We start from the raw sequence: 55,729 nt of genomic DNA, 5'->3' as shown, positions 1-55,729 counted from the left end.
CACACACACACACACACACACACACACACACACACACACACACACACCCTACCTGAAGCAGCTTGGCTGAGCCAGGCGTTGGGCGGGCAGGCTCCAGCAGGCCCTGGCATCCCGGCCGGATGGCTAGGCAGAACCCAGGCAGGCCTGGTCAGCACCCGGCATCTCAGGAGCTCAGGCCCTGGAGGTCTGAGCAGAGAGCACCAGCACGGCCCACTGACCCGCGACCGAGCTATAGGGCTGAGCAGCCAGGGCGTCCTGTCCCTGAGCCACATAGCTCAGCAGGGGAGGGAGGGGCTGCCACAGGAAAGCCAGGTCCCAGCACTGCTTATGGGGAGGGCGGAGGGGGCCATGTGGTGCTGGGGGCCAGGGCAGCTCAATGTGGCACTGGCCCGCTGGGGTGCAAGGCAGGCCCGGAGGGGCCGCGACACCTGCCACGGCCCAGAGCCTCCCCTGGGTCGCCAGAGCCGCAGGAATATGGGCACTGGAACCCGATGAGTGCGGCCAGAGCAAGGTGGGCCCAGTGCAGCGGCGGCCCCCCCACCGCCCCTCCACACCAGGCTGGCGGCAGCCCCTAGCCCCGTGTTCCAACATGGCCTGGAACAAGATTTCAGGTTGCTTGGTTTTGGTTTTTTTCTCACAAAACAGAGGTGGATTTCAAGATTAATTCTTAAATATTGTATAATTTTGGTTCTTTTGGAAAATAATGTCTTCCCTGTATTTTTACTGGCTTTAAAGAATGCTATTGACGGTGGGACGCAGTGGTCCACACCTGTAATCCCAGCACTTTGGGAGGCCAAGAGGGGCAGACCACTTAAGGTCGAGAGTTCCAGACCAGCCTGACCAACATGGAGATACCCTGTCTCTATTGAAAATACAAAAATTAGCCAGTCATGGTGGCGTGCGCCTGTAGTCCCAGCTACTGGGACTTGCCTGAACCCGGGAGGCAGAGGTTGCAGTGAGCCAAGATCACGCCACTGCACTCCAGCCTGGGTGACAGAGCGAGACTCCGTCCAAAAAACAAAAACAAAAAAACGCTATTGACTTCTTTGTGTTGGGCCCCTTGTTGAGCTCTGATTAGTACTAATAGTTAGCTGTCATTTATTTGGGGAATTCAACATTAAGCATTATCATGAAAGACACAGGAATGTGACTTTGCCTCCCTTGATCTAGCTCCTCAAGGGCTGATTTCTTTTTCCTGCCTTGTTGCATTGACCAGGACTCCCGGGATAATATGGAAGTTCCTAACCTTAGAGGGAGGTCACGGGCAGGCTCTCTGTTCCTCCGGCCGTGGGTGTGAGGAAGACAGTCCTTACCAAGTTAGGAAAATGCCCTCTCGCCCTTATTCTCTACTTTAAAAAATCTTTAAATCATAAGTATATTAAATGTCACTGAATGCCATATTCTACATCAATATAATGATTACAAAATTTTGGGTTTTTTTTTGAGACAGGGTCTCGCGGCGCCACCCAGGCTGGAGAGCAGTGGTGTGATCGTGGCTCACCGCAGCCTCGACCTGTTGGGCTCAAGTGATCCTGCCACCTCAGCCTCCAAGTAGCCAAGACCACAGGCAGGCGCCACCATGCCCAGCCCCATGATGCCATGATGACTTGACTTTTCTTCTTGAACCTGGTGAATTTCTGTGTTAACATTTCTAATTCGAACCCTTCTGATATTCCTGAGACAAACTTTATGTGACCTTGGTATTCCGTTGGATTTTGGTTAGCTGATACGTCAAGGTTTTTATAAAACTGGCTTCCAATTTGCTTGTGTTCACCTTTCTAGCTGCCTACTAGCTTCATAAAATGGGTGGGCCCACTTTCCCTCAACTGCTCTTTTTCTGAAACAACTTACATATCATGTGGATTTTCTGTTCCCCACCGGTCTGGTATGTGGGTGCTGTGAATGCTGCTATGCTGGGGGCTTCGGGAGTTCTGTATGCGCGTGTATGGTGGGATGCAGGTGTGCTTACTACTTTAATTTCTTTTTTTTTTTTTTTGAGATGGAGTTTCACTCTGTCACCCAGGCTGGAGCACAGTGACCCAGTCTCAGCTCACTGCAACCTCCGCTTCCCAGGTTCAAGCGATTCTCCTGCCTCAGCCTCCCGAGTCACTGGGACTACAGCCACACACCACCACACCTGGCTAATTTTTTAATTTTTTATTAGAGACGGGGTTACGCCCTGTTGGCCAGGCTGTTCTGAAACTTTTCACCTCTGGTGACCTCCCAAAGCACTGGGATTACAGCTTTGAGCCACGGTGCCTGGCCTAGCTACTACTTTAATTTCTTAAATGATTATTAAATTCTGTGACTTTCTATTTCTTCTTGTCTTACTTTCAGTATTTCTTTTCTCTAGCCTCCTTCAGAGGAAAACCAGTTTCCGTATTTTAGATTTTCTTTGAAGCTATGCATTCTTCCTGGGTTTTCTAATTCATTCCTGTATGCTTTACTTTAAAGTCCGACGATGAAGTAGCGCCTTTTCTCCCCTTTGTCCTGTATTTTGTCCTTCCCTTCTTTTCTCATTAGTCTTAAGATATACTTCTCAGAGAGTCAGCTTTGATTTTGTTCATAATTTTTATTTTTTGTTTCTGTTCTCTGCTGATTTACATCGTTCTTCCTTGTTTCTTTCTATATATTTTGTGTGTTTTTATATATTCTTGACTTCTTGATTTGTTTTCAGTTTGTCTTATTTTCAGATAAACATATTCAAAGCTGTATAATTTATTCTAATGCCTTTAAAAATGTGTTCCGCACATTTTAACTGGTAGAGAATTTCATTATGATTAAATTCTAAGTATTTTTCAATTGACCTTATAAATTCCTCTTTAATCCAAAGGTTACTTAGGACTTCTTAAAAAAGTTTTTGACTATGGCTTTTTGTTTGTGTGAGCCGGGGTACTCACTATGTTGCCTAGGCCAGCCTAGAACTCAAGTGACCCTCCCTCCTCAGCCTCGCAAGTGGCTGGGACTGCAGGTGTGTGGCACAGCACCTAGCTTGAATACGACTTTTTTTTTTTTTTTTTGAGCTGTGGTCTCACTCTGTTGCCCAGGCTGGATTGCCGTGGTGTGATCTCGGCTCACTGCAACCTCCACCTCCCAGGTTCAAGTGATTTCTCCTGCCTCAGTCTCCAGAGTCGCTGGGATCACAGGCACCCATGACCACATCTGGCTAAATTTTGTATTTTTAGTAAAGATGGGGTTTCACCATGTTGGCCAGGCTAGTCTTGAGCTCCTGAGCTTTAGCAATCTGCTTGTCTCAGCTTACCAAAGTGCTGAGATTATAGGCGTGAGCCTCACCACTCATTCTTGACCTCTTCTCCTTTGTCTTTCTCTGCTGCAGAGTCCTGGAAGTTACATGCTGTTTCCCAGCCTCCCTTGCAGCTAGAAGCAGTCATGTGACTCCTTTCTGGCCAATGAGATACAAGAAACACTTGCTGAGAGGTGCAGCCAGAAAGTATTTGCTTTTCCAGTAATGTGTAGGACCAACCACTGTTTTGCTCTTCCCCTTTCCTCCTGATTTGAACACTCCATTGCCATCAAGTTTGGAGATGAGGCAGCTATCTTGCAAGTAGGAGGCAGCAAGGCTGAAGAAAATGCCATCCTCCTTCAGACAGCGGAATGGAAAGAGAAACCTAAGATGGCGACAGTACAGTTAAACAGCTGAGTCAGGACTGAGGCCACTGCCCTGGGTCTCATGGGAGAAAAACAAACCCCTGTTTGTTGGCCTCATGCTAATTTGGGTTTTCTTTTACTGGAAGCCAAGATATTTCTATGAAGCCAAGATATTTCTTATGAAACCAGACACACACGTGCATGCCACACATACATCACGGGTGATCGCATACTGTCACCTTAGCACCTTGAGTTTTCCGCTGGACCATCAAGTTTGCAGATCATCCTTTATCAGTGCCTGGCAAGCTGTCTTGTTCTTGTTTTCTTTGGTTTTGTTTTTGTTTTTTTTTTAAAAAAAAACAAGGTCTCACTCTGCTGCCCAGGCTGGAGTGCATTGGCACAATCATAGCCCATTTCAGCCTGGACCCTCTGGGCTCAGTAATCCTCCAGCCTCAGCTTCCCAATTAGCTGGTACTAAAGGCACATGCACAATGACTGGCTAATTTTTACATGTTCTTTTAGAGACTGGGTCTTGCTTTGTTCCCCAGGCTGGTCTTGAACTCCTGGACTCAAGTGGTCCCCCAGCCTAGGCCTCCCAAACTGCTGAGGCTATAGGTATTAGCCACTGTGCCTGGCCTTATTCTTGTGAATGGTAGTATACCACTACTCTGTATGTGTGACATGATTTATTTCACCAGCCTCATTGGCCTTTTCAGTTGTGTTCAATCATTTGCTATTGGGGTAGGAAGCAGAACTCAACTCTGGAGGTAGGGCTCAGACACTGGACCAAAGTGAGGACTAGCTAAAACAGGTGCAGGGCAGAGTTACCTCCCCATAAGACACATCCACCAGTGTGCCATGTCAGTTTACCATTACCATAGCAACACCTAGAAGTTATGGCATCTTTCTATGGCAATGTCCTGACAACCCAGAAGTTACCACCCTCATTCTAGAAATGTCTGCATACACTACCCCTTAGTTTCCATGTAATCAAAAGTGGGTATAAATCAGGGTGCAGAGCTGCCTCTGAGCTGCTGCTCTGGGCCTGCTGCTGATGGGTGGCCCTGCTCCACAAGGGGCAGTTCCTCTGCTGCTGCTGTGCATGGCAGCTTGGCTCTGAATTCTTTCCTAGGTGAAGCCAGGAACCCTCCTGGCCTAAGCCCCAGTTTGGGAGCTTACCTGGCCTGCATCACTGTTATAGACAATGCTACAAGGAATAACCCTGGACATACCTGATTTCATACACATGAGAACGTATCTGTAGGATAAATTCCTAGCAGTGAAGATTGTTGTCTTTTGGTGTTCAGTCCCTGGATCTGAGAACAGGATATGTTTTTCATTCACTCAAGTCTCCTTTCATGTCCCTCAGTGGATTTAAAATGTTCTTCCTTCTGATTGTGCATGTTTCTTTTTAGGTTTATTCCTAGGTTTTAAAATTGTTTTGGTGCTACTGTAAATGAGATATTTTTTCTCATTAATATTCCTGCTAGCAAGTCATTTTTTATGTAGATGAAGGTTAGTTATCATGTTACTTTTGTCCCAGCCACAAAACTTAAACACTGTTTGTCATAGAAATTAAATTGACTCTCTTGGATTTTCCGGGGACTTATTCATGTCATCTGCAAAAAATGATATTGCAGTTCCTCCTTTGCATTTTTCTTCATTTCTTTCTCTCTTCTGATTGCAAAAAAATTAAATAACAGTGATGATAGAAGACAATTTCCTGAGTTTTCACCTTGACCGAGATGCTTCTAGTACCTTCCCCATTTGATACAAGGGTAGCTTTGAGGCTGACATAAATGTATGGCAGCAGGTTGAGAAAGTTTTATTGAGAATGCAAGTTGATTCTGGCCACGATGAGCAACCAGATTTATACTTACCCTCCTGCCATAAACAACGGTAAAGTTGGGCCCAATGTATAAGGCAATTATGTACAGGAATGCGACAACGGGCAGGACTGTGATCCCTGAGAGAAGGTAAGTACCTGAAGTGAGTCCGAGTTTGCCCTGTCTTTTTACCTTGGGTTTTCCTACCAAGGTATGCGAGATAAAGCCACAGCAGAGATCATCAGGCAGAGATCACTGGCTGGGAAAGCAGAGCTCAGTGTTTGGGCTGCTGAGGTGGCTATGACTGGTAGAGCAGGGCACTGGAGAGGAGGGTGCTACGTGGAATGAGGATGCAGAGCCTGTGTGGGGGTTCCCTCAGATCCCTGGATGAGGCCAGGCTGTACACGTGCAGAGGGTGATCCTCCACAAGGCCTCGTAGGAAGCCGCTGCTGTGTGGCCAAGAGCTGACGGAGAAGCCCGGCAGTGTGCAATGCTATGTGACGTTGCAGTTCTTGCCCAGCTAGGGTGGAGAAACCTCACTGAGCCCCTCAGGCAATCAGCTGAGAAATCTGAAAGGCCAAAGGGATGAGACTTGCACTCCAGCATAAGGGCCAAAGCATAGGACTAAGAACAAAACCAAAGCAGACTCACCCTTACAAAGCATAAAAGCAAGCCTGGAGTGGTATCTGCAAAATGGTGGAATTGGAAGCTCTGGACTCTCCTTTTCCCATCAACACATCAACTCAACAATAATTCATGAAGATTCCCTTTGCAAGAAATCCAGAAACTAGTTGAGAGTCTTCTCTGCACTCCAGGTGAGCATGAATCTACTCACATTGAAACTGGTAGGGAAATTCAAGGCACTCTGTTGGCATAATCCCTACCCCTAGCACAGTGCCATACGACTGAGAGGAAATCCCCTAGCTCCCAACTCACCATGGAGTGAGCAAGAAATGAGCTGTGTATTCAACACCTCAACTTTTCTGAGGGCTGCCCGGTGGCTGACTTCTGTTTAGCCTGTCTCAGAGTGCTATTGGGACCTGGCATAACCCCGCTGCCTCAGGGCCGTGAGAACAGACATGGTGGGATGATCTAGAGTGCAGGTAGTCACCACAGCCCAACTCAGCACAGAGTGAATAAGAAACACACACACACACACACACACACACACACACAAACCCACCTCAGATCCAAGTTTCTCACTAGGGAAGGAAAGAGTTGAACAAAACACCCAACTATCCAATTTTCTGGAGGCTACCTGAGGAACTTCCTTTAGTCACTTGTCTAAAGTGCTGACAGGACCTGGCATACTCTAGACACCCGGAGGTTGCAGAAAACAAAGAAAGTGGGGTGGGCCAGCAGGAAGTTTAAAGAGGCCCCCAGAATCTTTGGCTTGGCTGATTGGTGAGGGTCTTCTCCGGTACCTGGCCAGTTCATGAAAACTTGACAGAGGCTGCTTTGTTTAATGTTCAGACACCAACACAGAAAGGCAAGGAAAATGAAGAAACAGGGAACAGTGTTTCAAAGGAATAAGATAAATCTCTAGAAACTGACCCTAGTGATGTGGAGTTATATGACTTATCGGACAGGAAATTTAAAATAACTATCAGAAAATTGCTAGCTGAAGACCGGAAAACAACGTATGAACAAAGAGAGAATTTCGACAAAGAGACAGAAAATACTAAAAAGTTCCAAACAGAAATCATGGAGCTGAAGAATATAATAACTGCACTGAAAAACTCACTAGAGGAGTTGAACAGCAGGCTGGATCAAGCAGAAAAAAGGATCAGTGAACTCAAAGAAAGGTCATCAGAAATTAATCATAGGATCAAACAGAAAAGACAAAAAGAGTAAATAAAGTAGAAGGGGCTTATGGGACACCGTCAAGCAGATCAACAGATGCATTAAGGAAGTCCCAGAAAGATAAGGGGAAGGACCATTATATTCAAAGAAATAATGGTTCAAAACTCCTTAGATTTGGGGGAGAAAATGGACATTCAGATTCAAGAAGCCCAAAAAATCACAAATAAGATGAACCCAAAGAAATTTACACCAAGGTACATTAAAATCAAATTGTCAAAGACAAAGAGAGAATTAAAAAGCAGCAGGGAGGCCGGGCGCAGTGACTCATGCCTGTAATCCCAGCACTTTGGGAGGCCAATGTGGGCAGATCACAAGGTCAGGAGATGGAGACCAGCCTGACCAACATGGTGAAACCCTGTCTCTACTGAAAATATAAAAATTAGCTGGGCATGGTGGCACATGCTTGTAGTCCCAGCTACTCAGGAGGCTGAGGCAGGAGAATCACTTGAAACCAGGAGGTGGAGGTTGCGGTGAGCCAAGATTGCACTCTCTGCACTCCGGCCTGGCGACAGAGCAAGACTCTATCTCAACAACAACAACAACAAAAAAAAAAAAAAAAAAAAAAAAAAAACAAAAAACAACAACAACAAAAAAAAACAAAGAAAGAAAGAAAAGAAAAAGAAAAAGAAAGCAACAGGGAAAAGTGACTCATCACATTTAAGGATCTCCATAAGACATTAAGAAATAAGCTAACTTTTTAGAAATCTTGCAAAAATGAAGATGAGAGACATACTTTCCAGACAAACAAAAGCTGACACTATTCACTACTAAACCTGCCTTACAAGAAATAATGAAGGGAGCTATTTCACTGGAAATGAAAGGACAATGAACAGCAACATGATAGCATAAGAAAACATAAAACTCTTTGACAAAGGTAAATAAATAGACAAATACAGAATACAGTATTACGTCATGGTGGTGGGTAAATCACTTTTAGTTATAACATGAAAGTTAAGTTACAGAATTGTTGAAGATAATTACAACTAAAAATATTTTAATGGGTGCATAATCTAATGTTAATTGTGACATCAGTAACATAAAGTGGGAGGAATGGTAAAAGTGTAGAATTTACTTATGTGATTGAAGTTAAGTGTTATTAGCTTAAAACACAGTATTTTAATTATAAGATACTTTATGTAAGCCCTATGGTAGACACAAAAGAAATACCTACAGAAGTTACACAAAAGAAAAGGAGAAAGGAATCAAAGCATAGCAACACAAAAATATCAACGAAACACACACACAAAAAAAACATGAAAAGAGGGATAAAGCACAGGAAAACAGGAAAGGAAGACAGAAAAAAAAACAGGAAGACAGATGATGCCACCTGATTCCACTTATATGAGGTACCTGAAATAGACTCATAAAGTCAGGGAATAGAATGTTGTTTGCCTGCCAGGAGGTGAAAGGAGTGGGGAATGGGGAGTTTCTAATCAATGGGCATGAAGTCTCAATTACGCAAGATGAATAAGTTCTAGAGATCTTCTATACCACATCGTCCCCATAGTTACAACACTACAGTGTACTACGCTTAAGATTTTCTAGAGAGGGTACATGTTAAGTGTTCATATCACATAAAAACAAAAATTTTAGATGAGGAAAACGGAGGGCATCTACAAGCATATTCATTGCAGAAAACTGAAGCCTCAGAGAAGACTAAAATCATTGTCTCAACAAACCAAGGATAACTTTGCCATGATTGTAAAATATTTACTTCTAGTCCCTTCTTGGCTTATATAGCCATTGTCAAACTTTTACAAATAAGAGATGGTATCAGAGTTTTTTGTTTGTTTGTTTGAGATGGAGTCTCGCACTGTTGCCCAGGCTGGAGTGCAATGGTGTGATCTCGGCTCACTGCAACCTCCGCCTCCTGGGTTCATGTGATTCTCCTGCCTTACCCTCCTGAGTAGCTGGGATTACAGGCACACACCACCGCACCTGGCCAATTTTTTGTATTTTTAATAGAGACTGGGTTTCACCATGTTGGCCAGACTGGACTGGTCTTGAACTCCTGACCTCGTGATTCATCTGTCTTGGCCTCCCAAAGTGCTGGGATTACAGGCGTGAGCCACCACATTTGGCTGATATTATTTTATAATGCATAATTTTGCTCAATTTACATTTAAGAATAAACTTTTTTTTTTGAGACAGGGTCTTACTCTGTGGCCCAAGCTGAAGTACAATGGTGCAATCATGGTTCACTCGAGACTTCTGGATTCAAGCAATCCTCCCACCTCAGCCTCTCAAGTAGCTGAGATTACAGACACATGCCACCACGCCCAGCTAATTTATTTTTATTTTTTAATATTTTTTTGTAAAGACAGGGTCTCACTATGTTGCAGAAACTGGTCTCTAATTTCTGGGTTCAAGCAATCCTCTCGCCTTGGCCTCCAAAGTGTTGGGATTACAGGCATGAGCCTTATTAATGTTTTGATAACATTATTTTATGTTATCAAAAAACAAGCCGCCAGGTGCGGTGGTGGGTACTTGTAGTTCTAGCAATTCAGGAGGCTGAAGTGGGAGGATCGCTTGAGCCCAGGAGTTCGGGGCTACAGTGAGTCATGACCACGCCACTGCACTCAAGCCTGGGCAACAGAGTGAGACCCTGTCTCAAAACAAAATAGAAATAAATTTAAAAACCAGCAGAAGCCAAGCCTGCTATGATCAAGACGATCTGTCAGTAGAATAGAAGTAAACAGAAACAGATCTCCAGATGGACAGATTTTGGAATCAGCAGAACTTAACTTGAAAAAAATCTATTGTAAATATGTCCAAAGATTAAAGGAGCAGATGAGCAAAATGAATGGACAAACAGGAAACCTCCATAATGAAATGGAAACTGTAAGACCAGGCGTGGTAGTACACACTATAATCCCACTGCTTTGCGAAGGCGAGGCAGGAGGATTGCTTTAGGCCAGGAGTTCAAGACCAGCCTGGGCAATATAGCAAGACCCCATCTAGACACACACACAGATACAAATAGTCAGGCATGGAGGCACACTCCTGTAGTCTTAGCTAGTTGGAAGACTGAAGCAGGACTGTGGCTTGAACCCAGCAGGTTGAGGCTGCAGTGAGCTATGATCACCACTGCACCAGCCCAGGTGATGGAGCAAGACCCTGTCTCTAAAACAGAGACAGAGAGGGTCAGGCGCGGTGGCTCACACCTGTAATCTCAGCATTTTGGGAGGCTGAGGCGGGAGATCACAAGGTCAGGAGGTCGAGATCATCCTGGCCAACATGGTGAAATCTCGTCTCTACTAAAAATACAAAAATTCGGTGGACAGGGTGGTGCATGCCTGTAATCCCAGCTACTCGGGAGACTGAGGCAGGAGAATCGCTTGAACCAGGGAGTCGGAGGTTGCAGTGAGTTAAGATTGTGCCACTGTACTCCAGCCTGGCAACAGAGTGAGACTCCATCTCAAAAAAAAAAGAGAGATAGAGAAAAGAGCCAGGCATGGTGATTAATGCCTATAGTGCCAGAGCATTGTCAAGGTGATAAAGAAATTGTGGTAGAGTCATGCCATGAAATACTACACAGCAAAAACAAAAATGAATTACTGACATATGCCACAACATGAATGAACCTCAAAAACTTTAGATTGAATAAAAACACCAAACACAACAATGTGTGTACTTAATATTCCTATTAACATGAAGAATTACTGAATTCTTCATCTCTGAATATAATCATGAATCTGTGTTGAGAGAAATCGGAAGAGTGACTGCTTATGGGGTAGGAATAGTGTTCAAGGGGCGGAGCGCCTTTTTGGGTGACGGAAATGTCTTCTATTTTGATTGGGGCTACTGTCCACAGTGGCGCACACATTTGTCAAATCTCATTGAAGTGTACATTTAAGATCTCTATATTGAAACACCATTCTCCACTAAAAGGAATTAGGGATCCTTGAAGCAATGGCTAGTTACTAGGTTGGTTCAGGGAACACAGAGGGGAGCCTGGAACCCCATGTTTATCAGAGAATATGCTGTGCTTCAAGAATGAAGGGGTCTGTGTGGTGGTACAAACCTGTAATCCCAGATACTTGGGAGGCTAAGGTGGGAGGATCCCTTGAGCCCAGAATTTCATGACCAGCCTGGGCAACATAGCAAGACCCTGGTTCTACAAATAGTTTTGTAAAAATTAGCCGAGGTTGGCCTGGCATGGTGGCTCACACCTGTAATCCCAGCACTTTGGGAGGCCGAGTGGGTGGATCATGAGAAAAGAGATTGAGACCATACTGGCCAACATGGTGAAACCCCGTCTCTATTAAAAATACAAAAAATTAGCTGGGCACGGTGATGCATGCTTGTAGTCCCAGCTACTTGGGAGGCTGAGGCTGGAGAATCACTTGAACCTGGAAGGTGGAGGTTGCAGTGAGCTGAGATCACGCCACTGCACTCCACCTTGGGAACTGAGCGAGACTCCATCTCAAAAAAAGAAAAAGTAGCCGGGACTGGTAGGGAGCATCTGTAGTCCCAGCTACCTGGGAGACTGAGGTGGAAGGATCCCTTGAGCCCAAGAGGTGGACGCTGCAGTTAGTTGTAATCGGGCCACTGTTCACCAGCCTGGGTGACTGAGAAAAACTCTGTCTCAAAAAAACAAACAAAAAACAAATGAAGGGGCATGTTGAAAAGACACAGGAGCTAGCTTAAAGGCACTCCCAGTGGCCAAACCTGGGATGATCTGAGCTATAAAATAAATACTGGAAGTTACAATGAGAATGCATTGAATAAATAGGACTTCATGAGTCCATTCTGATATTTATCAATTACATGACTTATGAGGGCTAGGATATTTACATAGTCTTGATTTACCTCCTCACAAAATCCTTGGCCATTACAGAGGGAGAGAGAGCAACTTCGCATTCTGAGAATGCTCGAGGTGCAGCTCATCTGTGACGGGGCAAAGTGAGATGTGTGTTCACCTGAGGGGGTGCCCTGGGAACACAGCGGCTCCTCTGAGATGATCCTAACAACAGTGTACACCCTGGATCTAACAACAAGGAAGCATCAGCCAGATCCAGACTGAGAAACCTCCTACGACGTCACCGGCGTGTGATTTTTCCAATGTTTCAAGGACATAAAAGTCAAGGAAATACTAAAGAACTAATCCAAACGGAGGGAAATTGGAGAGATGTGACGACCGAATGCAGCGTGCAGTTCCAGGCGGGACCGTGTGAGGAGACTGATGATCTGTGCAGGGCGTGTGAGAACTAGAGGGCACTCCTCTATCAGCCTGTTTCCTGACTTTGAGAGTTGCATTTTGATTATTGAGGAGAATATTCTTGCTGTGGGAACCACACACTAAAGTACTTGAGGGTGATGGGGCATCGAGTCGGCCACTTACTCTCACTTATTCCAGAAAATAAGTCAAGGCTGGACACGGTGGCTCACACCTGTAATCCCAGCACTTCGGGAGGCCAAGACGGGCAGATCACCTGAGGAGACAAGCCTGGCCAGGATGGTGAAACCCCGTCTCTACTAAAAATACAAAAAAATGAGCTGAACGTGGTGTCATGCGCCTGTCATCCCAGCTACCTGGGAGGCTGAGACAGTAGAATTGCTTACACCTGGGAGGCAGAGGTTGCCGTGAGCTGAGATCGCACCACTGTACTCTAGCCTGGGTGACAGAGCAAGACTTTGTCTCAAAAAAAAAAAAAAAGAGCCATCCTCTCACATTCCATGATTCCATGATAGATGCCACTCAATCTCAGAGTTTAGTTGTGTGTGTCTGTGGCGGGGCAGCGGGGGCTGTTTGTTTTTTGTTTTTTTTTTTTTGAGACGGAGTTTCGCTCTTGTTGCCCAGGCTGGAGTGTATTGGCGTGATCTCGGCTCACCGCAACCTCTGCCTCCTGGGCTCAAGCAATCCTCCTGCCTCGCCCTCCCGAGTAGCTGGGATTACAGGCATTTACCACCATGCCCTGCTAATTTTTGTATTTTTAGTAGAGACAGGGTTCTCCATGTTGGTCAGGCTGGTCTTGAACTCCCGACCTCAGGTGATCCGTCTGCCTCAGCCTCCCAAAGTGCTGGGATTACAGGTGTGGGCCACCGCACTCGGCCTTTGTGTGTGTGTGTGTGTGTGTGTGTGTGTGTGTTGTTGTTGTTCTGTCACCCTGGCTGGAGTGCAGTGCCGTGATCACAGCTTACTGTGACATCCAATTCCTAGGCTCAGATAATCCTCCTGCCTCAGCCTCCTGAGTAGCTGGGACTATAGGTGTGCACCACCACGCCCAGCAAGTTTTTAAAGCGTTGTAGAGCCAGGGACTTGCCACCTTTCCCAGGCTGGTCTCAAACTCCTGGCTTCAAGCAATCCTCCCACCTTGACCTCTCAACACACTGGGATTATAGGCATGAGCCTTTGTACCTGGCTCCAGAGTATGCTTTAAAAAAATGTGCTGCTTGATCCTATTTACTAATATCTTATTTAATGTTTTACATTGTCGTTATTGCAAACGACAATAACATTGCAATGATTGTCATTATAGCCTGAATTTTACATTATTGTGCTACATTTTGGAGTTTTATCAATATTATTTTTAAAATATGTTATTTTTATTGATTGATTTTTTAAAGACAGGATCTCACTTGTTGCCCAGGCTGGAGTGCAGTGGTGCAGTCACAGTGCACTGCAGCCTCCACCTCCTGGGCTCGAGTGATCCTCCCACCTCAGCATCCCAAAGTGCTGGGATTACAGATGTGAGCCACTGAGTGGCCAATGCAAAAATATTAAATAAAATATTAGTAAATAGGATCAAGCGGCACATTTTTAAAAACCACACTCTGGGGCCAGACACAGTGGTTCATGCCTGTAATCCCAGTGCTTTGAAGGCAAAGGTGGGAGGATTGCTAGAGCCCAGGAGTTTGAGACCAGCTTGGGCAACATAGTGAGACTCCATCTCTACAAAAAGTAAAATTTAAAAATTAGCTGGGCATGGTGGCTTGCACCTGTAGTCCCAGCTACGAGGGAGGCTGAGGTGGGAGGATCACTTGAGCCCAGGAGGTGGAGGCTGCAGTGAGCTATGATTGTGCCTCTGCACCTCAGCCTGGGCAACAGAGTGAGCTGTCTCAAAAAAAAAATTTTTTTTAACATTTTTAAGAATGAAAAATGGGGCCAGGCTTGGTGGCTCATGCCTGTAATCCCAGCACTTTGGGAGGCTGAAGCAGGCAGGTCAGGAGTTGGAGACCAGTCTGGCTAATGTGGTGAAAGCCTGTCTCTATTAAAAATACAAAACCAGGCCAGGTGCAGTGGCTCACGCCTGTAATCTCAGCACTTTGGGTGGCCAAGGCGGGTGGATCACCTGAGGTCAGGAGTTCAAGACCAGCCTGGGCAACATGGTGAAACCCCGTCTCTACTAAAAATACAGAAAAGTATCAGGGCATGGTGGCGGGTGCCTGTAATCCTAGCTACTCGGGAGGCTGAGGCAGTAAAATCACCTGAACCTGGGAGGTGGAGGGTGCAGTGAGCCTAGATCACATCATTGCACTCTAGCCTGGACAACAAGAGCAAAACTCCGTCTAAATAAATAAATAAATACAAAAACTAGCCGGGTGAGGTTGCAGCTCCTGTAATCTCAGCTGCTCGGGAAGCTGAGGCAGGAGAATTGTTTGAACTTGGGAGGTGGAAGTTGCAGTGAGCTGAGATTGCACCACCGCACTCCAGCCTGGGCGACAGAGCGAGACTCCATCTCAAAAAAAAAAAAAAAACGGTTCACATTTTTAAAATGGTCTGCATTTAAGAATTTGGTGTGCTTAGGTTTTTAAATCTCTTCAGAGATCTGTTGTAATATTATTTTCTGTAAGAATAATGTCGAAACCAGGCCTCATTTATTTGCTTGGTGTTCATCAAAGTGTGCTCTTATAATTCAAACCATCTTTTTGATATCTGGGATTATTTTCTTCTTTTGTATATTTCAACTTTCTCTTTTCTTTTTTTTTGGCGGGGAGGATCCAATTTTTTTTGAAAAAGCAGGGAACCCCCAGACATTGCATGGGTTTTAAGCTTTAGCCTCACCACTCTTGAGAGCCTTCTGCCCAGGAGGGCCAATTAGTTCCTCCTATCTGCTTGGTGAGGACCTGAAGTCCTCCCCACCCCTGCAAGACACCTGCCAGGGGAGCAGAGTCACTTATGGCCAAGAGGAATTGTTCTGGGGATTGGTTAGTCAGCAGGAAGAAGGGGAGAAGAAAACTGCATATGGGGGTTGAACGCCCCCAGCCAAAGAAGGTGAGTTGTAGAGGCCTCTTACCACTGGGGAACGTGCTGGAGTCACACAGCAAAGTGTGCTAGCAGCAGAATTATCCAAGTCGCAGGGCACCAACATGTGTTATTGGTGGCGGGTATCCAAGTTACCCGTGGCGAATCCGCAGAGGTCTGCAGCAGCCTCAGTTCTTGCCTCCTCAGAAGAAAGAATTTGACTGAGGGCACCAGGCAGAAGGAGAGACAGGCCAGTTTCAGAGCAGGGCCAAAAGCTTATTAAAAAGTTTTAGAGCAGGAATGACAGGAAGGAAAGCGCTCTTGGAAGAGGGCCAGGCGGGCGACTTGGAGGACAAGTGCCTGTTTCTTGTCTTTCATTGGGTTTTCTCACTGTTTTTGTATTTTATTTTGACTTAATCCTCACATAGTGATCTCCTAGACTTACTCATTCGTTCTAACCAACCCGAGTCCGTTCGTTTTTGCTTCTGCCTCTACGATCCGACCCTTTAGGAGGTGGTTGCCCCGCATGCCCACTGCGGGCAGGGAGCCACCTTAACCTTAGCATCTCCCTCTCGCTCCCACCGAGGAGGGCAGCCTCGGGTTGGCCCAAATGCCGCAGTGTTTGCTCTCACATGGTTCCCAGGCTGTCGTGAGGGGCCTTTCCTCAGGGTCTTCATGGGGGAGAGTCGGGGTGAGCGCCTCCTTCCTCACTTTGCACCCCTTCCTGCACATCATGCCAAGACACTCAGAGGCTCAGGCTCCACTAATGGAGGTGATTCTGGAGCTCAGGCATCAATCAACCAATGAAGAAAAGCCTCAGAAGCATTTCCAGCTTCTCGAGCTAAAAATATTGAATTCAGAATCTCTTGTAAATGCACACAGCTCGACAGGCTCCATCTAATCTTTAAGTTCGTGCTTCCCTCCCAGGTCTAGTGTTTGCAGAAGCCACGCCCCAACACCCCCAGTCTTCTAACAATGTAAATGACAAATCTTGCAAACCTTTTCATGTGTAAGCCTTCTTTTTCCAAATTAGGTTTGTGCTGATCCCCCGGGACGTGCCGGGATCTGATCCTAATTGTAGGTTTGGAAGCGGTGAGGGTGGTGGTGGTGGAGTGGGATGGAAGTCAGCACCTGCTTGCAAAGTAACCACATCAGGTGAGGCCACATCGAGGTCTCCAAACAAGGCAGGACCAGACCTGTCAAACAGGGGCTACTTCTGCTTGGTGTGATTGTTAGGGTATGCAGCTCGCCACCCTCCCTCCTGATACTGGGGTCCAACACTTCCCAGTCAATGCCCTGATTTTCACAGAGACCTGAGGGCGGATGAAAGTCCAGTCTACATCAGCATTCAACAAGCCTCCCAATTATGCCCTGGGGCTGATTCAAGGGCACATCAAACGCAACAGCCTTCAGAGATAAGAGATCCTTTTAGTGATCGTGGAAACCGTCTTGTTCTCTGACCATGCCTTGAGCTCCGCATTTGAAAATCCCAACCATGTCATCTTGTTTCCTTAGACTCTCCAGTGCAGCTCAGGGCAGCCGCCCCGTCCCACACTGTGGTGCTCCTCAGCACACCTCTGCTCCTCCTGCCTGCTGTACAATGCTGCTATCACCAGACCCACACTGTGCAGGCACTCCACTCCAGGTGAGCATGGGTGGTTACTTAGTTAACTGTTTCACCATCTCCTTCAGTCAAGCAGTAGATCAATTTCACCGCCTCCCTCTACCCCTTCATTAGGGACTGACCTGTGACTAGCTTTGACCAAGGAAGATATTCAAAGTAAAGCCGTGCAGCTCCTGCTCTGCTGCTCTTGGAGAGCTGGGACAGCATGAACAAGTATTAGCAAGGCTGAGAAACTGAGTAAGTGTTGAAGCACCCAGCCCCAAACCAGTCAAGTGCTAGACCTGTGCGTGATGCCCGCAAGAACCAGCCAGACCCCAGCTGACCCAACAACTAAGTGCAGACCCAACAGCTGGCCACAGATGCAAGAGTGAACTCAGCCAGGCTGAGCAGAAGAACCATCCTGCTGAGCCCAGCTAAAATTGTCAACCCACAGAATCATGACCTGAATGCATGGTCATTGAGCTTTGGGATGATTCATTACACGGCAAAAAGATATTCAATGCACCTCTCAAGGAAGTTTCCATTCCTGCCACAATCTAGAAGCTGGGGAAACCAGAAGATGCCCCTATGTTTGGCTCCAGGACCATACTCCCCTAGCCAAGACAAATAACAGCAAAATGAATATCCTTTGACATGAGGTCTAGGGATGAGACTCTGAGGCTTCTGTTACTGCTGCCTCAGAAGTGCTGACCATCTCCCTGTCTGGGTTTGCTGGTGGAAAACAAGGGAAGCAACATGACAGACTCTACCTCATTTTTCCCATCCTACTGTCACCAGAGGGTGTCTGTTGGAGGGGCATGCTGGAGCTCATGGCAGCTGCTTATACAATCCATAGTCTCAGCCCAGCCCTGTAAGCCCTGAACCAGATTTTCATTTCCACCAGCTTCACTCATGGGTCTCACTTGGTCTGAATTTGGTGTGTGTGTAAGGTGGGGTAGGGGGATGGGCCATGGGCCATTATTTGTGGTCCTCCCCAACACCCCCCTCCAACAAAAGCCCAGAAGCCACAAAGACTGACAGACCTGACTACACAAAAATTCCAAACTTTTGATCCACAAGAGAACCACAGTGAACAAACTGAGAAACACTTCTTGCAATGTATATCCCAAAATGATGGACAGATTTGACCATAAGCATTTAAGACTTTTACTCAGCAAAGACACCACCATTAACTCTGAATGTGAAAAAAAAAGTTTGCAAAATACATAATGGAAGAAATGACAGATTTATCCATGTAAAAATTAAAAATATCTCATGGCAAAAGATACTATAGACAAACATAGCCAGTGCAACCTGTTCTGCCAGCTCGGGGTACAAATAAGGTCACATATTTCTGTTCTTCATAGGCGCCCCACCCACTCACAGTGCTGGGAAGGGAACTCTGTTCCCTCTCGGGGCGAGCTCACACGGGAGTGCAGCCTCTGCAGAGCAGCGCCGCTGCCCCCACTGACACCTTCAAACGTGTTCGCTCTTGACACGGTACACTCACAGTGATACAGCCATCCCTCAGAAACACCTGCACACAGGTGGCTCCACAGCAACAGCTTGAAATGTCCACTGCTCAGGCACCAGGAGAATGTTCTGTGGGCCGGTGCTTCCCGACAACAGAATCCTTGCTGTAGCTGGAGAGACTGGAGTGGATCCCCAGGCCGCGGGTGAAAGGCTGGTTTCTCCTGCCCAAGGTGCCTGAACAGGCAGGGCCGGGAGCTCTGTTTATACCCCAGCACCAGAAGTGCTGATTTTCTAAAACAAGGATAAAATTCATAGCCAAGTTGGGAGGTCAGAAGGAGGAATGGGACCAAACGCAGATGAGCAGATGTGGACCTGCAGGGGAACGGCTGTGCCTGGGAGGCGCTGGGCTCTGGGGACACAGCTGGGCCACAGGCTCTGCCCAGACAGAGACTGGAATTGGGCTCTGCACAAGGCTGGGCCTGTGAGGGTCCGTCCCTCAGGAAGGGGGACAAGAGAGGGCAGAGGCGCCCAACACAGGCACCCTTCCAGAGTTGGCATGGCATCCTTGAGAATTCTGTCTGCTCTGGGGAAGCTCACGTGCTTCTTGTCCATGTATGTGCTCACAGGACATCTGAAAACCAAATTCATGCCAAGGAGAGAGGTGCGGGCCTGAGGCCTCTCCCTCTTGTGTGGAGGTGGGAGCTTCATGCCAAGTGACCCAGAAGAGGTCAGGATGCCTGTCAGCCATGTGGCCATGGCCATGCATGCAGCCCTTCTGTGCCCCAATTTCTTACCTGCAAAATGGGAATAATAACAATATCACCAGCAAAACACCCGTGGTGCTGCGGCTTGATTAAGTGAATTATTTTTGCAAAGTTTTCAGAGCAAGATCTGGCATAGGGTGAACACAGTGGAGCGTCTGTTAAAGGAATGAAGTGTGACGTGGTTAGCTAGTCTCTGATGCTGAGCTCTAGAGCAAAATTCCTTTCCCCATTCAGGGGAAATGATCCACCCACAAAGAGGTGGGAACATCTACAAGGCTTGGAGCTGCAGGGAGGAGCTATGCAGGATAAAACCATTCCAGGATCCCATTCCCTACTCCCTTTCATTCCCTCTCAGCTACACCAGCGGCATGCGGTATTTTGACCTCAGTGAGGGCCACTGAGTGCGTGTCTCGGCTGCCTAACCAACCTAACTAGTGACCCCTCCTCCAGGCAGGCAGCTCTGATAAGGAAATACACGTAGATAAGCGTGACCAGATCCACCCGTGGTGGACGACCCCCCTTTGGAAGCTGCTATGGACTGATTATTCGAATCCTCCCAAATCCATATGTGGAAGTCTTCACCGCCAAGGTAATGGTCTTAGGAGGTGAGGCCTTGGGGAGGTGACTACATCGTAAGGGAACAGCCTTCATGAGTGGGTTTGGTGCCCTTATAGAAGAGGCCCTAGGAAGCTGTTCCTTGGCCACGTGAGGACAGAGTAAGAAGCCACTATGAAGAACATATGAAGAACAAGCCCTTGACAGACACGGAACGTGCCAGCATTTTGATCTCAGAATTCCAGCCTCCAAAACAGTGAGCAATAAATATCTGTTGTTTATAAACCTCGGCTATGGTAGTCTCTTAAAGCAGGCCGAACAGACTAAGACAGAAGCCATCTCCACACTCAACCCAAGGGTTTCTACCCATGTGAATTTTGGGGTGTCAGCCATCTCTCATTGGGTTTAGACTTTATATGTGTTCCCACAGAGCATGCTGGGATCTGCCCTGAGTTACAAATCTGGAGTCAAAAAGGGATGCTGGGACTGTGAAAAGGGAGAACCCCCCAGCAAGCAACTGCCTTGGGAAAGGTGATGACCGGGCAGGTGTGAAGTTAGGGGTTGCATTCTGTAAGACTTCCCTCACTTCTGACACCCACTGTAGGTTTTGGGGGTTGCTGAGATCACTATGTGGTTCAACAATTTACCAGAAGGACCCACAGAGCTCACTGAAAGCTATGAAGCTCATGTTTATGATTTCCTATTGCAAAAAGATACAGATTAAAAGCAGCCAAAGGACAAGGCCCTGGGATCAGGGACCAGGAGACACCTGGCGCAAGCTTCCAGCTCTCCTCTCCCTACAGAGCTGTGATTGGTGCGACTTCTTGGTATTGTCCTGTGAAAGTCTGCATGCAGTATGGCCAAGCAGGGAAGCTCACTTGAGCCTTTATTGACTCCAATGGCAGATTGCCCACTGGCCAACCTCAGTCTCTGGTCTCTCTGGACATCAGGCAATCCCATGTGACCCTAGACTCCCACATAAATCACACTGTAAATGCAGACTGTCTGGAGTCTGCAAACCTCCACAGAAATAAAGACCGTGTTATCAGGCCAGACATTCTAAGGACCTAGAGATCAGCACCCAGGAGCAAAGACTGGACCTCCTGTTGGGCAGGGTTAAAATCTGTACCACTCACCTGCCAAGCAAAGGAAGGCCAGTCTACACAGAGGGCAGGAGGGGCTGCTTTGCCAGTCAGAGAGTCTGGATGGAGGTTGGGAGTTCAAGTTCATCAGACTCATTCCAACCCAGGTAATATTCTCATTCTGATTCTCCGGGCCCTATTCCCCCCAGTTGATGCTAACTTTCACATACGGGACCTAGTTAGGCTCTAGATTCAACTTTCCCTGGACTTCTGCAACCTGGGAGAAAACAGTCAAATCTTGTATATTCCCTAAAGGGCTTGTATTCATAATATGTGTGTGCCTGTATCTATTTAAAATGACCTAAAGATTTGAAGAGATATTTCTCCAAAGGACATATTCGGATGCTTTCAAAAATACTTGGCAACATTAGTTAATAGATAAATGCAAGTTATAACCACGAGATACCACTGCACACACCCTAGGATGGCTGTAACCAGAAAGACAGGGAAGAGTTGGAGAGGTTGTGGAGAAACTGGAACCCTTGCACATTGGTAACAGGAAAGCAAATGGTGCCGCGACTGCTTTGGAAACAGTTTGGCAGGCTCTTCAGTTGTTAAACATAGAGGCACCAGATGGCCCAGCAGTCCCACTCCTAGGTATCCACCCAAGAGAAATGAAAACATATCTGCACACAAAAACTTGTACATGAATATTTATAGCCGCTTTATTCATAGCAGCCCCCAAACTGGAAATAACCCAAGTGTCTATCAACTGGTGAATGGAGAAACAGTGTGGTCTATTCATGCAACGGGGTATGATTTGGCATAAAAAATAACCAAGTTCCGATACATGAGATAACGTAACATTATGCTGAGTGAAAGCCGTCAGGCACAAAGGACCACAGGTTTTATGATCCCACTAATATAAACCGTCCAGAAAAGGCAAATCTATAGAGGCGGGAAATGAATTGAATGGTTCAGTCCCTGGGAACTTCAGGTGGGATCAGGGAGTGGCTGCAAAAAGGCAGCCGCCTTTTGGGGTGATGCAGGTGATCTGGCTTAGAGTCGTTAAGTGTGGCCACCTTTTGGGGTGATGCAGGTGATCTGGCTTAGGGTCGTTAAGTGCATTAAGTGCAGGTGCCCTTTGGGGTGACGCAGGTGTTCTGGCTTAGGGTCGTTAAGTGCAGTCGCCTTTTGGGGTGATGCAGGTGTTCTGGCTTGGGGTTGTTAAGTGCCGCCTCCCTTTGGGGTGAGTGACGCAGGTGTTCTGGCTTAGGGTCGTTAAGTGCAGTCGCCTTTTGGGGTGATGCAGGTGTTCTGGCTTAGGGTTGTTAAGTGCAGCCTCCTTTTGTGGTGATGCAGGTGTTCTGGCTTAGAGTTGTTAAGTGCAGCCTCCTTTTGGGGTGACGCAGGTGATCTGGCTTAGAGTCGTTATGTGCAGGCTTCTTTTGGGGTGATGCAGGTGTTCTGGCTTAGGGTCATTAAGTGCAGCCTCCTTTTGGGGTGACGCAAGTGATCTGGCTTAGAGTCATTATGTGAGCCTCCTTTTGGGGTGATGCAGGCGATCTAGCTTAGGGTCGTTAAGTGCAGCCTCCTTTTGGGGTGACGCAGGTGACCTGGTTTAGAGTCATTATGCGCAGGCTTCTTTTGGGGTGATGCAGGTGTTCTGGCTTAGGGTCATTAAGTGCAGCCTCCTTTTGGGGTGATGCAGGTGATCTGGCTTAGAGTCGTTAAGTGCAGCCTCCTTTTGGGGTGATGCAAGTGTTCTGGCTTAGGGTTGTTAAGTGCAGCCTCCCTTTAGGGTAACTCAGGTGTTCTGGCTTAGGGTCATTAAGTGCAGCCTCCTTTTGGGGTGATGCACGTGTTCTGGCTTGGGTCATTAAGTGCAGCCTCCCTTTGGGGTGATGCAGGTGTTCTGGCTTAGGGTCGTTAAGTGCAGCCTCCTTTTGGGGTGATGCAGGTGTTCTGGCTTAGGGTCGTTAAGTGCAGCCTCCTTTTGGGGTGATGCAGGTGTTCTGGCTTAGGATTGTTAAGTGCAGCCTCCTTTTGGGGTGATGCAGGTGTTCTGGCTTAGGATTGTTAAGTGCAGCCTCCTTTTGGGGCGACACAGGCATTTTGGCTTAGAGTCGTTATGATTGCATGACTCCCATTTATGAAAAGTAATTGAATTGTATGCTGGAAATGAGTGGATTTTTATGGTATATGAAATATATGTTAATAAAGCTGGAGAGAAGGAGAGGAAGGAGAGAGAGAAGAAAGGCCGGGCGTGAGCACTCCTCCCTCTCTTCCTGCTATGCTGCCATGGGAACGAGCCCAGGCTAGAGCGCTGGAGGATGAGAGGCGTGTGGCTGGGTCACTCCCATTGCCCCAGCTGACCATCAACCATTCCCAGAGATGACAGCGAGACCACCCTACACTGGTCAAGCCTCAGTTGACCTGTCAGGTGGCCACAGGCTCATAGCAAGCTCAGCAAAGACCAGGCCCAGATCAGCAGAACCCTGGCTGAGCCAGAACCTCCCAAGCAACAGTACGTGTCCACTTCAAGTTTTCCGCCACAGAGGTGAGGCGCTGTGATGTAGCACTGGGTGCCTAACGGATGCATGTCCCCAACCATCTAATGTAGCACTTAACTGCAGATGGTGGTCATTTGGGTAAATGTTCGCAGGGATGATATGGGCTATTGCATTCTATTTCCCATTAGAATGAGGCCATCACCACATTCGAGCCCAGTCTTGTGAACCAACCCCAGGTTATCATAGAGTCTGACTCCGATTTTTCTCTTTGGCAGCTGACAGCTTTCAGGTAAGCCCCTCCCCCGCAGCCTTTTGCCCTGCATCTGAGCAAGCCAATAAGAAATCCCGTGTTGTCTCTCTCCAGGCAGGAAGTTCAAACCACGCAAACTCCAGCCCCAGCTCTGTCCCCAATAAACACCAAAGCAACCCACGCCCTCTTTGCTCAGCCATTCAGGACCAGCTTGTGCCTGCCCTGCCCTCTTCAGAAAGTTCATTATATGAGCAACACAACTTCCCATATGCTCATCTGGACCCATTCTGCGTGGTGCGGCTGCAGAGTGCAGATCGGGGTCCTTCTCTTGGGTGCACTCCTGATGCTCCGTGTAGATCAACTTGGGTGCAGACAGGAAGAGAGGCCACTCTGTGTGTTTCTAACAGGAAGGATTTAATGCAGAGAATCTGTACAGAATACAAGGGAGTGGGGGTGCTGCCTAGCAACCCGGACCTGTGGGAAGTAGTGAGACGCCCACAGGAACCTGACCTAGTCACCCCAGCTACTGCACAGCCACCACCGGGGATGGGCTTGGATGGCCTCCACCCTGCAAAACCTCCATCATCTGAACCTGAGCTCCTCTGCCATGACGTCACTTTGAGACAGCTGCTGCTGCTACTGCCACAGTCAAAAGCAAAGTGGTCCTTCCTTACCCCTGCATTCTTTTTTTCTTTTCAGATGGAATCTTGCTCTTGTTGTCCAGGCTGGAGTACAATGGCACGATCTCAGCTCACCGCAACTTCCACCTCCCAGGTTCAAGCAACTCTCCTGCCTCAGCCTCCAGAGTATCTGAGACCACAGGCACCCGCCACCACGCCCAGCTAATTTTTGTATTTTTAGTAGAGATGGAGTTTCACCATGTTAGCCAGGCTGGTCTCGAACTCCTGACCTCGTGATCCACCTACCTCAGCCTCCCAAAGTGCTGGGATTATAGGCGTGAGCCACTGCTCCCGGCCAACCCTGCACTCTAACCCTGCACTAGTGCCTCCAATTACAGAACCCCACAGGAATCCATTTGGCAGGGGGTCTGGGGAATGTAGTTTTCAGACTTCCAGCCCCAGTGGTGCAGAGGAGAGCAAGAAGAGCTGGTAAGGGCTGAGTAGCCAGAGACAACATCCACTACGAATCCTACAGCCACGCAGGCAGAAAAATCAACTTACCACAAGGAAGGAAAAACCAGCTGACCCCAGGCTTCTCTGCAGCAATATGCAATGCTGAAGGACAGCAGTGACTGAAGGATAGCACAGCACTCTTTTCAAACGTGTCAGAATCCAGGTATTAGGGCACCTAGGAGTTCTTATTTCTCTCTCTCTCTCTCTCTCTCTCTCTCTCTCTCTCTCTCTCTCACACACACACACACACACACACACGGAAACGCTGTAGTGAGCCATGACCATGCCACTGCACTCCAGCCTGGGTGACACAGGGAGACCCCATCTTTAAACAACCCCAAAATCCACTTGATACTGAACTGTAACAGCAAAACTGAAGTGAAGCAGGTGCAGGCGATCCTGGGTTGCCAGCGGTGTCCTGTGAACACCCGTAGGCACAAGCAAAACAGGGACAACAAAGGGAACTTATGAAAAGTAATTTGATACTGCTATTCATTCATTCGTGCAGGCAGCATCTGCTGGGTGTCTGCGACATACCAGGTCACACCCTGGGACAGGACAGGGGAAACTCAGTCTAAGCCTCTGCCCTCCTGGACCTTTGGTTCCGGGGGTAGACAGACAATAAACAGCTCCAGCAATGAGAGGCGCGTGGGGCCATGAATCACACGACGCTCCCGGGGCCAGGGAGGGGTGTGGGCGACAGGCAGAGAAAGTGGGCAACAGCACAGGCCTGGGAGGCCACCCAAGGAGCCAGGGCAGGCTGGAGGCAGGGGCACTGGACCGCAGGGCCACCTTCGAGGACTTGGGCTCTTTCTCTGAATACGGTGAAAAGCCACTGCAGGGCTCGGATAGTTCTAGAGGAGAAGAAGAAGGATGAGGAAGGTAAGATGAAGATGCACTTGATCAGGAAAGGCTGCTGCGGGAGGACCCCTCTGTTTCCCACGCTTTGGGCCCCGAAGGGTTGCTTGGCCCTGGGAACTAGGGCATTCTTACGCTGAGGAAATTGATGCTGAGCACCAGCTGGACTTAAATAATTGCATTGAACTATATGAAAGTGCTGATAAGTGGCTGTTCTGATTAAAAAGAGTCCATTTCTTTTCACCGCAACCTCTGCCTCCCAAGTTCAATCGATTCTCCTGCCTCAGCTTCCCAGGTAGCTGGGAGTACAGGCATGAACCACCACACCTGGCTAATTTTGTATTTTTAGTAGAGATGGGCTTTCTCCATGTTGGTCAGGCTGGCCTCAAACTCCCAACCTCAGGTGATCCACCCCCCTCGGCCTCCCAAAGTGCTGGGATTATAGGTGTGAGCCATTGCAGCATACCTGGCAAAAAAAAAAAAAAAAAAAAAAGACGCAATTTCATACCATTCAATCAAGTAGGAGGAAAGGCCACCCAGCTGCGGAGGTTAGGTGGGCGAGCAGAATGCAATGGACGGGACCTGCTCAGCAAGGGCTGACAGGAGGGTGAGAAGCGGGGCGGGAAGTCACCTCCTCGTCCCTCACTATGGAGTTGCCTGACTGTCCAAAGTCCATCCGTTCAATGCCTCCAGATGTCATATTTAGACAACAGCACAGAAAGCCTCCTTTAAAATGACACTCCATGCCATATGCACAGGAACTCACACAGGGCCCTCTTTCCATTTGCTGACACTCAGATAAGCTGCCCACAGGACACCTGGAAAAGCCATGAGGATGATGCTCGCAGGGCAGAGCTGGGTGCAGGACCGGGAGCTGTTTCACAGATAACCCCATGGCTCGGCCCCACACCTCACAGCCTGCCTGGTGGGGATCGGGAACACAGGAATGCCCCTGCTGTAGTATAAGTCAGCAGCTCTTTTTGGAAGCAGTTTGGCAGCACTTATTCAAAAGGCTTCCTTGTCCTGCAACCTGGCAATTTCATGTCTAGAAATGGAAATAGCAGATCGGCTTAGATGACTCAGTCAACACCTCCATCATTAGCGGAGCAACTGTCGGTTTTCTAAAAGGCAGAAGCCAGAACAAGGGAGTTTAGCAAGGCTGTGGGATATAAGGGCATTCAGCAAAAATCAAATTTTTTTTTTTTGGAGACAGAGTTTCACTTTTGTGGCCCAGGCTGGAGTGCAGTGGAGCTCTGTACCACTGGAGACACCTCGACCTCCACCTCCCCGATTCAACGGAGTCTCCTGCCTCAGCCTCCCAAGTAGCTGGAATTACAGGTGCCCACCACCATGCCCAGATAGTTTTTGTATTTTCAGTAGAGATGGGGTTTCACCATGTTGGCCAAGGTGGTCTTGAATTCCTGACCTCAGGTCATCTGCCTGCCTCAGCCTCCCAAAGCGCTGGGATTACAGGCATGAGCCACTGCGCCAGGCCAAGTTAATTGTATTTTTATGTACTTGCAAGAAACAATTGGAAATTGAGAAGTTTTAAAACACCACCCACCAAGGCATCACCCGGTATGAAATACTAAGGATAAATTTGACAAAAGATGTGTCAGGTGTATAAACTGAAAACTACAAGGCATGAACTGCACACTTACAGATGGTTAGCATGGCAAATTTTATATTATGTGATTTTACCACAATAAAAAATCTTAATAGAATAAAAGGGCTGACAACAAAATAAAAATCCCAGAATATTAACTGTGGTTGTTTCTGAGTCGTGGGATAATGGATTTTTCCCCCTTAGTTTCTGTATTTTTGTCTTTTTCAAATCCTCTCTAATGAACAAGTGTTACTTTTGCAAGACAAAGGAGTAAATATAAGAAGCCATGTGTGCTCCTTTCTGCTTGCAGTAAAATTCCACAAACCCTGACTCTTCCAGATGTGTAGCTCTCCGGAAAGATGCTTTGAAGACAGAGCAGGGCAGAGCACCTGGCCTCACATCTCTTGCCTGGCTCACATTCCTTCGAAGATAAATGAGCCCTGCCAGGCCGAGTGCCTCACACCTGTAATTCTAGCGCTTTGGGAGGCCACTGTGGGAAGATCATTTGAGGCCAAGAGTTTGAGACCAACCTGGGCAACATGACAAGACCCTGTCTCTATTTCAAAAAAAAATTTTTTGGAGACAGAGTCTAGCTCTGTCACCCAGGCTGGAGTGCAGTGGCATGATCTCAGTTCACTGCAACTTCTGCCTCCTGGGTTCAAGTGATTCTCCTGCCTCAGCCTTATGAGTAGCTGGGATTACAGGCATGCGCCATCACACCCAGCTAATTTATATATTTTTAGTAGAGACGGGGTTTCACCATATTGGCCAGGCTGGTCTCAAACTCCTGACCTCAAGTGATCCATCAGCCTCAGCCTCCCAAAGTGCTAGGATTACTGGCATGAACCACTGTGCTACTTAAAATTTTTTTAAGTAGCTGGGCATGGCGGCTCACGCCTGTAGTCCTAGCTGCTTGGGAGGCTGAGACAGGAGGATCACTTGAGTTCAGGAGTTTGAGGTTACACAGTGAGCTAGGATCAAACAAGCCTGGACGGCCGGCTCTGAGTCCCTTCATGGTCGCCATGATTGTTGATTAAATTTAAAAAAATCAATCACTGCACTCCAGCCTGGGTGACGGAGCAAGACTGTCTTTGAAATTAGTGGTAAAATAAGAAATAGAAACATCTTCAGAATTGTCAGCATACATTTTTGTCTGGGTTGAATGGTCAGACAGGTTTATACTAGTCTGATAAATATTTTAAGGTGTCAGGGTTTGGCACAAAGACTATAAAACTATAAACGTAGCCAGAAACAGAATGATCTTTGTGTAGTTTTTTATGAGAAAAATTGTTTAATATTATTGGTTTAATAAAAACAGCTAAATCTTCTGAGTTATCAGAAAAATATCCATATATTTAACTTTAAAGTTCTTACTTAGGTGAACATCTAATACTCACAGGCTGTAAAAATGGTTAGCAGGAAAATAACTTATAAAATGATGATTCACTTTGTCTCATATCTCAGTTTTTATAATTAACCTAGGCAAAGACATTATCTTAAATGTCTAATAAAACAATTTACTAAATAAGTAAATGTCAATGGGATAAATGCCTATAAATAAATTTTTTATGTTTGAAATCTTAAATTCATTAATAGATATTCATTAAATGTCTGCATTTCCTTTTTTTCTTTTTTTTTTTTTTTTACATTTCCAATTAAGAAAAATTATGTTACATGTTTCTAAAAATTATAATATGAGCCAGGCATGGTAGCTCATGCCTGAAATCTCAGTATTTTGGGAGGCGGAGGTGGGCAGATCACCTGAGATCAGGAGTTCAAGAGCAGCCTGGCTAATATGGCAAAACCCCATCTCTACAAAAATACAAAAATTAGCTGGGCATGGTGGCACACACCTGTAGTCCCAGCTACTCAGGACCTGAGGCAGGAGAATCATTTGAACCTGTGAGAAGGAGGTTGCAGTGAGCCAAGCTCATGCCACTGCACTCCAGCCTGGGTGACAGAACAAGACTCCATCTCAAAAAATATATATAATACAGTTCTCATCAATAAAATTCTAATATGTGACAGACAATTCAAGATTTCTTGCTTCCTAGGTTTTTACTAAAATTTAAATTTACTAAGAGTTAAAAATTCTAGGCCAGGCATGGTGGCTCACACCTGTTATCCTAGCACTTTGGGAGGCCAAGGTGGGTAGATTGCCTGAGGTCAGGAGTTCAAGACCAGCCTGGCCAACATAGTGAAACCCCATCTATACTAAAAATATTTTTTAAATTAGCTGAGTGTGGTGGTGTGTGCCTGTAATCTCAGCTACTCAGGAGGCTGAGGCAGGAGAATTGCTTGAACCCAGGAGGCGGAGGTTGCAGTGAGCCAAGATCACACCATTGCACTCCAGTCTGGGCAACAAGACTGAGACTCCATTTCAAAAATTTTTAAAAATTCTAATTTATATATAATTCTGTATATAAATGTGCCAAAATATGTTTTTAATTTAAAAATTATTTAAAAGGCATAAAAATGTGTTCTTTATTGAGGAAAAATAATTTTTGTCTGATTTTTCAGGTTATTTTTTTAAAATATGAAACAAAATTAAAAGAAGCCAGTACATAGGAGGGACAGATGTAAAGAAGCTTATGGGTATGAAGTTGTATTTTTGGTAATAAATGTTAAAAAAGAGAGATAGAGAAATAGTAATTTTGTATGAGAAAGAATTTTGTATAGTGAATTTTTTGTCCAAAGGAAAATGACTGATTATAGGACAAAGCAAAAAGTCCACGCATGACTTAAATGGCCTGTGTAAGTTGTGATAAGGATCATGAAAATAAGATTTTATAAAGGGAATTTTGCATGTGATTAAGTTAGTTATGATTTTAAATAATTACTTATAAAATATTTCTAAGTTTTGAGCTTTGATATTAAAAATACACTACTATGAAACTAAAAATTGGCTCCCTGTATTAGAACAAAGTTTTCTTAAAATCTTGATTTGCTCTTAATAAAATTACAAGAGGCTTTGGTTCTTATCTGTTTCTTTTTTTAAACTTCTCAAATTTATATCTCAGAAGTTTAACTTTTGCCATACCTCACTGTATGTGATGTGCAGTCATATATCATTGCCTTCTGTTCTGTTCCCCTTTGAAAAAGCATATCTTTTTGTTTGGCTGGGATTATAACTCTCTCCTTCAATCTTTTCATCAACTCCTGTTCTAACTTTGCTGTTATGATCTGATGCTTAAATGTTTATCTTGTCAGCCTAGAAAAGCAATGTTTTCCTCCAGTGTAATTTGATTCTGTGCTGTTGGCTTTTCTCTTTGTTTCCTTTCTTTTTATTTTTTAGAGATAGGGTCTCACTTTGTCACCCAGGCTGGAGTGCAGTGGCTTGATCACATTTGGCTTTTATTTCTTTTTCTTTTTCTTTCTTTTTTTTCTTTTGTGTGCGTGTGTGTGTGTGTGTGTGTGTGCAGATAGGGTCTTGCTATGTTTATCAGACTGTTCTCAAACTCCTGGCTTCAAGGGATCCTTCTACCTCAGCTTCCCAAAGTGTTAGAATTACAGGCGTGAGCCACTGTGCCTGGTTAGCTTTTTTTAATATGTCTGAATTGTTCAATGTAACCAGGATACTTCCCTTGCTGTTACTAAGAGCCATGTATTCCCCTGTTTAAGGTACTGGTTTTCTTGTTTACATTCCCCTATAATGTAGTGTATACTCATTACCCTGGACACACTATTCCTGTGTCTGATTAAGTTCAAATACCCTTTCTTAATGAGGTTTGATTTCTAGGTTACCTAAATGGGCTTCCCATAAGGAGAAGCAATCACACATTACAGGAGGTTTCTCTTTACCTTTGTAGTCACTGGCCTAAAACACACACACAAGAGTTTACATTTTGTCAAGATAATTCCTGTGTTGTCTTTATTAGGTTTTTGATTACTTAGAAGAACTGAACTTTAAAAGGGTTAGGGCTTTTACATCCATATAAATTTTTTCTTGCCTTTGAGGTCTTTTAATTATCACTCTGGTTAAACAAATAACTATTATTTTTAAATGACCTGTGATTCTGTTTCAACCAAGTGCTTTAAACCTTTTGACATTTTTTAGAGGTTTCTCCAGGACCAAAATCCTAAAGTAAGACTTTTTTAATTACATGATTAGGCTTATGTGGTAAATTGTATGGGAAACATTGTCGAATGGTAAGTGATGCTAGACCTTCTTTCAATTATATTTATGGGTATATTATTGATATAAATGTTCCAAAATGATATAAATTTATAAAAACCAAGGATCAGTCATAACTTTGCTATATTAAAACCTGTTCTAAACCTAGTTTATATGGACATGTTATTCATGTATTTTAAAGATTGCATAAAATTTGGCTAGGCATGATAGTTCATGCCTGTAATCCCAGGACTTTGAGAGGCTGAGGCAGACAGATCACCTGAGGTCAGGAGTTCAAGACCAGCCTGGCCAACATAGCAAAACCCCGTCTCTATTAAAAATATAGAAAAATTAGCTGGGAATGGTGGTAGGTGCCTGTAATCCCAGCTGCTTGGGAGGCTGACAAAAGAGAATCATTTGAACCTGGGAATGCGAGGTTGCAGTGAGCTGAGATTGCACCACTCCAGCCTGGGCCACAGAGTGAGACTCTGCCTCAAAAAAATAATAAATCCCAGCACTTTGGGAGGCCAAGGTGGGTGGATCATGAGGTCAGGAGTTCGAGACCAGCCTGGCCAATATGATGAAAAAAAAAGAACACAGATCATCTCAACATCACTAATCATCAGAGAAATGTAAATCAAAACCACAATGTGACACCACCTCCCACCCAATAGGATGGCTGCTACTAAAAACAAAACAAAACAAAACATCATAACAAATTGAGGCTACGGAGAAACTGGAATCCCTATGCACTGCGGGTGGGAATGTTGTCTTGGAAAAAGGCATGGCAGTTTCTCAAAACATTAAAAGCAGAATGACCACACAGTGGATCCCACAATTCTGCTTCTGGGTGTACTCCCAGCAGAACCAAAAGGAGGGTCTCGAAGGGATGTTTGTAGTCATGCTCACAGCGGCATTAGACACAGTAGTCATGAGCCGGGGCCATCAACAGATGACTGAATAAGCAAAGTGTGGTCTGTGCATCCCAGGCACTATGATTCTGCCTCAAAAAGGAAGGAAGTTCTGCCATATGCAACAGCGTGGATGAGCCTTGAGAACATGAAGCCAAGTGAAATACAAAGGGCCCAGAAAGACAAACACTGCTTGACTCCACTTACACGAGACATCCAAAGTAGTCAAACTCATAGAGACAGACAGTAGAATGGGGGGCACCAGGGGCTGTGGGGAGATGGGAATGGGGAGTTGGTGTTGAATGGGGACAGAGCTTCAGATCTGCAAGATGAAAAACTTCTGGAGACGCAATGTGATCAGCAATGTGAATGGGCTTAGCACTGTGGAATTACACTTAAAAATGGTTAAGAGAGATATTTTATGTGTATTTACCACAGCGGAAAATTTTTTAGGCCAGGTGAAGTGGCTCATGCCTGTACTCCCAACACTTTGGGAGGCCGAGGTAGGACAATCACTTGAGGCCAGGAGTTGAGACCAGCCTGGGCAATATTGTGAGACCCCATCTCTACAAAAAATTAAAAACTAGCCAGGTGTAGTGGCACTCACCTGTGGTGTCAGCTAGTCGAGAGGTTGAGGCTGGGGCAGGAGGATCCCTTGAGCCCAGGAGGTTGAGGCTACAGTGAGCCATGATCACACCACTGCACTCCAGCCTGGGCAACAGAGTGAGACCCTGTCTAAAAAAAAAACAAAGAAAAGAAAAGAAATAAATGTTAAAGGTCAACCATGATGGCTGCATAACAGTTGAATGTACCTAATGCCACTAAACTGTATACATAAGAAGGTTTAAAATGGGGTTGAGGGAAGTGGCCCACTCTACCATTCCAGAACTTTGGGAGGCTGAGGCAGAAGGATCACTTGAGGACAGGAATTCGAGACCAGCCTGGGCAACATAGGGAGAACTCATCTCTACAAAAAAGTTTTTAAAAAGTTAGCTGGGCGTGGTGGTGTGTACCTGTAGTCCAGCTACTCCAGAGGCTCAGGTGGGAGGATCACTTGACCCCAGGAGGACAAGGCTGAAGTGGGCATGATCGTACCATGGCCCTCAAGCCTGGGCGACAGAGTGGGACTCCATTGCTAAAAATAGTAATTTTTAAAAGTGATTAAAATGGTAACATTATGTGTATTTTTCCACAAAGAAAGTAAAAACAAAAGAAACCCCAACAAAAACCAAGCACAGAGGCCAGGCACAGTGGCTCACGCCTCTAATCCCAGCACTTTGGGAAGCCAAGGTGGGTGGATCGTTTGAGGCCAGGAGTTCGAGACCAGACCCAACATGGTGAAACCCTGTCTCTACGAAAATTACAAAAAATTCGGCACCTATAATCCAACTACTTGGGAGGCTGAAGCAGAAGCACCGCTTGAACCCTGGAGGCAGAGGTTGCAGTGAGCCAAGATCGCCCTACTGCACTCCAGCCTGGGAAACAGAGTGAGACCCCATCTTAAAAAAAAAAAAAGAAAGAAAAAGCAAGTACAGACCATATCACACGGTGCCTTGGTTCTGAATTCCTCCTGTCCAGTTCCTCCCGACAGTGCAACAGCTCAGCAGTCTGCAGCAGTGTGCTCGCTCTGTGAGCCTGTGCACTCCCGACAGCCCGGGGGCCTCCCCTGTGGCCTCTCCCATGGCCTCTCCCGTGGCAGACTTTGTCTGGCGCCTGGTCCCTGCCAGCCTGGCTATGCAGCTGCAGCCCTCTGAGGCCTGGGTCCCTCGTGGCTGATGCTCCAGGTTGCTGCACTGAAGGGCACCCGTGCTTGACACTGGTGGCTTTGCCAGGCGCCTGCCGAAGGGACGGGTGCCTTTGCCTTCCTTCCGCAGGATCTGATGTGCCCCAGCCCGCGACCCACAGTGGGGCGGGGGTTCCTTCTGTGGCACCCGCCACACTGGTTCACCACACGTCCATTTTCTTTTCTCTTAACGGATGGTCTGCCTGTGTCTTTGGAAGCTCTCCCTTTCCCCAGGCCTTGCCGCGGCGCCAGGTTCCCACCAGCACAGCCTGAAGCCGGGGCCTCAGTCAGCTGGCTCGGGTCTCCACTTAGCTCAGAGAAATGCTCTTTCGTGTAATGCTCTCCCCTCGCTCTGCAGCTCCTGCTACCCAGAGGCTGTGTCTCCAGTCTCCTCTCCCAGTGGCTCCAGGCCCTCCAGCAGGTCCTTGTACCAGCTCCCCCGGTTCTTCTGTTTTGCTGCCCAGTTTGTTGGGACGTCAGGGCTCCAGCTCCAGAAAGCCATTTTGTGCCACACTTTGATCGCGTCACATGAACATCTTTGATGATGAGGCACGTGGCCACACCTCTGCAGCGCCACGCTGTGGGCCCAGGTGGGGCCTATCTCTGGCTTCCCAGCCCCGCAGGGCTGTCATGGTCTGTGTGGCTGGGAGGGTCCTGGCCTCCAGAGGCCTGCAGGAGTGGAGGGCGTAGCAGCCTCCGCCGCACGTGGGGAGGGAAGACAGGCCGAGCCCCCGGGGACCTGCACAGAGGCAGCAAGGGCCCTGGGGGCTTCGTGGCCCAGGATGTGAGCTTCTCTCTGCACAGCGAGAAGCTCAGCTGCAGATGTGGGGTGGGACAGGTGTGGAGGTGCAGGGACCGGATCCATCTGTGGAAATGGGAAAGTGTGGAGTGAGGGCTGCGGGGCCCAGGGGTACTCCTGGCCACTGTGCAGGGAGGCTGTCTTCAGGACCCTGGGCTGCGGAGCCCTGCCCATGCAAGGCCTCCCGCCTGAGTGATGTGTCCCATGGCCTGGGAGCTCTCCCAGGACTCATTTCTGCCTTGTCCATGGTTGACACATGTGTCCTTGCCAGTCCTTGGGGTCAGGCCCCCTGGGGCCCCCCAAAACCTGTGATGGACAAGGAAACGAGCTGGTCATTCCGTCAGAGCAAGGATGTCGATTGTCTAGCCCCAGGGGCCTCTTGGCAGCCTCCTCCGTGATTCTAGAATCCTCCTCACCATGTGGGCTTCCTTCTTCCGTGGAAGGATTTCAAGCAAGCACTTCCCAGTTCCCAGATCCACAGCAGGATGACAACCTTGCAGCTGAGCAGGTGGCTCGCAGAGGCCACCCCTTCCAGCCTAGAGTGAGCTTCCTGGGGCCCCTGCCTCTGCCTTTGCAGACACTCCACAGGGCCTCTCTGACCAGAGGAGAAGGCCCCCGTGCTGCCCGGCTGCCACCCCAGCCCCCTAGCCCAGAGCTGCACTGACTCCACTGCCACCGACCTGGAGCCGCTGTGACTCTACTGTCCCCAGCGAGCCCTCCCCTGGCTCCATGCCTCCTGGAGGCTGCCCTTTTCTGAGAATGCCACCCCAAGACCCAAATTCTAGCCCCTGAATCAACCAGGGCTGGGGAGCCATGAAGAATGTCACAGAGCAGGTCCCTTCCTCCCAGGCCTCAGTTTCCCCTTTTGTATAAAGAACTCCAAGCCCTGGCATCTAGATGCTCTCCATCCAAAACCCTCACAGGTCCCTGCTGACATCGGGGTCCCCTTGGAAGACCTGGGTCTCGGGGTCTGATGGAGAAGGGGCGAGACCTGCCAGATCTTGGGGCAGCTGGAGTTGGGCCTGTGGCCATCAGGAGCCCCACACCACCGGTGGTGCTGCCTGGCCTGCAGGGGTTAATGGGTCTGGCCGCCCCAGGGACCAGGCTCTGTGTGGAATCTCCTCTCTGTGCCCTGGGGCCCGGTTTCTTCAGAGACGTGGCAGCCCGGTTTCTTCGGAGACGTGGCAGTCAGAGCTGTCGCCAAGCAGAGCCAGCAGGCGCAGTCCCAAGGGCCGAGCACCAAGGATGCAGCGGGCGGCCCTGGCAGCAGTGGGTGTGGGAGGCGCTGCTTCACAGCCTGAGAGGGACCCTGCACCCACAGCAGGCCCCTGCTGTGACTTGACCCCAAACTGAGTCAGATGACACAGTCAGGATGCACCCCTTGGGCCAGGCCAGGCAGGGATGTGCTGCTCCCTGCTGTGATGGTGTGGCAGCCCAGGGAGGTGGGCGTCTCCAGGGTATGCGTGTACGAGGCCTGCCCACACCATCCAGCCTGCAGGTTGGCCTCTGTGCACTGGTCACTCTGCCTCAACAGTGGTGGCACCCTGTGTCCTCTGCCTAAGTGAGCACCTGCTGCCCAGGGCCTCCTCAGCCAGGCACCCCCCTGGAGCCACAGTGGCCACCTCAAAATTCCCTCTGCCTCCAGACCCTTCCCATTCAGGCCACACAACCAACAGCCAGGTCGCCCATGGGCCCAGCTGGGAGCAGCTCCAAAGTGTGGCGACAGGCCCTGCCCCCTCCTCATGTGCCTCTGAGCCTGGTATCCCCCAAGCTCACTGCCCACCAGGCCTGGGGCGGCCCAGGAGCCCACTTTGGTGACATGCACCCCAGTGACAGAGGAGATCTCCCCCTGCACGGTGGGTCAGAGCACTGACCCGTCAACAGGGGACCTCCACTGAGGCCAGGGTTCCCCCCACTTCACAGCAGTGGAGGACACAGCGGCTCCAGGAACTTGGCAGCCAGGACAGGTGGCAGGGCACGCCTGCGAGTCCTGAGGAACAGACAAGAGCAGAGGGGGTCCCAGGCCCAGCGGCCAGAGTCGGGGAGGCCACCGGTTCCTGCAGCCACAGCCAGAGAGGCCCCAGGAGCCTGGCCCCAGCCTGGGGGTGCCGGGGAGCCTGCCTGCCTTCGCTGGACTTGCTGACCACACAGCGCCCTCTCTAGGGGCAGCCACCCACCCTCCCGCAGGGAACAAGGCTTTGGTGGCAGCAGGATGAACCCTCAGGCCTAACCCTCACTTGTGGACCCTGGCCTCAGCATAGCAAACTGTGTGAGGCAGGTGAGTGGCACTCTGGCGGCGTGGAGGTGGTCTAGGGGCCAAGGGTGGGCCCTGCCAGGCTCACCCCAGGAGGCTGGGCCAGAACCCAGCCGGCTTCATGATCACGCCACAGGGCGGTCGCACTGAGATGAAGAAAAGCCCCATCCTCCGCCCTGGCGTGGCATGAGATGGTGAGCAGGAAGCCTGCCAGCTGGGCCTGGACCTCTTGGCACTGCCATCCACACGGGCTGGCCATGGCCAGGCACCAGCTAGGCCTGAAAAGGCACAAGGTCACCTGAGTGGGGATTAGGACTGAGTATGGGGTGGAGGGAGGCCATGAACTCCCAGTGGGCTCAGGACACTGGACAGCAAGCTCAGGGTGGGGAGAAGCAGGCCTGCCCATGACGGACATATGCGGGCAGCTGCAGAGGCTCTCAACTCAACCTATGCACACGTGGCACACACATGCCCTGTGAGTGCCACCCTTCCACCTCCAACAGCCGCACACCCTTACACAGGCACAGAGGCCTATGTCCTGTGAGACTCCAAGCCAGATGCATCTCCCCGAGGCTACAGGGGCTTCCCCAGAGTATGGGGAACACACCAGCACAACCAGGAAGGGGCAGGCCTGTGGGACATTTCCTGCAGAAGTGATTGGGCAACCCAGCCCCACCCATGACACCTGCTATACCTGCTGCACCTACTCACTGCTCACCCCGCGCCTGATGGGCTCCCGTGGGCCTCAGTACAGCCCCCGCCAGGCTCTTACCCGGGTCCCCCCCTCAGCTGCCGATGCTATTTTCTATCTGTTGTCCTGGGTTGCAGCCTGGATCATTTCTTTTAACTTATCTTCTAGTTCACAAATTTTCTCTTCAGCAGTGTCTAAGAGTGGCTGCCAAACTATTCCTAGAGTGTTTAGTTTGAAGGTTGTATTTTTTTCATTTCCAGAAGTTCTACTTGGTACTAGGTAGAAGTTTGTTTGGCTTATCAGCATTTCCAAGCCTGTCTTGGAGCACAGCAAGCTTTTTACAATCCATGTCAGAGAATTCCAGTACACTTCGATGCCTCTGCACACGTTTCTCATGGCTCTCAATCATGGCACCAGGTTCCCATGTGCTTGGTCTGATTGTGGTCTACTTACTGACACTGAAAAACCATTCATGAGACATACAGGCCTAGGACAAAGGTGATTTCTACTTGGTCCTACCAGGAGCCAGGGAAACTGCAAGTTAGGGAAACACTGTTTAAACAGAAACCCAAAGCCTGCCGTCTTTTTGGCCAACCTGGTGGTGGAAACATGGGCTTCATGTCCTCAGGAGTCATTGTGTACATGACTCCTCAGGGCCACCCTTCTGCCTGAACTGCCTGGGCAACCCCTAACGGCCAAGGCAGGAGGCAGGTTTAACCCGTCCCCACCCTGAGGACACAGGCCTCAGGCTTGTGAGCAGTCAGTGGCGAGCAGGGTCTCCTACCAGCGTGTGTCTCTGCATACCTGGCTGAACACGGTGGAGGAGCTGCGGGGACGACCCCAGCTGGAGTGAGACCGCCCCTGGAGTACACACCACAGCTCACCTGCACGGCTTCCGGAGTCCACAGCAGCAATGCACAGCAGACATCCACAGTAACTTCTGCAGCAACCAGCAAGTCTTAAGAATTACCAGGTCAGAATTTGCATTCATTCATTCATCTATTCATCTGCTTGACCTGTGCAAGGCAGCCTCCCTCCCCGGCTGTCAGCAGGGCTTTTTCCTTCTCTTTTGTACAGATCTGGTTCTTGGCTTTGCTCCTTGACTCAGTTGACCTCCTGCCCCTCACAGCAGGGTAAAGATTTGCATCTCACTGACAGACGGCTCGATTCAGCCTTCCATGCCCAGCCCTGCAGCCACCATGCCATGTACCAGGTGGCTTCATCAGTGAGATGCAAAGCCAGCTGCAGGGCCAGGTGGAAGGGCTGCTTCCCTCCTGCCCGCAGTCTCTCCAATGTTGACCTTGCCTCTGAATGAACAAGCATAACAAATGAATGAATGAATAAATGAATGACTAACAATTTTGACCTGGTAATTCCTTAAGACCTTGATAGTTCTTCGTGGGTATTTTATAAAACCACTAATTTTCTGCTATTTTATAAAACCACTTCCAGCTGTTTGTCATCAGGGTCCAGTGCAAGGCACCTGCAGCTCCCTCCTGGTACTCGGAGACTGTGTACCAGGCCCAACAGCTCCAGGCCCTTGTGTGGGTCTCAGCACCAGCTCCCCCGTTCCCAGGAAGGTTTTGGCCAAGCCTGCGTCCACCACCTTGGCATGTCAACACGTTTGAGGCCCTGACTCAGCAGGACCGTCTCACCCTCCATGGCCACCACAGCCACGTGGACCAACACCCAGAATGGGCCCCAGTGCCCCATGCCTCTCTGCCAGCGTCGCTCTCCCCAAATCCGACTCCGAATACAAAAGGAACAGCATCCAAAGAACAAGGGAGGCTGGACTGTTGAAGTTATTAAATCAAATATACAGAGTGCTTCCTTTAATATGTACACATTTACAAAAATGCACTTTCACGAGGAGGGGCAGCCGGGGCCAGCAGGGGGGCAGCGCCTGGTGCCACGGCACACATGGACAGTTGCAAGGGATCTGTGTGAAGGCACTTGTCACGAGCTTCAGTACTGCCGCCGTCCCAGGAGGGGAGAACTGCGCAGCAGGAAGGGCACTTCTGAAAGCACAGTGGAAAGATCGCTGGAGCGGGCGTTCTGGGCAGGAGGAAGCGCGGACGGCAGGCAGGACGGGGCTGGCCAGCAAGCGTGAGGTTGACCCGCTGGCCTCAGGCCGCGTCGATGAGCTCAGGCCCCACTGACAACCACAGGTGCTGCCAACAGCCACAGGCCGTGCTGGGGGCCGGGGCCACATCAATAACCAGGGTCCCACCGACCACGTAAGTCCCACTGACGGCCACAGGTCCCATTGACAGCCACGAGTCCCACTGAGAGCCATGGGCCACACCATCAGCCACGGGTCCCAACAGCCACAGGCCACACCATCAGCCATGGGTTCCACTGACAGCCACGGGCCACGCCAACACAGCCATGGGTCTCACTGGCACTTTGGCCTGGAGCCACAGAGAAACCCAAGTGAGGAATAAAAGGAAGATTCTGTAAACAGTGCACAACCTCTGGTAACAAACGCTACACGATTTGGTGAGGACACAGACACCCTTTGCTCTCTCCTGCCACACAGCGAGTGCCATGCACGGGAACTTTACAAAAATAGCAACCATCCAAGAATTCGCCGTTGTCTTCTGCCTGACAGCTACTGAATAATTTATACAAGGTTAAAGAAAGGTAGAAAATAAACATTTGTTTTTTGTTTTTGGTGGTTTTTTACACAAAATAAACTATGCACATGGCCTTGGCCTCCAGGTCTGGCAGGTGGCGTGGCTCCCATGAGGGTCCCGGTCCCGGTCCCGGCCCAGCTGGCGGCCGCCCCTATTCCCTGCCGGCGTAGCGGGTCTCGTTGACGCTCCTGACCGCACGGTTGTCCACTTTGGGGCCTGAGGCCCAGCGGGCCGGCCTCCCTGGCGAGTGGCCAGGATCTTTGGTGAATTTGTGCGAGAGGAATTTCTCCGCTTCCAGGGAGTCCTCCTCACCACGGCCCAGGTCCTCGTCCTCCTCGTCCTCCCTGACGCCCGCGTGACTCGCTGGCCCAGGCAGTGCGTCGTCCGCCCTGCGTGGTGGCGGCGTGAAGTTCTTGCACTGGTAGAGCACGTCCTTGTGGCCCCCACCGCCCCAGGGGCCGCTCCCTGGCCGTTCAATGGGGTTGCGGATGGGGTTGAGCGGGGCCCACTGGTTGTTGGTGCTCTCCTCCCGCGGCAGCCGGCTCCTCTCTCGCTCTTTCCTGCGCTTGCGTGTCCACCACACGCACAGAACCACGCATGCCAGCCACAGCATGCTGAAGGCTCCACATAGCACGGGCACCAGCAGACCTGGGGGCCGGGGAGAAGGGCCAGTGGGTACTGAGGTCAGGGCGGCTGCAGGGTGCTAGCCACACACCCAGGCCCCACCTTCTGGTTCCTGGCTTGTGGGGAAGAGTCCCAGGACGGGGCCTGGAGGGCTGGGCAGCTGGGGCAGCAGGTGCCAGGGACTGCTGTGTTCCCGGTGGCTGCACGACAGGCTGGCTCTGTGCCCCAACGCCTGAGCTGCCTGCCTGGCGCCTTCCCAGGCCCACCTCCCACCTCACCTGTGGAAGAGCCTCCCACGACGAGCGTCTCCACCTTGACCTCGGTGACGGCCAGGAGCAGCGAGCTGTTCCCCCGCTGGGTGATGGCAGCCACAATGGCGTGGGCTGCACCCTGGATCAGGCTGCTGTCAGGCAGGTCCCTGGCAGGGCTGAAGGACTGCAGCAAAAAACAGCATTGTAGGCACAGCCTGAGGGCCCCAGAGCCTGCCCCCAGGACTGAGGCCCTGGCCACAAGGGAGCATGGCGCATGGGAGAGCCTGGAGTCCTCCGGTGGGGACCTCAACGCCGGGCAGTGAGTGTGTCGAAGGGGATGGGGGATGGGGGATGGGGGTGACGCCGTCCACTGACACCTGCTCTGATGGCTGTCCCTTCTCTTCTCATCTGTTCCCAGCCCCCACCCCACCTAGGGGTCCACGCCCCAAGGGCACTACAAATCTAGCACCTCCACGAGGCCACGGTGACCCAGGGCTGTGCCCTTGTCTCCATCACATGCCTGATGGTGCCGTGACTCGTGCTGGCTCACTTCTCACATCTGTCCTCTGCCTCTACTGCCTTTCTGTCACCTAGCAGCACCCACCCATGTCCCCCGACCCCATCTGTGGTGGCTTTAGGACACCAAAACACTGTGTGTCCCTCCCATGCCTGGCCATGACCTCCGCCCACCACACTGAGCCATGGCCACACCCACTGCTCTGCACACACTCACCACGTCCACCCCCACCACACCATGATCCGGAACATTCCCTCTCCTCTCCGGGCACATGCCCACCCCAGTCTCACCCGACCCCCTTGGTATCCACTCACATCTGACACCCCCCAGGGCTGGAGCAGTCCCAAAGCAGGCCTTGCAGGGAGGCCTGAGCCCTCAGACTCCCCTGCTGCCTGTGATGTGAGGACACAGAGGCAGACGGAGCAGGAGACCAGGTGAGGACACAGCTGCAGGGGAAGCGGGCTCCACCCCACAGCCCTGCCCGTTCTGATGCTGGCCGGGCCCAGGGAGCAGTTCCTGCACGGGCCGCAGCCCCAGCCTAGGGAGACATGCCTGCCTGCAGTCCCTCCACACCAAGACCAGCCTTGCCAGAGCCTCTGCCTGGCATGGCCAGGACCTGCACAGGGCAGGACCCAGTGCCCACCCAGGTGCTGCACACCACTAGGCACTCACCACAGCCACCTCCACGGCGCTGGCCTCCGAGGATGCCCGGTCACAGAGAAGCACTAGCAGGCGGTCCCGTGCCACAGCCCTCGTGGCTGGCAGAGAGCGGATCCCAGAGCAAATGGCGCCCACTGTGGTGCCCTGGGTAGAGACAGGCAGCGCGTGGGCAGAGCAGGGAAGGACAGGGCCGAGAACCTGACACCTATGTCCCTGGACCGGCACTGTGGGTACACGCAGGACACACCCCGCAGCCTGCCCAGGAGAGCACAGCAGAGATGCCAAGGGACTAGTGGGGGCAGCTTCCCAGCAGGCTGTGCCCTACCACCCATCCTCATGGAGGAGCCAGCTCCACCTGCAGGCGGTGGGGGGGAAAGGTAGAGCAAGCTGCAGCGGGTCTCCTGTTCCGAGCCCCTCCTGGGAGACGGGACCCAGCTTCAGGCACACAGCAGACAAAGGTGGGTCCTTGGCCAGGGCAAAACTGCCCGTGAAGCCGCAGCCCAAGAGCCAGGCCAAGGCAGCCATGGCACCATCAGTCCAGGCCCTCAGGACAGCTGGACCAACAGGCACCCCATGCTGGCTGCTCTCCCGGCCTCCTCTGCCACCCCCACCTGGCACCGAGCCCAATGTCCCTCGCATCTGACCCCACAGGGCCACTCTCTGTGACCACGAGTGACTGTTCAGCCAACCAGGGCCTCCCTGCCCCACGGGGCTGGGCTCTGGCCACGCCAAGAGCAGATGCTGATGGGTGTGTGGCCTCTGCAGGCTCAGATGCCGCCAGGTCCCTCACCTGCGGCACATGGTCACGACTGAAGCGCAAGGTGAGGCGGGCGCAGTTATTGTCCAGGTGGCCAGAGCGAGGCAGGCAGGGGGTGCTCGGTGGCTCTTCTGTGCCGCACTCCCCCCAGGCCTCACAGGGTGGTCGCAGACATTGGCCTGGGGCCTTCTCCAGGCACCTCTGCCCCAGCGGGCACTGGGCGCTCAGGGCCTCGGGCTGGCCGGACAGCAGACAAGGCTTCCATCCACACCACACCTGGACAGGTGCACACAGGACAGTCAGATGCAGGCGCATGAACCAGGACCCACAGGCAGGTGCAAGTCCCACATGGCGGAGGGACACCACCCAGGTCTGCAAGCCCCAGGGCCCCAGCCCGGCCGCCCCAGGGGCTCCCAGGGAGGCAGGTCAGGCTGGACAGCAGACAGGGCAGGCGGAGCACAGCGGGTCCAGGCCAGGCCTCTGCGTCCCAACCTCACATCGAGGCATGGGGCCTACCTGGGCTCCCTTCTCCCTGGATGTCCCTCAGAGGTGGGCAGATAGCTCTCAGCCCACCCTGACCCCAGCACCCGCCCCCTGATCTCACAGAGTGGTCAGGGTCAGCGAGCACCAGCCTGGGGCAGGGCAGGGAGGCTCCCAGGCAGCCCGCACCTTACTGCAGTCACGGCGGCCGTCCAGACAGCGGCAGCTGTTACAGTCTTCCACCCAGGAGCTTCCATGTGGGAAAGGAGTGCCCCGGGACCAGCAGGACCTCCCGAACCCAATCACTGTGGGGAAAGGGGGCTCGAGGGTCAGCAGTGGGCATCTGGCCCGGGGACCGGGCCTCACCCATGCCCCCTAACCCGACCCAGCCCAGGGCAATCACACGGGGCCTACCTTCCTGGCACCGGGGACCGGCTCGGCCTGGTGGGCAGCTGCAGCGATACCCGTTGATCTCATCCACACACGTGGCCCCATAGGCACAGGGTGAGGACTGGCACTCGTCAATGTCTGCCGGGAAAGCAGCCACTGCTCAGCACAGTGAAGCCAATGCCCACCGCAGGACCAGCATGGCCTAGGGCAGCAGGGAGCCAGGGCACGCGGGCGCAAGCCCCAGGCTGATGAGCAGCCCCTGGGCCAGCACGGAGGCCTTGCCAGCCCTGGAGGGCTCACCTGCCCCACCACCTAAGCTGCTGGCTGCCCGAGGCCTTCCTGAACCCAGCCTGACACTGGCCTCCTCCATCTATCTGCCTCTGCAGTGGGTCTGTCCCGTCCTGGATTAGCTCCAGCTGCTGGGTCAGGCCAGCCAAGAGATGCTGGACGGACAGCTGGGCCAACAGACACCTGGGCCGACACCCAGGACGGCTGCCCTCCAGCCACAGAGGGTCCCATGTCAGGCCACCCGCTCAACCCCCACGGCTCCCATCCTTCTCCTCCCTTGGCCCCAGAATGGTCCGTGGGGCTGGGGCCCCCCACTTCATCACTTGGCAGGGTATGCCCCAGGAACCCCACAGGACACAGACATGTGGGAAAACTGAGGCTGAGAGGCAGGAAGTGGTTGTGGCCACACTGCCCTTCAAGGGATATGGACATTAATGTCCCCAGACTCCTGCAGACTCCTGACCCCTCAGCTGGGCTGGAGGAGCTCCCGGGGCTGACCCACAGCCCCCGACAGGCCACTCACTGATGCGGCAGTCGGGCCCCGCGAAGCCAGGCGCACACTCGCAGCGGAACCAGTTGACGCCGTCAACACAGATGCCACCATTGTAGCTGCAGAGCAGAGGGTGGGCGTCAGGCGGCCCCTGCGGCAGGCCAAGTCCCTCCCCTGCTGCGGCCCCAGGATGCCACTCACCAAGGCAGAGGGTTGCAGTCGTTGGTATCTGGTTTGGGAGAAAAAGGCAGAGAATCAGTACCCAGCCCCAAGTATGTCAGCCTCTGTCCAGCCTCAGCATGATCACACTGTGGGGCTGGGGCTGGGGAGGATCAGGGGGCTGGGCACAGCCATCAAGGAGGGTGCCTTTTGTTGGGGGTGGGGCACTAGCATGAGGGGCTGGCAGAGGAAATGGGGAGAGAGTCGGGGGCGGGATGTGCCTGGGTGGAGAGAAGCGACCCCCGCCCACACGCTCCCGCACTCACTGTGGGTGCATGTGCGGCCCTCCCAGCCATCCCGGCAGATGCAGGAGAAGGAGGCCCCACTGCCCACGCAGGTGCCCCCGTTCACACAGGGGTTGGGCAAACAGCTGCTGTTCTTGGCTGCAAGGAGAGGAGGAGGAGGAGGGAGCGTCTCACCTGGCCCTGGGGCAGGCCCCAGGTCTCCACACCACACCCCCAACCCAGACAGGGCAGACAGACCCGGGGCAGGGGGCAGGTGTGGCCCTGGAAAAAGACCCCTCGGCCCAGCACGCGTGAGGGAGCGGCTCCTGGGAGGGCCCGTGCCCGGGGTGGCAGGGGCGTTGGGGGCTCCTCACCCACGGTGCAGGTGCCACCCGTCCAGCCAGGGGGGCAGGCACAGCGGAAGGTGTCGCCGCTGTCATAGCAGGTCCCGCCATTGCTGCAGGTGTAGGCATCGCACTGGAACTCCCCTGTGGGCAGATGGGCCACTCAGCAGTTGGGCCCCAGACCGCCAGGGCCAGGGTCCTAGGGCAGCTGGCGGCAGCCAGGGCCTGTTGGCACTCACGTGAGTGGCAGGTCTTGCCCTTCCAGCCGTCATCACACGCGCAGTAGAAGTCGTTGACCAGATCGTAGCAGCGGCCGCGGCTGTGGCAGGGATCGGGAAGGCAGTCGTTGGGATCTGGGGGCGAGGACGCCGGTCAGCGGGCGGGGGGTCACCGGCGCTTAGGGAGGGCTTCCCGGGGGAGGAAGCACTGGAGCTGGGCCAGGGAGGACAGAGGGGCAGGGAAGGCACATTGGGGTGGGGGGGCTGGTCCCGGGCATGGGGCAGCAGCACCCTCTGGCTAGGCCCTTCCGGGTACCAGCCCGGCAGCGCCCAGGCAGTGGCCACCTCGGGCTGCTGAGGGGCCCACAGCGGTGGAGGCCCACAGGGCCCGCATGGGCGGGCACCGGGACACTCACTGGTGTCGCAGAGCTCGCCCTCCCAGCCGCTGGGGCAGAAGCAGCGGAAGGCGTCCACCTCGTCGATGCACGTGCCCCCGTTGCGGCAGGGCTGGCCCAGGCAGTCGTCGATGTCTGCGGGGGTGAGCGGGTGAGCCGGGGCCGAAGGCCAGCCCAGCCCCACCCCAGCCCCCGTCTCGGCCACTTACTCTCATGGCAGTAGGTGCCGGTAAAGCCGCTGTCACACACGCAGGAGAAGTTGCCCCCGGGCTGGCTGACGCAGCGTCCGTGGGGGCCACACACGCCAGAGGCTGCCGCACTAGGCGCCCCGGGCCCCGCGTCCAGCCCGCAGCCGTCGATCACTGTGGCAGCAGTACGGCTGGGGTCAGGCCCACCCCTGCCCACCATCTCCCCCCAACCCCATGCTGCCGCCAGCACCTCTGCAGGCCCCACCGGGGCACGGCTCCCGGGGCGCAGAGCAGTTCTTGCCACCAAAGTCATCGGGGCAAGCGCAGTAATAGTCACCCTCCAGGTTATAGCAGCGAGCGCCGTTCCGGCAGGGGCTCGGCTCACAAAGGTCAACGTCCACCTGTGGGGGGGACACCTGTGAGATCCCAGGCCGGGGACACAGGCCAGGCCTCTGTGGCCACAGGAAGGCACATCCCAGGGAACCTCAGGCCCCTCCACCCTGGCCCGGGCAGTGCCAGCCAGAGCCCAAGACCCCTGCCCAACTGAGACTGCCCAGGCCTTGTCAGTTGAACACTGACACCGAGGCCCCCATCTCCACTGCAACGCAGCTTCCTCTGCCTCCGTCGGGAGGGATGAGGCCTTGGCACCGCTGCTGGCAGGAAAAGTAGCTCCTGACCCCCTCACATACTGCCAGGCCACCCTCAGAGCCAAGACTGGGTTTTTCCAGGGCCAGCCCCTGCCATGCTCACAGGACCTGAGGTCAGACCCCAACCCCTTCCCTGGGCCCCAAGAAGCCCTCTGGATATGAGGCCCAACCTCCGCACCAAGGCGAGGGCAGGGTCTTGGGCTGCCCAGGGTGGGAGAGAGGGAGGTCAGGGGAGGTGGGGGAGGGGTGGCGGGTCAGGGGAAGTGGGGGAGGGGTGGCGGGTCGGGGGAGGTGGGGGGGGGGGGGGGGGGGGGGGGTGGTAGGAAGACAGCAGTGGGGAGGCAGGGTTCGGGGGATAGGGTAGGGGATGGTAGGGACACGGGTTTTGGAGGCAGGGGAAAAGGGGAGATTGGGGGAGGGATCCAGCACAACAGATGCTCAGAGGGAGACGAGAGCGTCAGCCCGGAGAGAGATGCTCACTTGGACCCAGGACTCACCCGTGGCAGGTGCATGCTCCTCTACCATCAGGCACCCACCATGCCCCATGTGCTCTGCCCACCAGAGTGCCCTGCCCTCCAGTCCCAAAGGGGTACACAGATGGACAGATGGGCCTGGGCAGCCAGCAGCCTGGGGGCTCCTGGCCTAGGACACGAGGATGGCCCATCACAACAAACAAGGCCCACAGGGGGCCAAGCCAGTGACAGCCCCATGCGCCCACCCGACACCCAGGGAGGCCTAAGCCTGGGACGCCATGGGAACAGCTAACCCTGCATCACCCCGTGGTCACTCAGGTCAGGGGACGAGGCCTACCCTACAGCTCCCAGAGCAGCAGGTGGGGCAGGGTGGCCAGGCACACCTCACCTCGCAGAGAGGCCCGGACAAGCCCTGGGGGCAGTGGCAGCGGAAGCCGTCAGCCAGGTCCTCGCAGAGGCCGCCGCTGCGGCAAGGGCTGCTGGCACACTCATCTCTCTCCAGCTCGCAGTGCCGGCCTCCAAAGCCCCGCGGGCACACGCACTGGTACCCGTTCACAAGGTCCTGGGCAGGCCAGCCGGGTGAGCCTCCTGCAGGTGCCCCAATGGCCCCACAACCCCCACACCACACATCCTCCGGGGTCCCGCAGTCCCCATGCCACACACCCTCCCAGCCCCACCTCACCTTGCAGGTGCCCCCGTGCTGACACTGCCCACGACAGTCGTTGATGTCTGGGGGCAGAGGAGCAGGGTCAGAGGCGGAGTCCCATGCGCCTCGGCCCGCCTGCCAGTGCCCACCCCCCATACTGACTGATGTGGCAGTTGATGCCCTTCCAGCCCGGGATGCAATCACAGTAATAACCGCCAATCAGGTTTTTGCAAGAAAAAGCGTTAAGGCACGGCTTCCCTTCACACTCATTGGCGTCTGTGAAAGAGACAAGGGGGAGCCATGGGCTCGGGCCCTGCCTGCTCTGCAGCACCACGCCTGGCGCCCGCAGCCCAGCAGCCCAGCAGCCCAGCAGCCCAGCAGCCCAGCAGCCCAGCAGCACCAGCAGCACCAGCAGCACCCACAGCCCAGCAGCACCAGCAGCACCCGAAGCACCAGCAGCTCCGCATGCGCAGCCCACGCTCCTGCGCACATGCTTGGAGCCCTTACCCAGCTGGCAGGTGGCCCCCACCCACTGCTCGGGGCAGATGCACTCGAAGCCATCCACCTGGTCCACGCAGGTGCCACCGGCTGCACACGGGTTCGAGGCACACTCGTCAATGTCTGCACAAAACGGAGAAAGGTGGGGCCATGGCAGTGTGATCCATGGGGACGAGGTCCCTATGAGCAGGGGGGACAAGTCGGGGTCTTCCTGCCACTTGTCCTCGCCAAGAGCCAAGACATTCACAGCCACACATGTGGACTTGACCACCGAGCCCCACCTCAACGAGCTGCCCCACTCCCACCACTGATGCCAGGCAAGGTCCCCTGCCCACGTGCAGACACTCACCAAGAGCACAGGTGGGCCCGCTCCAGCCTGATGGGCAGTGGCATTCAAAGCCAGATGGCACCTCATGGCAAGAGCCCCCGTTGGCACAGGGATTAGAGGTGCAGGCGTGCTCAGCTGCAGAATCACAGAGGGGGTCAAGGCTGGCAGCCAGGCCCCCAGCCTTCCACAAGTCCTCCTCCCCAAGCCCACGGGGCCCCAAGCTGGGGGTCAGGAGCCCACCACACAGGAGGCCAGAGGGATGGGGCCTCACCGGCTCCCCAAGGAACCAGTCCCTGCCTGACTGGGACTTGGGCGGCATCTCCCCGGCATACCCTTCTCACAGTTCCTCCCCGAGTAGCCGTCGGGGCAGGTGCAGCGGTACTGGTCGGGCTCGGCATTGATGCACGTGCCTCCGTTGGTACAGGGGTGGTGGTTGCCACAGTAGTTCAGGTCTGCAGGCAGGGGTGGGACGCTCAAGTGAAAAGCCTGGCCCCCGCCCGCCGCCCCCCGCTCTCCGCCCCCAACCTCCGCCACCACCTTTGTCGCAGAGGAGGCCGCCCCAGTTGGTCTCGCAGCTGCACTGCCAGGGCTCCACGCAGCTGCCGTGCACGCAGCCAGGGTAGGGCACACACTCGTCACAGAACCTCCCTTGCCAGCCATAGCTGCACCTGGGGGAAGGGGAGGGGCGCGAGACCCGGTGAGCTGTGGCACCTGAGCGGGTGGTGGAGGAACCTGGCCACACCCAGGGCCAGCGGGCGGCCTCGGGCCTTTGAACTGCAGCAGCCCCAGCCAGGCAGTGGTTGCGGCCCTGCCGGCCAGCCCCACTGTCACGGGCATTCCCGGCCGCTGGCGGCTGACGGTCAGCCCAGCTGTCCCGTCACTCCTCCCTGAGCTATTTTGGGACTCACCCGTGAGCTGGGCCCCGAGAGCAGGCGCCAGGAAAGGAAGGCCCTGCCTGGACCCCGGGTATGAGAATGCCGGCTCGGACTCACCAGATGCTGCCAGGGCCAGGTGGCACCAGGGGCTGGGTAGGCCGGTGGGCAGCAGAGGAGCACTCCAGGCCCTGCCTCAGCCATGTGGCCCTGGGCACAGCACGCGCCCTCACCCCCACCTCAAAGGCAGTTGTTTCTCTCCCTCCCAGTAAAGTCCCACAAAGTGTCCATCTCACAGATGGATCTACTGAGGCCCACAGGCTGCCCTGGGCCAGCCCTGCGCAGGGTGTTCCTCATGCTGGAGAAGCTCCAGCACACCCTCGAAAACGGCCCTCAGGGGCCTCTTGGTCCCCAGGCCTGGCCCTGCCACAGGCTATTGGTCAACATCCCCTCTTGGGGGTCCTCCAGGAGGGGGAAGGTGGCCGGGGCAGAAGCTGGCCTGCCTCGAGGGTGCCGCCGCCAGCCCGCAATCATGACACCCGAGGCCCAGCAGGCTGCCACTCAGGCCCTGACGGGACGCTGGGGGGGCCCTTCCTAGAACTCTCAGGTCCCGCAGGACGAGAATGACGTCCAGGCCACGTCACTTCCACACCGGCACCCGCCACACTTTATTTTTGTAAAAGGAAAGAACCACGGCCCTTCCTGAGCCGCCCTCAGCCACACAGCCAGCAAAGGCCTAGCAGCCCAGCCCAGCCGCCACAAATGGGGAAACTGAGGCTGGGGAGAATGTGTCTCCAGTCCACAGCCCTGAATGCAGTAGTCCATGTGGGTGGCCTCACATCCCGCCTGGAATCCCTCCTCCATGGACATAGAGACCCAGGCTCAGGCTCAGGGCAGGGCTGTGCACACCTTGAGTCACCCGCCAGAGAGTGCCACGGCCAGGCTCAGAGCCTAGCCCTTATGGGTCCCAAGGGCGTGCTCTCGACCCAGGGCGGGGCAGCCCACGCAGGCCCCCGTCTCCCGGTTTCCCCAGCCAGCAGCCCCAAGGCCCTGGAGGGGCCGCAGCAGGAAGGCGCAGTCATCTCCGCAGCATCCGGTGGGGGGGGCGCGTCCTGCGCTGGAACCTGAGCCGCCGAGGCTTCGGCAACAGCTGGGCCTCCCCCGCAGGGCCAGCACGAGGGGCGGGCGGGGCTCACCTACCATCCCCACCCACCAGACCCCTGGATGCCTGCTCCTCATCTTCCTGCAGGGGAAGGGCAGGGACGGCCGCCTTCCTCCAACCTCGGTGGGACATTCCGACTGCCAGCCCCCAGCCATCCAGATTGTGTGGTCCCACAGGGCCAGGCGAGGCTGCTTGGGCCAACTCCTGCAGGCCCGCCTCTGCCCAGACCAGGCCGACCCTGCTGCGCATCCTGGGCTAACTGGAGGCTCTCGCACCCGGCCGGGCTGTGTGTGGAGTGACCGGGTGGGTGGCCCTGGCCCGGCTCGCCTCCTTGCCCTGGGACTGGCCAGGGCAGCTCCTCACAGGAGGCTCCAGGCCACTCAGCCGTGGGGCTGCGGAAGGACCACCCACCTCCCCACCCTGGCTCCCAAATCAGCTGGGTCCCAAACTCCGCCCCTCCCGTCAGAAACACCAGGCTGTGTGACCCTGGGGAAAGCATCTCGCCTCTCTGTGCCCCAGTGTCCTTGTCTGAGAAGCGCCCATGGAGGAAGGAAAACCCACTCCTCAGAGAGAGATCCTGGGACCCCCTGCAACCCAAGGCGGGCTGGAGGGCAGCACTCACGCCCACCTGCTGTCTCTCCGCCAGCTCGTCCCCAGCTTGCTCAGACATAGGAAGCTCCCCGATCAGAGCCCACACCCACTCCAGACCCTGGGCCCCAGGCCCTCCTGCTTCCCCTCCACTTCTCTGCTCCACTCTAGTGCAATGCTAGCCCCCCAGCCTGATCCCCCCACACCCTGGCCCAGGTCCAGAGGCGTCTGCTGTATGCACTTGGCTACGAGACCCTGGCCACTCGTGGAGGCCCTGCCAGCTCCTCATCTGTATGCCCTGACCTGTGGCGGCCAGGACGGGCCCCTCGGCCTCTCTCCTCTCCATCCTCCCCCTCCTTCCAGGCTTTAAACACCTCCTGAGTGCCACAGACCCCCATGTGGCTCGGGCCGGGCCTTGCCCGTGAGCTTTCTCGGTGGCTTCTGGTGCCGGGTAGGCGTCCCCCTAACGCCATCCACCCCACTGCTGCCCCTGCCTGCTCCTCTGCGGCCGCTCTTTTTCCAGTCACGGGGTCCACTCTTCAGCAGTTTGGGGTCTTCCTGACCCCACACTCTTCCTCCTTTTTCAAATCCATCCACAAATCCCTGGGCTCCACCCCAGGGTGTCTGCAGGACCCTCTCCACCTCCCACTGGCCCCTCTCCCCCAGCCCCCACGTGCCCTGCCGCATCCTCCTCCCCGCATCTCCTCCCCGCAGCCTCCTCCCGAAGCCTCCTCCCCGCAGCCTCCTCCCCATAGCCTCCCATCTGCTGCTTCCACATGCAACAGCTTTGGCCCTTCCACCTACCCTGCCTGGCTACCAACCTGCCAGCAGCCTGTCTTCCCTCCCTGGCCCTGCAGGCCTCTCTCCCACCCTGTCTGCTCTGCCACCTCTCACCGCCCACCCTCTCCCCACGGGCAGTGCTACCATGTCCCCTGCCCATGCCCCACCTCCGGATGGCTGGCAGCCTCCAGGCCTCTGCCCCCTGGCCACGTGGCTGTCCAGCCAGCCTCCCTGATCTCCTCACCGTCCTCATGGGGCTGTCATCAGACATACCCCGGGCTGAGACATGCACCTACCGCACTGACTGAAGAGCCTCCCGCTCACCGTGTGCCCGACCTCCAGCCAGCGCCAGGCGGCTCCTGAGAGCCAGGCTGTGTGTGCCAGTGCCGTCTGCTGCATCGGATGGAAGGGCGAAGACAGGCACAGCGCACTCACCTGCACTCCCCAGGCACGCTGCATCCCCCGTGGAGCAGATTACACCCTTGTTTACACACGGCTGCGAACGGAGGGGAGGAGAGACTCAGCTGCAGCCAGCGGGCCCAGGGCCTGTGCCCGGGCGTGCCGCCATGGCCCTCACCTTCCTTGCACTCCCTGCCCATCCAGCCGTCCATGCAGGCCTTGTTGCCGTACTGGTCGCAGGTGTAGTGGCCGAAGAAGTCGTTGCGGGGCCGGCAGAACTTGTTGCAGGTGGCGCTGTAGTAGTTCTCGTCGCAGCGCACGCGGATCTGCAGCTCCAGGTGCGCCACGTGGCCGCTGAAGTGCAGGCTCTTCCAGCGGTCCTCGGGGTTGATCATGCCGGCGTGCGACACCCGCTCGATCAGCAGCTCCTCTTGGGGGGGTGGCAGAGTCAGCACAGGCTGGAGGAACCCACCCAGCCAGGCTGCCTCGGGGGCGATGGGGAGGGGCAGAAGTCTGCAGCACGTCGAGGCCGGGCACAGCAGGCGGCAGCACAAGGAGGGCAGGCCCGCTGGCCAAGCTGCTGCAGAAAGCTCAGGGCCCAGGAAGCCTGTCCCTTCCGCCACCAGCCTTCAGTCCCACTCCCACTTAAATGCAGAGGGTCAGGGGGCCTAGCTTGGAGCTGGGGGGGCTGCAGGGAGGGCTGCTGAGACCACGGGCTCCACAGAGAAGGCACGGCTGCAGCCAGGGTGTGAGTCCCGGGTCCCACACCCGTGCCGGCCCACCGAAGCCCTGCTCTAGCACCTGCACCCGCCTGGGCACTGTGCCCAGCCCTGGCCAGCACAGGCACAGTGCTCCGCTGCCCTCCCGTCTCCTGCACTGTGACTGGCTCCCACAAGTGCCAAACACTGCCACCATCCCCACCTCCAAACAAGCCTCCCCAAAGGTCCCCAAGACAGACAGGTTCAGGGACCTGCTGGCTAAGCTTCACTTTAAGTAAAGCCAGCGGGAGACCAGGGGCTGAGGGCAGCCACAGCTGCTGGCGCTGATAGGCAAGGTCCGTGCTGCTGGTCCCTGTGGCTCAGCACAGCTTCAACTTTTTCCACAATAAAAGGTGAAGGGGTCCTCCAGACCCCACCTCTCCTGCCTCTTGGGCCAAGACCTGGGAGGACTCCGTGCTGGCCCACTCCCCCGGGGCCTCCCAGCTGCCCCAGCCTCTCCAGGCCCACATCATCAAGAGCCCTGCTGACGTTGCTCTGGCCTCAGCCCAGCTGAGCCTCCGCCACCCCTTCAGGGAACACCCCTCCCCTGGGCCACTGGGGTCCCCACGGCTGCTGCTCCCCACCCAGATACCCCCACCATCGTCCCAACCCCGTGCCTCCACTTCTGAGAGCAGTTAGGGCCCCTCACCCTTCAGACTGCCCCTGGTCAGAGTCACCCTGACATGCCCAGATTCATGTGGCAGCTCCTTGATGGTCCCTGTCCTGGCCCCACAGACATAGCCCGTGTCCTCTCAGTGGCTTGCCAGCCCCCGTGATTTGAGCGCGGCCCCGGCTGCCGCGGCTGCCCCTCCTGCCCCTCCCACACAGCGAGCCGGCTCCTGCCTGGGACTTCACACGAGCTGCTCCCTCGGCCTCAGGGAGTGGGTGCTTCTGCATTTACCCATGGAAGCCCTCCCTCCCTTACCCCTGCAGGGCCCTGCATAGGCCAGCCAGCCAGCAGGCAAAACTGAGGGAGACGGCCACCAAGGCCCCGTGCTCCAGGACAGACAAGCAGAGGGGGCCACAAAGCCAGAGAGACACTCAAGGGTGTCACATCCATTGAGCCACGGACATGGGTCCCCAAAGAGCACACCCAATAGGACAAGAACATAGACAAAGCCAGGACTAGGGCGGAGAGTGCAAGCACAGCTCTGCAAATCCCAAATGTGGCAGAGCTTCCCGGCAGCCAGAGCAATAAGGGATATAGCACACATGATCCTCTGGGTAAAGGAAGGCTTTGTACCAAGCAGGCAGAGGACCTGGGCCCTGCCACTAGAGCAGCCGCCTGCCCCAGGGCTCACTCACCATTCGGGGTGGTGTCGTTGTCCCAGTCCCAGGCCTCCACGATGAGGGTGAAGGAGCGCTGCGGACATGGGGAGGCGGGTCAGGTGCCTGAGGCCGCACCTGTGCCCTGTCCAGGGTGGGACAGGGCCCGGGCTTCCAACTCTGCCCTGGGTCTGCCAGGCTCTGGCCCTTCCTCCCCAGCCAAGGACCCCCTCCCAGAGTCCTCACAGGACCCACCACCCTCCTCATTCTCGAGCCACGTCCTCTGCAATCTCCAGAAAGGGAGACTGCCCTCCGGGCCACTCAGGCTCAGGGGCTTCACTCAGGCTCAGGGGCTTGGGCTCCCTACCGTTGGGTACCAGAGGCCCAGCCTGCCCTGAGCTGGCTCAGGTCAGCACGGAGCACAGGAAGAGCAACTGTGGGGGCGGTGGGCAAGGGGCAGCCTGGCTGGAGTAGCCACAACGGGGGCCCAGAGGCCCCAGACCTGAGCGTTTCCAGGGGAAACGCCTCACGGGGGGTGACCACTGGAGGGAATGTGAGGCCCCACCACAAGCCTGCCAGAGAGGAACAGGGCCCGTCACCCTGCTGGCTGCCCTCCACTAGGTGCACGGGGCGTGGGGGGGAAGTAGAGGGCGCCCAGCCAGAGGCCCCCGACAGGCCCGAGCTCAGGTCCTGCAGTACATGGCACACAGGCAAACCCACACCTCCCTCCACCCCACAGGACGGGGGCAGGAGGGG

General features: G+C 53.2%; 1 protein-coding gene and 1 long non-coding RNA gene across 3 annotated transcripts in view; one reads left to right on the top strand and one right to left on the bottom strand.

Annotated features, from left to right (window-relative positions):
- The first annotated feature begins 11,346 nt into the window (after positions 1 to 11,346).
- Positions 11,347 to 33,356, top strand: LOC116542596. The gene is made up of 3 exons (XR_004265280.1): positions 11,347 to 11,429; positions 14,460 to 14,463; positions 33,338 to 33,356. It is a non-coding gene; the product is annotated as an uncharacterized LOC116542596 (long non-coding RNA).
- A 6,315-nt stretch (positions 33,357 to 39,671) lies between these two features.
- JAG2 (jagged canonical Notch ligand 2) overlaps positions 39,672 to 55,729 on the bottom strand; it is a 25,742-nt gene continuing 9,684 nt past the window's right edge. The window contains exons 3-26 of one of the 2 annotated variants that reach the window (XM_032267594.1): positions 55,013 to 55,070; positions 53,128 to 53,379; positions 52,986 to 53,046; positions 49,686 to 49,816; positions 49,481 to 49,600; positions 49,170 to 49,283; positions 48,830 to 48,943; positions 48,485 to 48,598; positions 48,359 to 48,405; positions 48,065 to 48,238; positions 46,807 to 46,957; positions 46,578 to 46,730; positions 46,390 to 46,503; positions 45,995 to 46,108; positions 45,786 to 45,899; positions 45,454 to 45,570; positions 45,170 to 45,197; positions 45,002 to 45,087; positions 44,215 to 44,328; positions 43,990 to 44,105; positions 43,354 to 43,596; positions 42,576 to 42,707; positions 41,414 to 41,570; positions 39,672 to 41,159 (exon numbers count right to left, since the gene is read on the bottom strand). In XM_032267594.1, coding sequence (XP_032123485.1) covers positions 40,663 to 41,159; positions 41,414 to 41,570; positions 42,576 to 42,707; positions 43,354 to 43,596; positions 43,990 to 44,105; positions 44,215 to 44,328; positions 45,002 to 45,087; positions 45,170 to 45,197; positions 45,454 to 45,570; positions 45,786 to 45,899; positions 45,995 to 46,108; positions 46,390 to 46,503; positions 46,578 to 46,730; positions 46,807 to 46,957; positions 48,065 to 48,238; positions 48,359 to 48,405; positions 48,485 to 48,598; positions 48,830 to 48,943; positions 49,170 to 49,283; positions 49,481 to 49,600; positions 49,686 to 49,816; positions 52,986 to 53,046; positions 53,128 to 53,379; positions 55,013 to 55,070 — 3,321 coding nt within the window. In that variant the 3' untranslated portion in view covers positions 39,672 to 40,662. The remainder of the gene's footprint in view (positions 41,160 to 41,413; positions 41,571 to 42,575; positions 42,708 to 43,353; positions 43,597 to 43,989; positions 44,106 to 44,214; positions 44,329 to 45,001; positions 45,088 to 45,169; positions 45,198 to 45,453; positions 45,571 to 45,785; positions 45,900 to 45,994; positions 46,109 to 46,389; positions 46,504 to 46,577; positions 46,731 to 46,806; positions 46,958 to 48,064; positions 48,239 to 48,358; positions 48,406 to 48,484; positions 48,599 to 48,829; positions 48,944 to 49,169; positions 49,284 to 49,480; positions 49,601 to 49,685; positions 49,817 to 52,985; positions 53,047 to 53,127; positions 53,380 to 55,012; positions 55,071 to 55,729) is intronic. The other variant, XM_032267595.1, reaches the window with a different exon arrangement.

This window comes from Sapajus apella, unplaced genomic scaffold (assembly GCF_009761245.1).
Source record: "Sapajus apella isolate SASKATOON/1434 unplaced genomic scaffold, GSC_monkey_1.0 scaffold170, whole genome shotgun sequence".
Lineage (NCBI taxonomy): Eukaryota > Metazoa > Chordata > Mammalia > Primates > Cebidae > Sapajus > Sapajus apella.
Note: the sequence above shows the minus strand (reverse complement) of the source record. Positions and strands in the feature narration are given on the sequence as shown.